The 68368-nt window shown below is 47.3% G+C and overlaps 4 protein-coding genes and 1 non-coding gene across 8 annotated transcripts; 4 read left to right on the top strand and 1 right to left on the bottom strand.

Annotated features, from left to right (window-relative positions):
* The first annotated feature begins 8048 nt into the window (after positions 1 to 8048).
* NUPR1 (nuclear protein 1, transcriptional regulator) lies at positions 8049 to 9487 on the top strand. Its single transcript, XM_036827582.1, has 3 exons — positions 8049 to 8312; positions 8717 to 8866; positions 9199 to 9487. Exons 1-2 carry the CDS (start codon positions 8201 to 8203, stop codon positions 8851 to 8853), a joined length of 249 nt encoding a protein of 82 aa, XP_036683477.1. The 5' UTR covers positions 8049 to 8200; the 3' UTR covers positions 8854 to 8866; positions 9199 to 9487.
* Positions 9488 to 27315: 17828 nt separating this feature from the next.
* Positions 27316 to 32421, top strand: IL27 (interleukin 27). Its single transcript, XM_036826826.1, has 5 exons — positions 27316 to 27447; positions 29513 to 29685; positions 29770 to 29868; positions 30820 to 30978; positions 31880 to 32421. The coding sequence occupies exons 1-5, from the start codon at positions 27417 to 27419 to the stop codon at positions 32129 to 32131; spliced, it is 714 nt and encodes a 237-aa protein (XP_036682721.1). The 5' UTR covers positions 27316 to 27416; the 3' UTR covers positions 32132 to 32421.
* APOBR (apolipoprotein B receptor) lies at positions 32353 to 37052 on the bottom strand. Its single transcript, XM_036826820.1, has 4 exons — positions 36620 to 37052; positions 33613 to 36279; positions 33259 to 33521; positions 32353 to 33168 (listed from the first exon to the last, which is right to left on the bottom strand). The coding sequence occupies exons 1-4, from the start codon at positions 36674 to 36676 to the stop codon at positions 33099 to 33101; spliced, it is 3057 nt and encodes a 1018-aa protein (XP_036682715.1). The 5' UTR covers positions 36677 to 37052; the 3' UTR covers positions 32353 to 33098.
* Positions 37053 to 38157: 1105 nt separating this feature from the next.
* Positions 38158 to 55090, top strand: CLN3 (CLN3 lysosomal/endosomal transmembrane protein, battenin). 4 transcript variants are annotated; one of them, XM_036826822.1, is made up of 16 exons: positions 38170 to 38397; positions 38613 to 38735; positions 38836 to 38938; positions 41350 to 41446; positions 42259 to 42330; positions 42743 to 42822; positions 42961 to 43046; positions 43691 to 43763; positions 43849 to 43992; positions 44813 to 44925; positions 45888 to 45934; positions 46016 to 46084; positions 46179 to 46234; positions 46373 to 46466; positions 48770 to 48910; positions 49017 to 49398. In XM_036826822.1, exons 2-16 carry the CDS (start codon positions 38690 to 38692, stop codon positions 49134 to 49136), a joined length of 1341 nt encoding a protein of 446 aa, XP_036682717.1. In that variant the 5' UTR covers positions 38170 to 38397; positions 38613 to 38689; the 3' UTR covers positions 49137 to 49398. The 4 variants fall into 4 exon arrangements, with proteins under 4 accessions (XP_036682720.1, XP_036682717.1, XP_036682716.1 ...); XM_036826821.1 differs by having other exon boundaries at positions 38171 to 38424; XM_036826824.1 differs by having other exon boundaries at positions 38173 to 38424; positions 38860 to 38938.
* TRNAE-CUC lies at positions 51135 to 51207 on the top strand. Its single transcript has one exon. It is a non-coding gene; the product is annotated as a tRNA-Glu (tRNA).
* Positions 55091 to 68368: the final 13278 nt, after the last annotated feature.

The following is a 68368-nucleotide window of genomic DNA, read 5'->3' as shown; positions in this document are numbered from 1 at the left end:
CCACATCCAGATTTCTCAAAAGAATCATCTGTCCTCAGTTTTCATTTTCTTACCTTCCACTTGGCAACAATGGCCCAAGCCGGCAGCTGGGAGTTACCCTTGATATCACGTTTTCCCTTCCAGCCCATATTCAATCCATCACTAAGTGTCTGCAGTATAAAAATAATAACAGTTCACATTTGTTGGGCACTTACTACGTATCAGGTACTCTTATATAGGAGAAAGTTAGCACTGTGGAACTGACCAGAACACTCCCTTTGTCTGGGCAGCATAGTTCCTTCCTGCGAGAAAGCTACAGCATGGCAAAGAAATCTGGGCCTTCTTCGTCTATCCGTTAAGTCTCATCGCTTCAGAGCATCACATCTGAAATGCTTTTCCAAAGAGCCTTGAAAAGTCACAGCAACCTTCACTTTCGGTCTCTTGAGGGCATGTGGAGAGAGTTACATACCGTACTTTCCTAACAATCCCTTTACGAATTCCTCCCTTGACACAGAGTTCCACTGCTGAGGGCCATGCTCACATCCCTCTCTGCTCTTTGGTTTCTCCCCCTTCAGGATTGGCTTTTTACATGGTTGCTTCAGGCACCTTCTATGTAAAGCCAGCCTCCAATCTCTCAGATTGTCCCTGTTCATGCTCACCCATCACCCACTTAAGCAAAACAAAAAGCTCTCTCTTCAACCTGACCTCATGTGGCAGGCAGGTGGGAGATATTGTAACTACTGTATTCACATTTAATGGTGGTTTTCCTTGACACAGACAAAAAAAAACACATCATGACCAGAAGGTGGCATAGTATGCATGGAACCCAGTGGAGGAAAGGGATGAAATAAACTGACTCAAAAATTTCCTTTTGGAATTCCCTGGTGGTGCAGTGGTTAAGAATCCGTCTGCCAATGCAGGGGACACGGGTTCGAGCCCTGGTCCGGGAAGATCCCACATGCCACAGAGCAACTAAGCCCGTGTGCCCCAACTGCTGAGTATGCGTGCCCTAGAGCCCACGCACTGCAACTACTGAGCCCACCTGCTGCAACTACTGAAGCCCGTGTGCCTAGAGCCCGTGCTCCACAACAAGAGAAGCCACCGCAATGAGAAGCCTGCGCACCGCAACGAAGAAGAGCCCCCACTCACCACAACTAGAGAAAGCTCGCGCGCAGCAACAAGGACTCAACACAGCCAAAGATAAATTTTAAAAAAAAGTAGATGATTTAGGTCAGTTCACAGACAATGACCCCTTTATTGACTGCACTAGAGTGTCAGGCTGCTCCCATTGCCCCCTCCCACCACTGACAAAGGGACCCCTTATCGTCCCTTCCACATTTAAGAGCTCTATGGCACGACCTGATTGATATAAAAATTTTAGCTTAAATGGAAATCTATACTATGAAGTGATTATTCCTCTAAAAAGACATTTCAGGCAAATCAAAACTACAATGAGGTACCACTGGTACCACACCAGTCAGAATGGCCAGCATTAAAAAGTCCACAAACAATAAGTGCTGGAGAGGATATGGAGAAAAGGGAACACTCCTACACTGTTGGTGGGAATGTAAATTGGTACAGCCACTATGGAGAACAGTACGGAGGTTCCTCAAAAAACTAAGAACAAAGTTGCCATATGATCCAGCAATCCCACTCCTGGGCATATATCCAGACAAAACTCTAATTTGAAAAGATACATGCACCCCTATGTTCATAGCAGCACTATTCACAATAGCTAAGACATGGAAACAACCTAAGTGTCCCATCGACAGATGAATGGATAAAGAAGATGTGATATTGAGATATATATATATATATATATATATATATCACAATGGAATGCTTCACAATGGAATACTACTCAGCTGTAAAAAAGAATGAAATAATGCTGTCTGCAGCAACATGGATGGACCTAGAGATTACCATATTATACTAAGTGAAGTAAGCCAGATAGAGAAAGACAAATACCATATAATATCACTTACATGTGGAATCTAAAATATGACCCAGGGACCTCCCTGGTGGTCCAGTTGTAAAGAATCCGCCTTCCAATGAAGGGGACATGGGTTCGATCCCTGGTCTGGGAACTAAGATCCCACATGCCTCGGGGCAACTAAGCCTGCGCGCCTCAACTAGAGACAGAAAACCAACCAGCACACCACAACTAGAGAGAAGCCCGTGCGTCGCAACAAAGAGCCCACATGCCACAACAAATATCCCGCGTGCCGCAACTAAGAGACGTAGGCAAAAATTTTTTTAAATAAATAAATAAATATTTTTTTAAAAAATGACCCAGATTAACTTATCTACAAAACAGAGACAGAAACAGACTCACAGACATAGAGACAGACTTGTGGTTGCCAAGGGGGGTGGGGGGGATGGATTGGGAGTTTGGGATTAGCAGATGCAGATTATTATATATAGGATGGATAAACAACAAGGTCCTACTGTATTAGCACAGGGAACTATACTCAGTATCCTGTAATAAACCATAATGGAAAAGAATATGAAAATGAATATATGTATATAAATAACTGAATCACTTTGTCGTATACCAGAAACTGACACAACATTGTAAATCAACTATACCTCAATAAAATAAATTTTAAAATAAAATAAAAAGACATTTTAAGCAACAGGGTTTGGAAAATCTTAATGTGTACACCTGGGTAAGCACGAGCTATGTGTGTTTTATTTCCTCTATGTGAGAAAATTGACAGATGTGCTGAATCATCATATATTTGTCAATAGACTTAGAGAGACAGGTAGTACTTAAAAAATAGCACTGAACTGGGAGATGGGAGACTATTGTCTCCTAAATCAAGAACTAAAACTCCCTTGTACTCCAACTCCTTTGGTTAACTAAATGCACTACACTTTCCCCGCTTTGACTTTCCTGGGACACTGTTCCACGATCTCCTGGTCTATCTGACTTCTGCTCATCCTTTCCAGTACAGCTAACACATGACCATCTCTGGGAGTTACTCACAGGTCTGGATTAGGTGCACCTTGCAGCTTGAATGTGCTTTTTTCACATTACTTATTATACTGTATGGTACCATGTTGGACACTAGCCTGTCTATGACCTAGTTGGGTGTGGGTACCATGTTCTGCTTTTATGTTCCAGCACCAAGCAAGTGCCTGGCACATGGTTAATGCCCTAACTTATGTAGAGTGGAGAATGTCAGCCTCTCTGGTCCTTACTTCCTCATCTGTTAAATGGGGTTGGGTTTGCTGATCTCTAGGGAGACTTCCAGTAATAGAATTTCTTATTCTAAAGTCTTCTACTATTGTTTTATCTGGTCATGTATCTTCCTTAGTTACCAGGAGAAATGTGTGTCACCTGTATTATGCTGACAACAATGTATTACTCATTATCTCTATTATTTCAATAAATGTAATGCAAAATTTTGGATTATAGTATACATGATGTTCTGTAGACTACTTCTTTCATTTAACAATGATTTATGGACAACTTTCTCATCAGGGCTAGAGATATAGCTTATTCTTTTTAATGGCTACAGAATATTTCACAGAAGGGTGTTGATCAGTTGCATACCGATGGACACTTAAGTTGTTTCCTGTTTTTCACTCTACAAACAAGGCTGGGAGCATTTCTTTTTTTAAAATAAATTTATCTATTTATTTATTTTGGCTGTGTTGGGTCTTTGTTGCTGCGCACGGGCTTTCTCTGGCTGTGGCGAGCAGGGGCTACTCTTCGTTGCGGTGCGCGGGCTTCTTGTTGCAGTAGCTTCTCTTGTTGCGGAGCACGGGCTCTAGGCACACGGGCTTCAGTAGCTGCAGCACGTGGGCTCAGTAGTTGTGGCTCGCGGGCTTAGTTGCTGCGCGGCATGTGGGATCTTCCCGGACCAGGGCTCGAACCCGTGTCCCCTGTGTTGGCAGGCGGATTCTTAACCACTGCGCCACCAGGGAAGACCTGGGAGCATTTCTATAGGAGACTTCTCAGGGGGTATGTGCATTTAACATTCTTATCAATATTGCATCCATTTATACTCAAGGTGATGTTGTCACACAGTCAAGAATAATTCCAAGCACAGCAGCCAAGCTTGAGGGTTTCTCTGGACTTGGGGCTATAAGGTCATACAGACGTATCTTGTTTCACCTCATTGAAGCTTCTTGAGTCCCCTTGGTATACAGTGATGTCACCAACTCACCTTGATGACATATCCTGCCTTCAAGGGACGCTCCTGATCCTTTGAGTTAAAGACCTCTGCACATCCCTCAGGCTATCCAGGCTTTCCCGACTTGGATGGTTTAACTCCTGGAGTTGGGCATGTCTTGCTGTCTTTCTCACAGTGGTTCTTGTTCAAGCTGCACTGCCTCCAGGAAGTCTGCCCTGATCGTCTCCCAACCCCCTCCACCTGCCCCACCCCATGCCCTGCTGGGTTAGGTGCCCTCTGGAGAGCTCCCCCAGTCCCCTGTGTTTACTCCAGGCTGATCATACTGGGCTGTAATAGGCATGCTTGGCAATCTCCTGGAATGTCATGAAGGCATAGTCATAAGCAGAAAGAAAATAAACTTCCCTGTAGCTGGCCTATGGTTAATGGCCTAACCACACCTGGAGGCAAGGGGATGGAAAACACGCCTCTTGACTTTTCCCATTGAGTCATCTTTTGGATCCTATAGGTCCAGCTGATGGGTTCCCCAAAGTCCCTTCTCTCTTGGGCACCCTCCCTCTGCCTGCCCCTCCCCCCAGAGTCTAGACGTCATTCTTCCAGCATGTGCACGATCAAGGCCAGAGAGACCTTCTTTCCTGGCTCCATGAAGGACAGCCACATGTCTTCACAGTCCTCTGTGGGACTAGGATTGGGCCTCTCTGTTTCTTCAGAACAGAGCATCTGGAAGCTGAAAAAACAATATTGATCTCAGCATAGCTCTATGTATTCAACTAGTCATTTATTGAGCGCTGACTGTGTGCCAGGCACCAGGGATAAGATGGACAAGATTCCTGCTACCATGAATAACGATAATGAGAGCTAACATTATTTAACGCTTACTATGATCTAGGTACCGTGCTAAGTCTTTATAAAAATTGGTCTCTTAATCCTCACAACAATCCTCCTAGGTAGGTACAATTATTAATCTCATTTTACAAATGAGGAAACCAAGGCACAGAGAGGCTAAATAACTTGTCTAAGGGCATACAATTGGTAGAACCAAAGTTTGGACCCAGGCAGTCCCACTTCAGAGCCTACTCCTTTATTTTTTTAATTATTTTATTTATTTATTTATTTTAGCTGCGCTGGGTCTTTGTTGTGGTGCACGGTCTCTCTAGTTGCCATTTGTGGGATCTTAGTTCCCCGACCAGGGATTGAACCCCAGCCCCCCGCACTGGGAGTGTGGAATCTTAGCCATTGGACCACCAGGGAAGTCCCAGAGCCTACTCCTTCAACTGCTAACTAAACTAAACCAGTGATTGTATTCTAGTGGGGACAAATCATGGAGAAGTAAGCATATAAAAAAGAGATTTTTGATTAGTAATAACTGAATGCCATGGAGAAAGTAAAATGAAAGGGTAATGTACTGAGGCGATGCATGGTATTTTGGATAGGAATGTGCACTAATCTTGCTGAAGACCCACCTCCCCCAGAGCTTCCAGAGGGCGCAGTATGTAGTTCTGTGCATCTTCAGTACCTGGCCTGGTCCCAAGCAAGCACTGACTGTTTGGGAGGAAGGGAGGAAGGAGGAAACCCTGACAGATGCCTCCATACACACAGCTGTCAAACCTTTGCCAGTGTTTGGTCAGCTGTGCTGACTTAGAACGAGCCCCGGGACTAGGGTCAGGTAGACCGTGGGAGGAATCCTTCACCACTCACCAGCCGTGTGACCTTAAGCAAGTCACTCTCTGAGCCTCGGTTTTCCTTCTTCGAAGACTGGGGGAAATAGCAGTACACCCCGGGCCGGGTCTGGAGGAAGCCCTTTCACATACCAGGGGCTGTCGCCATTCTCCCTTTACAGATGAGCAGACTGAAGCTTAGAATTGGGCTCAGGATCTCGCAGCTGGTAACCCAGAGTCCTGGTGGCAGAAGTGAATGAGCGAAAGACCGTCCCCTAGAGGTAGCTCGGGAATTTGTGGGCGTGTTCTCCGTAGTCACAATGACCTCAGGTCAGAGCAGGACAGTCCCACAACCCGTACGACGTCGGACTGTCCTGCTAGACATTCACGAAGCTATTAAAAAACAAAAAAACAAAAAAAAAACTTATTTCAATGACCCGACCCCACCCCATCTCATGTCATGCTAGAGGGAATGATTTTGCTACTACACTTAGTGATAAAGCCCACTACTTTGCAAGACCTCCATATTTCCTAATTTCTCCACCTTAAATTGCCTTGGTCTGTTTGTGGTTTTTGGTGTTTTTTTTGTTTTTCTTTCTGGCTGCACCGGGTCTTGGTTGCAGCATGCAGACTCTTAGTTTTGGCATGCGGGATCTAGTTCCCCGACCAGGGATCGCAAACCCAGGCCCCCGGCATTGAGATCCCGGAGTCTTACTCACTGGACCACCAGGGAAGTTCCAGTATGTTTGTTATTTCTGTTTAAGTTATGGTTATTTTCCTCTTTCTCTTATCATCTGGTCTGTTATTATTATCCCCACTCTGTTTTTATTCAAGCATCCTCTTGTGTTCACTTTCATTTCCTGGGTGTTAAAGAACTCACAAATCACCCAAATCTGGAAAACAGAAGCTAAACTTAATTCTGGCTCAGGCCAGGGAGAAGACCAAGCCGAAGTTATGCTTCTTGTTCTGCAGAGGACGAGAGCGGGTTATTACTGGGTTATTATTCGGGGAAGAATGGAATTTAGGTAACATTGAGATGAAACAGTGTTTCAATGGGCTGACAGCAAAGTGGGAATGTGAGCAGGGAATTAACACCTGCCCTGGGCTGAGAAGGTCCTCTTGCACTGGAAACCACAGAGTTAAAAAAAAAAAAAAAAGTGGAATGTTGTGTCTGCTTCCTTCCCTGCCCCTGGTGCTGAAGCCTCAGTTGAAGCATGAGTGGGCAGCCCAGGGTGTGGCCTCTCTGGGTCAATGTGACCCACACAGATCCTTCAGGCAAAAGAGGAAAATTCCACTTTTCCATGTTTCTTATCCAAACCCCTTCTTTTAATTCATATTAAATTAGCACAAACATCTGTTTACTTCACAATGTCTTCTACCTCAGTATATCCATGGTTTGAAATACATATTATTTTATTTTAAATTAATTTCCTTCTATGTCTCCTTTACATTACAGGGAGGGCATTATATTGAATTGTTTGGAAACTATGTGATCAGCTCATATAGTGCAGCTTACACTGTAGCAGGCACTATTGCAGGTGCCGTGCCATGGATTATCTCATTTGATCCTCTCCCCAAATCTATGAGGTAGATAGTTATTATCATCCTCAGCTTATAGAGAAGAAAACTGAGGCACAGAGAGGTAAAGTGACTTGTCCAGGGTCACACAGGATGTAATGGATCAAGGGTTTGAATACAGGGCATCTGGCTCCAGAATCAGCTTAACCACTCTGCTAGCCTCCCTCTCAGGAGTGGGAGATTACCTAGGGACCCCCATTTCAGGATGTTAAGGGGGGTTTCCAAGGTGTTTCTTATAAAAAAGGAGGGTTGGGTGCGATCAGGGTGAGAACCAATGACATAACACAGAGTGTGTTGTACCCTGTCCCAGCTCATTCTTCACTCCATGTTCTGCCACCACGGTCCTGAATCTGAGCCAGAAGTGGGTAGGGGTGAGGGTCAGCTGTGTGGCCAGGACCCCCAGCCCAGGAGGGGCATGTGGCAGAGGGCGGGAGATGGATGGGAAGGAGTCAGCCAGGTGAGGCCCTCACTTCCCTGCTGCCCTCGACCCCAAGGGCTGTTTATGCCCAGACCCTGCTTCTTACCTCCCCCCACCCCCGAGGGGCGGGGATCTCCTCAGTGGAAAAATACCCAGCTGGGCGAGCCCCAGCAGAGGGAGGGGTCAAGGGGGGCTGGGACTCAGAGGACCGAGTCTTTTCCCCTCTCGTGACTGATGTTTACTGGGCTGGGTTCTGGGAAAAGGCCAGATTGCATCAGACAGGGCCTGAGGGGCTGGAGCCAGACTGTGGGCTGAGGAGGAGACGTGGCCTTATAAGTTGGGGCCAGTGAATTGGGAGGTGTCAGCAAAGCAGACACAAACAAAGCTTTAGAAGACGAGAGAGAGACAGAGACAAACAGACAGACCTTATGGCCACCTTCCCGAGAGCAGCCAGCCCATCCAGGCAGCCCCCAGGCCCAGAGGATGAAGACCCCAACCTGGATGAGTATGACCTCTACAGCCTGGCTCATTCTCACCTGGGTAAGGCCTGGCCCTGCCGCCTTCCTGGTCCTTCCATTTCCAATGCCCACCCTCACAAACGGCCTGACCACCCCCCTCCCCAAACTAGGATCCCTCCTTGGGCTCCTGCCCATACATCACCCTTCTCCAGCCTGTTCCCTTGACCCCTCAAGTCACCCCCTTCTAACCCCTCATCCAGTGCGCTCTGTCCTACTCAGCCCTGGGACCACATGCACTCCTAGAATACTGGAGGAGCAACATCATTCCACACATGGGGAAACAGGGACAATGACGGCCCTAAAGCTACGTGGTGATGCCCCCCAGCCTCCCGACTTTAACCCAAGCTCTTTCCACCCCTGCCCTCTGGACCCCCTGCGGCTCACGCCTCTGCCCACCTCACCACCGACTCTCGCCTCGGTTCCCAGGAGTGGGAGGCCGGAAAGGTCGCACCAAGAGAGAAGCCGCCGCCAATACCAACCGTCACAGCCCCGGTGGGCACGAGAGGAAGCTGGTGACCAAGCTCCAGAACACGGAGCGGAAAAAGCGAGGGGCACGGCCCTGAGACAGAACTCGAGGTAAGGCGTCAGGGGGCCCCGCCCGCAGCACCAGTAGAGGTCTCTCTGCCTGGAAAGGACAGGCCTGAATGGGTGAGGTTGGGTGGGAGGAGGGATCCAAGAATTGTTGTCTCAACATAGAATAAAATGAGAGAGACTTCTGAGTTTCCTAGTGACCAGAGCAAAGGGAGAAACAGACCCTTTCCAACTGGAGCAAAATTTGGTTTACAAAGAGGGAAACTGAGGCCCAGAGAGGGTAGGGTCCTTCTCTGGAGTCACGGAGCAAGTGAGCAGGAGAGGCAGAATTAGAACCCAGGCCTCTGTGCTTTCACCACATGCTTTCCTTCCCCCAGATGAGGTCAGAGCACGGACACCCCACAGCAATGGAGACAGAACTGCGAAGAATCAGCCCCTGGGGGCGGGATCCAGGCCTGCTTGCCCCCGCCCCCAGGACTTAGCCCACCTGACTGAGGTTCCGAGGGGCCACCAACGAAGCAGCCCCGACCCCAGAAAAAGGACAAGATGGGGAACAAGAGGCAGAGAATAGAGAGAGGCAGAATCATGAAGGTACCCCTCAAAAAGAAAGAAGAAACCGGAGCTCCCCAGGGTGACAGCGACAATAAACAAAGTACAGCAGCTGCAGCCTGTGTGTGTGTTTTTGTCCTCTCTCTTTGTGTGGCTTTTTGGGTACACATTTCTGCCTGCAAGTGTCTGCATTTGCATGAACCAATGAGAGCATTTTGGTGAGTGTTTTTGTTTTTGGTTGTGTGTCTGGGAAGGGGTGTTTCTAATTTTGTATGGGCGTAGAGGTGAGCATTTTTTTTTTTTTGTATACATGTGTTTTGGTGCATATGTTTCTGCGGTTTCTTATGAGGTGCAAGGGACTTTCCTCTGTTTCTTTGTAACGCTGCCCATGAAACAAGGCCCCTCCCCAGCTTCTCTCCATTTTCGGAATAACAATCTTGTTGTTTATGTTGTATTCATATAAAACCACCTTTTGAAGTGAATGTTATTTATTGATGCCATCTGCAAAATGGCAAAAACTGAGATTTAAAACATTAAGGGAGGGGCTTCCCTGGTGGCGCAGTGGTTAAGAATCCGCCTGCAAATGCAGGGGACACGGGTTCGAGCCCCGGTCCAGGAAGATCCCACATGCCGCAGAGCAACTAAGCCCATGTGCCACAGCTACTGAGCCTGCGTGCCACAACTACAGAAGCCCATGCGCCTAGAGCCTGTGCTCTGCAACAAGAGAAGCCACCACAATAAGAAGCCTGAGCACCGCCACAAACAGTAGCCCCCGCTCGCTGCAACTAGAGAAAGCCCGCACGCAGCAGCGAAGAGCCAACGCAGCCAAAAATAAATAAATAAAATAAATAAATTTATAAAAGAAAAAAATTAAGGGATTTGCCCCAAGTTATTCAGGGCTCAAATTCAAGGATTCTTACTGTCCTCAAGTGTGAGGTGGGTCCCTTTGCCAAGGGGGCTGCCAGGACAGGGTTCCGGAAAGTCAGCTGAGGAGGAAGATTCTTACCTAGTGTTAATCAGTCTTAGAGCCAGACTTCCAGAAGAATGTGGAGCAAATAAGAGGTGTGATGGGAGCTGAGAGGATATATTGATTGAGGTAGAGACTTAGGTTGCTGTAATGAAGACTCAAACGAAACAGGATAGAAAGTTCTTTCTCTGTTACATAACAGCTCCAAGGGTCAGTACTCCTGGGCTAAAATGGCAGCTCCATTGTGGCAGGAATTCCAGCTACTTCTGGCTCATTTTTCTGCCACCCTTAAAACATGGCTACCACTTTGCAGTCCGACCTAGCTGCTCCAGTACCTGCCATGTCATCTGCATTCAGCTTATGTAAATGGAGTGGGGAAGGGACCAGGGGAGACCACACTAATTTATTTATTTATTTATTTAAAATTTACTTATTTTATTTATTTATTTTTAGCTGCATTGGGTCTTCGTTGCTGCGTGCAGGCTTCCTCTAGTTGTGGCAAGTGGGGGCTACTCTTTGTTGTGGTATGCGGCCTTCTCATTGTGGTGGCTTCTCTTGTTGGGGAGCACGGTCTCTAGGCGTGTGGGCTTCAGTAGTTGTAGCACTCAGCCTCAGTAGTTGTGGCTTGCGGGCTCTAGAGCACAGGCTCAGTAGTTGTGGCACACAGGCTTAGTTGCTCCGCGGCATGTGGGATCTTCCTGGACCGGGGCTCGAACCCATGTCCCCTGCATTGGCAAGCGGATTCTTAACCACTGCACCACCAGGGAAGCCCACACTAATTTATTTTTAAGGCCATAACCTAAAAGCAGAACACATCACATCTGCTCAGAATTTAGACACATAACCATGCCCAACTACAGGAGAGGTTGGGACATGTAGTACTTAACTACTTAGCCACGTGCTAGCCAAAACTGGGGGAGGGCAGGGTTTTATTATTAAAGGAAGCAGGAGACAGTGAATATCAGAAAAAATTAGCAAGCAACAAGGGGTAAAGTGTGGCCCTCAGTCTAGCCCTGGGCATAGCCTTTTTCCTTTTCTCCCATCCCTTCCTAGGCTGCAAAACTTGGAGTTAATTGTTCTTAGGGACCCAAGAATATGGACAGAGGAATAAGGCAGCTGTTGAGCAGTAACAGATGCATAGCTTGAACCTTTAAGAACCTTTATCCATCAGCCTCCCCTGAGTCCAACCTAATAACAGTTGGACTGTGTTAGGAAGAACACACTGTGTTAGGAAGATAACACTGTTATCTGACTTGGGAAGGACGTTAAAAGGCATCTAGTCCAACCTCACCCCACTTCACGCTGGGATACTCTCTGCTTGCTTGAATACCACTAGGGGTAGGAAAATTGCTGCCTTTGTGTTGCCTGATTCCTTCTCAGAGTCACTCCTTAATGTGAGCTGAAATCTGATTCTCCCACCTGCCCCTTGAGCAAGCTTCTGTTTTCTGGTCCTTTCTGTCTGAGATGCTTTTAATCCCACCCATCCTGCAAGGCTCAGCTCTTCAAAGTCTTCTCCTACTTGCCCTCCACCACCTGACTCCTTGCCCCCACCCCAGGGAGAGACCTTCTCTGGGATGGCACCCACAGCAAAACTATGCCCAGAATCTCACAGTCATTTTGGCATACAGCTCCTTCAGACTTTCCCTCGAACCCCTCTTTCCATGACAGATTATTTATTCATTCAGTTCATGTTTATTGGATGCCTACTCTATTACCAGGACCTGGCTGAAGGCATGCATGCAAGGAGGGACAAATGGGACCCTGATAGGATTGGAACCACGCCTTAGGGTCAGTGTCAGCTCTTGAACTCAGGAGGCAAATGGCAGGAGCATCACTGGGCAGTAGCTCTCTGCCCAGGACAGGTCTGTGCATCAGCTTCAGAAAATCATAGCAACAGCTCCCATGCATTGGGCTACTACTCTGTGACGCATGTTTTATAGACATTATCCCATTTAATCCTTACAATAACCCAATAGGCATAGTATTATTGATCCCATTTTACAGACCAGAAAACCGAGGTTCAGAGAAGTAATTTCGCCAAAGTCTCACAGCTGCAACCTGCAGAAGCTGGGACTTTAAAATCCGGTCTGAGGCTTCCCTGGTGGCGCAGTGGTTAAGAATCCGCCTGCCAATGCAGGGGACACGGGTTCAAGCACTGGTCCGGGAAGATCCCACATGCTGCGGAGCAACTAAGCCCGTGCGCCACAACTACTGAGCCTGTGTTCTAGAGCCTGCGAGCCACAACTACTGAGCCCGCGCGCAACAACTACTGAAGCCCGCGTGCCTAGAGCTCATGCTCCGCAACAAGAGAAGCCACCGCAATAAGAAGGCCGTGTACCACAACAAAGAGTAGCCCTGACTCGCTGCAACTAGAGGAAGACCACACTCAGCAGCGAAGACCCAACGCAGCCAAAAATAAAAAATAAATAAATATATTTATAAAAAAATAAATCAGGTCTGTCTGATTTTCAAAGTTTGGGTTACACCCTTTTTTGACTATATGCCTGAGAAGAACTATGTACTGACAATGAGGAATCCTAGATGCTAGTTAATTTCTAGTCAATTACTCCAGTGTGAGCCTCAGTTTCCCCACCTGTCAATTGCTGAGACTATCCTCTCGTCTATCAACTTCAAAGGAGAAAACAGGCTGGGGAGTGTTGTGTCTCTAGTGGGACATGGCTACTCCCTGGGTAATGGGTCCTTTGACACTTGCCAGGAGGCTCCACACATCACCCCTCACTCCTGGCCTCTGATTGGCCTTCCCTGGCCTTGGCCTTCCCTGGCACAGCCTCTGCCTGGGAGGCCTTTAAGTGGCTGTTCCAGGAACCAGACCATTCTTGGAATTACAGAACGTTCAGATCTGTAGAGCCCCACTCTTTTTCCTTTGTGGAAGGGGAAATCATGGCCCAGGGTGCAGGGGCCTGGGCCTGGCTTAAACTACATGAAGACTAGGGATCCTATCAGGATGAGAACCATCCAAAACCTCCCTCTTCTGTTCCATTCTTTTGTCATTTCCTGGTTGTATGTAATACCTGTTTCCCCAATTTCTTGGGTTCCTCCTGAGAACTGGAGAGCTGATTGACCTCTCTTTCCCCGCAGGGGCTTATGGAAATTTCCCATCAGGTTGCCACAATCCAAAGGATTCCTGGCTCCTTTATGTGCTTGTCTTCATCCGCCCACTCCTTTCTCAGAGGCCAGCTCTCAGATGTCTATTTTTTAAAATTTCAGAATCACCCAAAGTTGATTTTCAACCAGCACTTTTTAAAAAAAATTTATTTATTTATGGCTGTGCTGTGTCTTTGTTTCTGCGCAAGGGCCTTCTCCAGTTGCGGAGAGCGGGGGCCACTCTTCATCGTGGTGCGCGGGCCTCGCACCATCGCAGCCTCTCTTGTTGCCAAGCACAGGCTCCAGACGCGCAGGCTCAGTACTTGTGGCTCACGGGCCCAGTTGCTCCGCGGCATGTAGGATCTTCCCAGACCAGGGCTCGAACCAGTGTCCCCTGCATTGGCAGGCGGACTCTCAACCACTGCGCCACCAGGGAAGCCCTCAACCAGCACTTTTTAAAGGTGATACTAATAACATAGTCCTAGATACCATTATTGATTACCTGCCTCAGGGTTTTCCCAGCTTTACCATCCACACAGCACTTTTGTGATTTCTGCCCTATGTGCATTCAAGCTACATCATTATTTACTTAACATTTTATTTATTATTTTTTTAAAGATTAACTATTTATTTCTGGCTAAGGATTTTGATGATATCTCATATTCTGTTTTGAACAATTTGTATGTACATATATGCACAAGGAGAGAATGTTAAAGTTGTTATTTTTTCAACTTCTTTTTTTTTTTTGGCTCCGTTGGGTCTTCGTTGCTGAGTATGTACTTTCTCTAGTTGCAGCAAGCAGGGGCCACTCCTCGTTGCGGTGCGCGGGCTTCTCATTGCGGCGGCTTCTCGTTGCAGAAGATCTAGGCACACAGGCTTCAGTAGTTGTGGCTCGCGGGCTCTAGAGTGCAAGCTCAGCAGTTGTGGCGCACAGCCTTAGTTGCTCTGCCTGTGGGATCTTCCTGGACCAGGGCTCGAACCCGTATCCCCTGCATTGGCAGGCGGATTCTTAACCACTGGGCCACCAGGGAAGTCCCTATTTACTTAGCATTTAAAAAATTACCTTCTTACCTTTTTTACTTAAATGTATTTTAAAAGAAACTACATAACCATAACCAAAAATGGAAGCCCACAATCACTTGTCATAATTAGAAAATAACTTTAAAAAGAAACACCTAACTAAAACTTTAAGTCCACCTGTGCACTCTCTATGACAACCTTGTCTATTAAGAGTCATAGGTGTTTAGGCTTCCCTGGTGGTCCAGTGGTTAAGACTCCGTGCTTCCACTGCATGGGGCGCAGGTTAGATCCCTGGTTGGGGAAGTTCTGCATGCCTCAACATGCGGCCAAAAAAAAAAAAAAGAGTCATAGGTGTTTACACTTGGGGGAAAAAAGCCCAAAAAACAGTTGCTCACGAGCCAAACACTGTGCCAGGAGCTTTGCATACATGGGAGACGGCCTCATTGTAATTACCCGGGAGTTAAAGAAAATATTGCTTCCTGGCTCCCTCTCCCTGATTCTGATTTCACTGGTCTGGGGTATAGCTTGGGCACTGGGATTTTGAAACGTGATTTGAGCTTGCAGTGAAGTTTGAGAATTGCATTTATGAAAGATGGTCACAGCAAGAGTTCCCACCCCACACGCTCTCCTTACAGTATGCCCTTGACCCCCCCCTCCATCAAATGGGAGACACGGGACTATGTCTCTTCCTTCTGAACATGGGAGGACTTCTACGACCATGTCTTCTTGGCTGACAGAGGACAGTGGAGGTGGTGTTTTCATGAAACACCATGCGCTTCTACCTTGCTCCCGGCGGTTCTTGGACCCCAGCCACCCTGCTGTGAGGAAGTCCAAGATAGCACACATGAATGACGATATAGAAAGGTCACATATTGTTGTTGTTCTGGCCTTCAGTCCAGCTGAAGTCCCAGCTGAAAGCCATCCCCAGCCTCCAGACATGTGAGTGACAGGAGCCTGCAGATGGGTCCAGCCCCAGCCGTCAAGTCACCTCCAGCAACTGAATCTTCCCAGATGAGGCCTGAGATATTGTGCAGCAGAGACAAGCCACCTCCAATTCCCAACCCGCAGAAACTGAGAGCATAATTAAATGGTTGTTTCATACCATTATGTTTGGGGATGGTTTGTTACACAGCCATAGTGACTGGACCAGCCTTAGAGTCCCCCAGACCCATGTCCAGATCCAGCCTGCAAACTTGGCTGTGACCTGGGACAAGTTATTGTTTACCCTGCATCTTAATTTCCTCATCTGTAAACACTCACCTCCCAGAATGGTGTTTTGTTGTTGTTGTTGCTGTTGTTTGTTTTTTGGGTTTTTTGCGGCTTGCAGGATCTTAGTTCCCTGACCAGGGATTGAACCTGGACACGGGCCCTCGGCAGTGAAAGCAGCAAAAGCCTGGATTCCTAACCACTGGACCGCCAGGGAATTCCCACCTCCCGGAACGGTTTTGAGAATGCAAGGAAACTGTGTTTTTCAAGCACTTAGCAGGGTACCCGAAAAAAAACTTAAAAAGGCGGCACAGTGGCAGCAGACAGCGTGGGCTCCGGGCCCAGACTCCATGGGTTCAAGTCCCAGCTCTCTTACCATCTCTGTCTGACCTTGGGCTAGTTACCTGACCTTTCTATGCATCCGTTTCCCCTGGTGTAAAATAGGAGTGCCAATAACATTCAATATAGGATTGTTGCTGTGATTGGGTTAATGTTGTGAAATGCATAGGAAGCATCATGAGAGTGCGCTATTAAAACAAGGATACAGAAACATAGGCCAGGTGTGCAAGAAATGTGATCTGTCTGTTGTTTATTTGAATTGATATTTCCTGTTCCTCTTCTGCTGGTGGCAGGTGTTTGAAGGGGTCAGTCTGTGTTTTTTTCTCTCCTTTTCCCAGGGCTCCCAGTAGCAGAGTTGAGAAGGGGCATGAATCCTCTTGGCCTTGATATCCTCTTGGTACACTGGCATCTGCCAAGACGTTCCCCCTTCTGCCTTTCTGTCCTTTCTGTCTGTTCTTTTTTTTTTTTTGGCTACGTTGGGTTTTCATTGCTGCGCGTGGGCTTTCTCTAGTTGCGGCGAGCGGGGGGCTACTCTTCGTCGCGGTGCGCGGGCTTCTCATTGCGGTGGTTTCTCTTGTTGCGCGGGACACGGGCTCTAGAGCGCAGGCTCAGTAGTTGTGGTGCACGGGCTTAGTTGCTCCGCAGCATGTGGGATCTTCCCGGACCAGGGCTCAAACCCGTGTCCCCTGCATTGGCAGGCGGACTCTTTACCACTGCGCCACCAGGGAAGCCCCTTTTCTGTCTGTTCTTTACTGTCAGCCCATACAGCCCCTCCTCTTGGTCTGTGTGCTCTGGGCCACCTCCCACAGCCTTTGTGTCACACTGGGGTGTAGAGGCACTGCTGGGGTCTGTCCACCTGGAAAACGGGGTACAGTTCCTTCCATCCTCAGATCTCACCAAACTCTTCAGGACAGGCAGGACACAGGCACCCTTTCTTGAGGACACATCTGTTCTAAGATCTCTCTGTGTCCTTTCCAAATTCCTCCTTCCTCCTTGACTTGGGGAGTATTTTAAAATTTGCCCACTCCCCACCCCATCCACCTTGCTCTTGTGTCCTCGTGATTCTCTGTGCCTTGAGTCCCCTAAGGCTGTTGAACTAAAAAGGAAACTTCAGTGACATCCTTTTACTGTAGCCATGAATGTCCTCCCTCAGTAATGGGATGAGTGTAAAGGAAGAGGGGGAAAACTCCACCTTGGTTTGTAGATAAAAATATTATACAGCCACAATGACTTTTATTATCACACTGAATATTTACCAAAGCCCTGTGGAAGGGAAAAGACTTGGGTCATGAGTTCACCACCTGTCACAGGCTGAGCCAGGAGTAGACCAGGTGTGCTGACAACCACACCCAAGCTTTCTAGAGTTCTGTGGTCTTCAGGGAGTCTGGGGGGAGCAAGCAAAGAAGCAAGAGCACCTCACCACCCACCCCACCGATCCCCTGTGCAAGCAGCCAGCCTTGACAAAGGAGACCATTTCCCAGAGGCTGGACCCGGAACCCAGATCTCTGCACCTTCTTTTCTTTGTAAAACAAGTTCTCTTTGCTTTTCTGATTACAAAAGCAGCTGATGCTGTGGAACAGAAGATAACCCCTAACCTCTTGTTCCGTCCTCTTGACCGAACATGTTCTCCTTCCAACTTTTGCGAAACACTTAAGTTATAAAATTAATCACTTTGTGGAATGTTTGCACCAGCTCTGTGCAACCTTATCCTGTTATCTCTTTTCTGGAGAATAGTTTGGAGAGTTGTCATTTCAACTGTTTAAGGAAAGAATCATTTATTCATGCGATAAATATTTCTAGAGCCAGGGAATATTCTAAAAGCTACGGATACCCTGGTAAATGAGCTCTTTTCTCGTGAAATTTACATTGCAGTGGGGGCAGACAAATGATCACAAGTGAACAAACAAAAACAAGAATTTCCGCCGGCTTGTGCAATTTAAAATGCCTTGGTTAAGGAAAGCCTCACCGAGAAGGTGGCATTGAAGCAAAGACCAGAAGGAAGTTAGGGAGTGATTCATGCTAAAATTCCTCTTTATTTCCTTAAGAGCACGTAGTACCATCTGACATACTGTATATTTACTGATTAATTTATTGTTTAGAGTTAGTGGAGGGGAACACTGGCAGCTAAGAAACCTGAAGCCATAGAGAACAGACTTGTGGTTGCCAAGCGGGGGAGGGGGGAAGGAGAGGGATGGACTGGGAGTCTGGGGTTGGTAGATGTGAACTATTACATTTAGAATGGATAAACAAGGTCCTACGTATAGCACAGGGAACTATATTCAATATCCTGTGATAAACCATAATGGAGAAGAATGTATGTCTGTGTATAACTGAGTCACTTTGCTGTACAGCAGGGATTGGCACAGCATTGTCAATCAACTCTCCTTCAGTAAAAATAAATAAGAAACCGGAGGCCATGAGAAGGGCTGGAGGCTGAGTGACCACAAGCAGAGGGTGAGGGTTGGCAGGGCCCTAGGGGCCAGGCAGGTAGGCCTAAGTGTCCTCTTTTCTGCTTAGGTCTCACCCACCCTCCCTGCAGTCAGGAGCTGCCGCCCCACTCCGTGGAGGAGATACGCCATCTCCACCAGGAGTCTCTGTGGTCATTCTGTCAGAAGGCCTCTCTGTCACCATCCTTCTTACCATGGTTCCCAACTGCCCCTTTGACCCAGTCCATATTCTTGAGTGTGGCATTCCAGGACCTCCATCACCTACCTGTACCTTAGTGTAAGTGCCCTCTGGTTCCTCTGCTTCAGAGCTGGTACCTGGCACTAAGTAGGTGCACAATAAATATTCACGAATCAGTGCGTCAGAAATAGTCTTGCTTAGCACAGGGAACTATATTCAATATCTCGTAATAAACTATAATGGAAAAGAATCTGAAAAGGTGGGACCTCAGGGCTGGGCCTCTTGCTGTCCCTCATTTCCGGGCCTGGTTTCTGTTTTCTGGTCCCTCTTCATTCCTTTGTTTATTCATTATAGGTCATATGCACTAGGGGTTAAGAGTGTGGACTCTTGTGACTATAGTTGATTACACTGTATTGTATAATTGAAATTTGCTAAGAGAATAGAACTTAAATGTTCCCCCCCCACACACACACACACAAAGATAAGTATGTGAGGTGATGGATGTGTTAATTAACTCGACGGGGGCAATCCTTTCACAATGTATGTGTATACCAGATCCTCACATTGTACACTTTGTTATCTTTTTTCTTCCAATTTTATTGAGATACAACTGCATACAACACTGTGTAAGTTTAAGGTGTACAGTGTCATGATATGACTTACATACATCATGAAATGATGGCCAAAATAAGTTTAGTGAACATCCATCATCTTATATAGATACCAAATTAAAGAAATAGAAAAAAATTTTTTGTTGTGATGATTGTTGTACACTTTAAATAACTTATAATTTTATTTGTCAATTATAACTCAATAAAGCTGGAAGAAAAAAAAGAGTGTGTACTCTCAAGCCATACTGTTTTGGTTCAAATTTCAGTTCTGTTACTGTCATTTAACCTCAGTTTCATCCTCTGTGAAATGGATTGTTTTGAGGATTACATGATTTTATGCATGTAAAGCCATTAGAACAGTGTCTGACATAGAGAGAAGACTCAGTAAATGCTAACTGCTATACCAGGCAGTAGAATATAGTGGTTAAGAAAGCCAGATAGGGGCTTCCCTGGTGGCACAGTGGTTAAGAATCTGCCTGCCAATGCAGGGGACACAGGTTCAAGCCGTGGTCCGGGAAGACCCCACATGCCTCAGAGCAACTAAGCCTGTGCACCACAACTACTGAGCCTGTGCTCTAGAGCCAGCGAGCCGCAACTACTGAGCGCATGAGCCACAACTACTGAAGCCCGCGCGCCTAAAGCCCATGCTCTGCAACGAGAGAAGCCACCACAGTGAGAAGCCCACACACAGCAATGAAGAGTAGCCCCCGCTCACCACAACTAGAGAAAGCCTACGTGCAGCAACGAAGACCCAACGCAGCCAACAATAAATAAATTAATTGAAAAAAAGAAGAAAAGAAAGCATGGGGAATTTCCTGGTGGTCCAGTGGTTAAGACTCTGCACTTTCACTGCAGGGGGAGTGGGTTCAATCCCTGGTCAGGGAACTAAGATCCCCACATGCCCCACGGTGCGCCCAAAAAAAAAAAGCCAGACATCCTGGGTTTAAATCCCAGAGCTGCCATTTACTAGCTCTGTAACCTTGGGCACAAAATCTTAACCTCTCTGGGCCTCAGTTTCCTCTTCTGCATGAAATGAACACGAATAATAATACCTACAACACACGGTTATTGTGAGAATTAAATGAGCCAATAGTTGAAAAGTGTCTGGCCTATATAAGCATTTGATTAGATTTTGATTACAATTTTATTCCATTTAGTGTAAGCTCCATGAAGCCAGAACTTTCAGTCGGCTTCATTCACTGCTGTATCTCTAATGCCTAGAACAATGCCTGGGATATGCTGAGTTGCTCAGTAAATATTGATCAAGCAGCTACTCTGTTTTCACGCTGTTCTTTCTCCCTGAAGTGCTCTCTCCCCTGGATCTGACACAGTGCTCTTTCTACTATATAATACTATTTGACTTTGTCATGATTTTTAAAATCTAGTCTGTGATTTTTGACATTGGAAATCAACAGTGAAGGTAGATCCAGGCAGGAGAGGGGACATATGTTACGAGTGGCAGAAACACAATTCAAAATAGCTGAAGCAAAAAAGAGGATGGGCTCGTGAAACTGAACATTTCAGAATTAATTGCTTCAGGAGTGTCTGGATCCAGGAGCTCAAAGTAAATCATCATCACGATTGTCGGCTCCCTCTCCAGCTCTCAGCTCTACTTTCCCATGCACTGACTCCAGTCTGAGGCAGGGTCTTCCCTCATGGCAAATCAGCTTCACAACCTTCCAGTTTAGCACCTCCGCCAAGAGAAAGCCTCTTTCCTGACAGCAAGTCCCTCTCAGTGTGTTGTGTACCCATCCTCGAATCCTTCATTGTAGTGAGAGGTGTGGGGCACCCTGACTCTCTGGGCCTGGGTCATGTGCCCACCATGAGGGTTAGGGATGTCAGCCTCAGGGAGAGAGGATGGATAATTCCCCAAAGGAAAATCCAGATACTTTACTATATTTTTTAATTTAAAAAGAAAGAATAAAAAATAATTTAAAATTTTTTAAAAATAGAAGAATGGTGGGCAGGTGGAAATGACAGATGTCAACTGCATCCCGAGCGAGGCTTTTCTCTCCTTATCCTCTTACCCACTGGCCAGTTGACAATCTTTGTTTATGAGCTCTCAATATATACATATATATATATATATATTTTTTTTTTTTTAGCCATGCAGCTTGTGTGACTTTAGTTCCCAGACCAGGGATTGAACCCATGTCCCGGCTGTGGAAGCGTGGAGTTGTAACAACTGGACTGCCAGGGAATTCCCAATCAGCTCTCAATATTAATAGCACTTTCCAGTTTCAAGAGCACCAGAGCACACGTTCATGTGCCCTCTTTCTCTGGGAGAAAGGTATTGCTACGCCCACTCTCCAGGTGAAGAAATGAAGGCCAAAAAGTGGTTACCAGTGTCTCCCAGTAAGTTACAAAGTGCTCTGCTTTGTCGTGTCCTCTCTGGTTTCACATCGGGTCAGTCTGCTCGGCTAGGCAGCTGCCTCTGTGGGCAAGGACCAGGGTTCCCACACCTTGACATTCAACCTAATTCTGTCTTCCCATCTCCTACCTCAAAGCAGAAGTATGGAAGGACTGGACGTTGTTCAGACCAACACTGCCGACAGGACCCAGATGCCTGATAAGCTGGGTGGATGCTCAAGGTCTGGAGAATACTCCAGGAGTTCAGGAAGGGCCTGGAATATGTAGAAAAATTGAAAGGCTAAGAGACTAACATCTATATCTTCGGGTTGTAACAGGGTATTAGTGTAGGTGGGAATGAGATTGGACAGTTCTCAGAGACATAGAATGAAGAAGCCATTTATGAGAAGTTGAGACCTGAAGGAGGGACAAGGAGCCAGTTATTTGAAGAGGTGAGGGAAAAGTGTTCTGGGCAGAGGAAACAGCAGGTACAAAGGCCCTGAGGTATACATGTGCCTGGTGTGTTTGTGGGGCAGCCAGGAGAACAGAAGAGGTCAATGGGAGGGATCACGAGGACACTGTAAGCCACTGGAAGGGCTTTTGCTTTCACTCAGGGTGAAATGAGGAGCCATGGGAATCAGTGAATCCGTTGTGCAGATAGCCTGTTGGGACCCAGGACCAAAACTGAGGTAGAAGGAAGAAAAGTGGGTGAGCAGAAACATATATGTTGTATACATTCTTTTGCTCAGATCAGATGGTACATAAAAATATAAGCTGTGAGTGTGTTCCATTCCTGGGGAGTGAACTGGGGGGCTCAAACGCAGGGTTCAGGACAAGCAAGGGACACAGCAGTCAGGGGTGGCTGAGACCCCAAGGAGGCTGCCAGGTGAGGGCCCCCGGATTGGGTGGGGCCCAGTGTCAGCCTCAGAGCTTAGGGCTGCTGGAGGGCCTGGTGTCTGCCCGGGGCCTGCCTGCCTCTCTCAGACACCTGGCAGGGCCTGGCCTGGGGCTCAGCCCAGAGTCTCTCCATTCCAAGTCCTCTCCATAGGGAGGCTTGATGAAGCCCCACCCAACTTAGGAAATGAGTCCCAACCAGTGGTCCTAAGAGCTGAGGCTGTCCACACTGTGGCCCAGGGCCTGATTGGCTGTCTCCCTGAGGTGTCTGCTTCTGGCCCGAACTCTGATGCATGTCTCTGGGTTACCAGGTGCCTTCTGCCTGGGGCCCCCCACCTGCACCCTGTACCTATCGGAACTTCCTAAGCTCTAACTGCAGCCTCTTCTTTACCCTCTTCCTCCAACTCTCCTTTGGCCTTTCTTTGCCCATTGATGACAACCATCCCAAGTATTTATTAATGACAACTAGCATTTCTTGAGAGGTTCCTTGTGGGTCAGGCCTTATACTAATACCAATAGCTAAAACCTACAGTCTTACCATGTGCCAGCTCCTGTTCCAAGCACTTTATAAACAATAGTTCATTGAATCCTCTAAACAGTCTTATGAGTTTGGATTATTTTTCTCATGTTATAGATGATGAACCTAGGCACAGAGAGGTTAATTAACTTGTGTAAGATCACACAGCTACTCAGTGGCAGTGCCAGCCATTTATATGCATAATCATCACAGCTGTCCTATCTGGCTGGTAGGAGTAGCGTCCCCTTCCTGCCTTGACCAAGGTCACCCTGGGAAGTGCTGGAGCTGTGAAAGGTCTGTCTGACTCCCCAGTGGGGCCCTGACCCTTGAAGCCCTGTACCTTCCCAATTTTGCCTTCACCTCTGGGCTGAGAGGTGGGCAGGGCTGGGGTCGCAGGCCTCATTTTCCAGATGGGGAAACTGAAGCCCAGTGTGCTTGGGCAGAGCAGAGCCGGGACTTGCACCGGGACTTTTCACCCCCAGGCTGGTGTTTTTTTCTCTGCAGCCCTGCCTCAGGAACTCTTTTCCTGGCACTCAACAGTCCTGGCTTCCCACCTTCTCCTCACCCCCTGCATAGCTCAGTCTTCCTGCCCCTGCATTCCTGTGTCATTTACATAGAACACCCAGCGATGAACATCTAGTCCCTGGCAAGGTGCCTCCTGCACTCCCTTTCTCTCAGCCCTCCCCTCACGTGCCTGCTGTGGCCTTGAGAGTGCCCCCCCCCCCAACCGAGGAAAAAAGAGGTGGGACCGAGCATGAGAAACCCTTTTCCCCTTCCAGGCTCCTCCCGCCCTGCCCCTGCAACCCCAGGGTCAGTAGTCCCATTTAGAGGCGGGCCCCAAGGTGGGTGGAAGTGGGTGGGGCACCCAAGCTGTCTTGCTGCGGCCTTGAGTGCACGCTGCAAAATAAACCCTAGGCGTGGTGTGCAGCAGGGCGCATTGGTACAATGGGCCCAGTGATTAGGGCTGGGATGCAGGGCTTTATTCACCTCTACTCTCCTGGGAGCGGGTGGGAGCTGTGCCTAGCCTCAGGGTCTCATCACTCGTGTTTGGGAGACTCAGAGGTGTGGCCCCAGCTCCAGCCTGGCCTCACCTCCTCCCAGCCTTCCCACCTTCACTGAAGCCCATCTTGGTTTCACCGAGGGGTTAGATCTCGAAGCTGAGATCATGGGGCCCAGGGATTCCCCTCGCCAGCCCAAGGTGAAAATGAGGGACTCGAGTTCCAGTCTTCATTCTGTCACTGATCTGCTGTATGACCTTGAACAAGACTTCCCCTCCCTGATTCCATCCTGATGTCACATCTGAGGCTTCTAACTTCTGCTTCCTGAACTCAGGATTCCCATGCAACCCCATGGAGTGCCCCACACGGTCAGAGCCGTAACAGGGCTTGGAAAATAATCAGAAAAATTGGTGGATGGTTCCTTTCTCTCTCTTTTTTTAATCATCTGGGTTTTAATTTCTCTATGTAATAATAGGCAGCATTTGAAAATTGTGATCACTTTTCAATGATGAAACTGAGGTCCAGAGTAGGCTAGTGACTCACCTGAGGTCACCAGAAGGGTTAGCTGCACACCGGCGTCTACAGCCCTTTCCAGCAGTTCTCACCCCTCACCACATCCCTTCCATTTCCTGCTGGCCCCAACCCAAGCCTCAGCCTACCTGCCAAGATCCACCTGTGGAAACAGGCCCAGGGGGGCAGAGATGGGCCAGGCCCATCCTCTAAGGATATGGACAGAGGCTGGCACTGCCCTCACTGACCCTCTGGCTTTTTGCCAAGGATCTGCTAAGATCGTCAGCCCACAGCCTTGCCCAGCAGCCCAGGTGCCTCCTTACCGCCCTCAGCACCTGGCTGAAGCCTTGGACAGACTGGGAGAAAGCTGACTGTGAGACTTCAGGGCTCTGGCTGCTCCCAGACCTGCTGCTCCGTCCAGGCAACTTACAGCTCACCAGCCATGAGCAGAACCTGGATTAGACACCTGTGGCAGAAGACAGATCTGTTCAATGATTTACTGAGAAACTGCTGTTGTTAGCTACTGGGGATCCATCAGTGCACAGAACAGGCAAAAATTCCCATCTCTGTGGAACGCATATTCTAGTGCATGGAGACAGACCGAAAAAAAGAGAGAGAGAGAGAGAGAAAGAAAATGTTCAGTATCTAAAAATGTTTGATATCTAAAATGCTATGTAGAAAAATAATGCAGGGAAGGGGATAGAGAGTTCCAGGGGCAGGGCTGCCTTTTTTCAGGGTAGCCAGTGAAGACCCCATTTATAAAGGAGATACTTGAGCAGAGTAGTAAGGAGAGAGTGAGCTTTGCAGATATGAAGAAGAGTGTCCTAGGCAGAAGAAACAGCAAGAGCAAAGGCCCTGAGGCAGGAGCATGACTGGAATGTTCTAGGAGCAAGGAGGAGGCCAGTACGGCTGGAGAGGTATGAGTGAGTATAGAGTGGGCAAGATAAAGAAATGTGAAATGTCCATTGGAGACAAGATTTATGGCAGGAAGGGATGAGCCACTCAGGGGAGAAAGCCCGTGCCAAGGGGTCTGGGCGCAGAGAAGGCTGGGGAAAGAGAACTCTGGAGAAAGCAGTGAGGGCATTCTAGGCAGGGAGACCAGCTTGTGCAAAGGCAAAGAAGCAGTTGGTGGAGCAGGAAGAGGGCTGAGGCATGAGGCTGGAGGAGTCAGCTGCAGCCAGATTGAGAAGGGCTGAGAAGCAGCAAGGGCTGGGAGGTCTCTGAGAAGGTTGGGAAGGCCAGGAGGTTGTAGTCAGAGAGTGGGAGATGGGGTTCAAAGTTTGAAAGGGAAAGCAGTTCTGGATGATGGCAAAGAGTCAGGAGCGGCTGTGGTCGGAGGGGTGAGTGGGTGGCCACGCCTCCTGGACAATGGCAGGACTTGGGGATGTGAGGAAGACCAGCCAGGACCTCTGCCTGTCCTCACCATCAGTCTCAGGATGGACGGGACCCCACAGTGAGAAGCACCAGCTGCATGGCATGTGGGGAAATGGGCTGCCACCACTGGGGGGCACTGTAACGGAAACTGGTCTGGGCTAGGCAGGTGCCAGCCGCTCTTCCTTTTCCTTCTCCTCCTGCAGCCCTCTGGGATTGCTCCCCCGCTGGTGCTGGTACTTCCCTGGCAGTTGGTCCCAGGTGGCCCTGCCCAGGCACGGCTGAGGAGGCAGGGTATAGGAAGGGGAAGCCCCCTTGGTTTCTATCTCACAGCAGGGACCCAGCAGGGAAACCCCATGGGTCCTAAAAGGAAAGTGGCAGCAGTGGGCTTGGGGGAAGACCAAGAAACCCCCATCTTCTCCCTGAAGATGGGAAATCCAGGGTGGGGCTGAGGGCGGGGCTGTGCTGGAAGGAAGATCTGTAACCAGCCCTGACGGCCCCTGACAGCCCTCTACAGAGCAGAAACACCAGAACTATCCTGGGACCTGGCTGAGCCCTGATCCTGACCTCACAGAAACCCCAACCTGGCCACAGACTGAGCCCTGACCCTGGTCATCAACTGAGCTCTCATCCCAGCCCAAGCCTGAGTCCTGACCTGAGTCACAGGCTCAGTCGGAACCTTGGCCGCAGACTGAGGTCTGTGCCCCATTTGGACTGAGCTCTAAGCCCAATCCTAACTGGCCCCATGCAGAGCCCCCAGGTCATTGATAGCTCTGACCCCAAACACAGGCAGAGGCAGGATGTTGGCCCCAGACAAAGCTCTGAGTCCAGCCCTAGACCAAGTCTTGATCAGAGTTATAGACTGAACGCTAATCCTAGATCTGCCTCCGGCTGAAGTCTGAGCTTGGCCCTGAATGAACGTGTTCTCATCCAGCCCTGACCCTGACTATAGACTGAACTCTGACTCTGCCCAGACTGAGACCCCACCGCCTCACGCAAAACCTCATCCCAGCTACCCACTGAGCCCTGACTTCCCTGGCACTCCCTCCCTCAGCCATCTGGTAAACCAGAAGAGAGTAAGGATGACTCAAAACCCCAAGTCCCCTCTAATGGGCAATCCCCTTACCTGGCCATCCGTCTTTTGAAGGACAGTGAGCTGGTGATGGCACTAGGATGATGATGACAAAGAAGAGAAACAGGAGGGGGTTAGAGTCTCCGGGATCTACCAGCAAGCAGAGCGGGGTGGCTCACCCAAGAGTGGGGAAGTGAGGGGAGGGCTGGATCTGGTAGAGCAGCAGGGAGTCAGGAGCTGGGATTGACCAAAACCCCAGCTTCCCACCACCCTCACTGCACCTCCCACCCCCTCTGGGAAGGGAAATTACATTTCCCCATTTTAGCAAGGGGTGGTGAGAGGGAAGACTGAGTGAACACAAAGCCGAAAGTACAAGCAGGACGGAAAGTGAAACCGGGCGCAGCCCCCAGTATAAGACTCCCCCTGCCCGGGAGATGGCTGTCCAAAGAGGCTGGCCCCACCATGGGCCAGATGGCAGGCGACCTTGGCTGGCGTGAGTTTGAGGCCAGGGCTGGGGCAGAGGGGTGGGGGGCTTGGCTGAGACTGGGCAGAGGATGGGTGAGCTTGCCTGCTGTGGATGGGCGCCAAGGGCTGAGGTGCTACTATGTGGGCAAGACTAAGGATACAGGATACAGCTGACTGGAGGATGGGAGTGACACAGGCATAAACTGGGGAGAGGGGCTGGGGCAAAGGGGTAGTGATCAAGCCAGGGCTGGGCAGAGGATGGGGCAGGGCAGGTTGGCTGGCATGAATGGGGGGCCAGGGTTCTGTAGAAGGGTGGAAGTTTGGTGAGGGCTGGGCTGAGGATGGGAAGACTTGACTGGCATGAATGGGGAGAGTTGGGCAGGCGCTTTGACCAGGATCAGGACTAGGCGCATAAATGAAGCGTTTATTTGGGGTGAATGAGCAGGGGCCAATCAGCTTGGCTGAGAACTGGGGCTGGCTAGAGGAAGAACAGCAGGAGCAGGGGGCTGGGGCCAAGGAGTCAGCAGTCTAACTGGGTCAAGGGTCTGGAGTTTGAAGCTTGGAAGGAGGTCCAAGCTACAGCTGGTGGCTGAAGAGCTCAGAGGCTGGAAAGAGAGCTCTAGACAGAGGAGCCGATGGTAGGGTCAGGGTAGGGACCAAGGACTGAAAGACGGGGACAGAACCTTCAAAGGCCGGGCAAAAGCCCCAGGATTGGCTGCAGAGGGGAAGGAGAAACCAAGGGAAGGGTCTGGGGACTCCAGAGCTCAGAAAGCAGGGGGTCAGTAGGAGACGGCACATTTCAGTTCTGGGTGGGCAATATCCACCAGGGCCTGGGAGTGCCCACCCATAGAGCTAGGAAGAACCCCACTCTGCCTTAAGTCTCCAGGGTGCCAGAGTGGCCCCCAAGCCAGGGAGCCTGAATGCTACAGATTGCAGGCATGACCCACCACCTGTGTAAGTCCATGGGGTAGTGGAAGCGCCCAGAATCTCCCCTTAGTCTTTACTGAGAGGACATTTCGAGGAGCAGAGCCCAGGGCTTAGAGATCAAGAATGGATAGGAAAGAGGCATGGAGAGAAGGGGGAGCAGGAATAGACTTCGACTTAGTGACCAGTTTTGGTTTGGGTTTCGAGGAGAATTGTGTAACTCCCTAGTGATTGCTAGATTTCCTCTCCCTGAAGAAGAAACTGCCGTCTTCCCAGAGCTCCAGCCCCACTGCCCCTCTTCCTTCTTTCCAGGAAATGCAGGGCAGGAAGCACTTTCAGAAATCAGCCAGTCTGACTCCCCCATTTTACAGATGGGAGCCTGAGGCACAGAGATAAGACGTGACTTGCTCAAGGGAAGAACCCAAATGAGAAACAGAGGTTCAGCCTCCCATTCCAGACCCTCCTCCCTCTCCTGGCACCCCGTGTTCCTCCCACCCTGCAGAGTGATCTACCTGCCTTGGGGGAGGCTGGACCAATCTGTCCTTCTGACTCCCTGGGATAGAGCCTCAGCATCATCAGCCCACCCCTGGGACCCCGGTTCAGGCCATCAGAGCCACCTGGCTGAGCCCGGGGAATCCTTGGCAGAACAGACCGTGCCCACTCCAGGGGAGGTGGCGGTCTCCTCTGAGTTCCCTGGGGGAAGCATGCAGGCTCTGCATTTGGGCAGATCTGGAATCCAGTCCTGGTCCCCTCACCCTCTGGCTATGTGCCCTTGGGCAAGTCAACCTCACTGAGCCTCACTTTCCCCATCTGCAAAATAGGGAGAATAATAGCACCCAGGCTGCCACATACCCTTGTGCAGTTTGTTCACTGAGAAAGACACTTGGCCAAGGGAGATAGTGGGGTTCAAGATCCAGCCCGAGATCTGCTTGCAAAGGCGGGCACTCTGTGCACGACTGTGTCTGCCTGGGGGAAGGGGCACTTTCCTTTCACTGTACAGAGATGCCATATAGTGTCTCAACAGCTTGTTAGTGGTTTTGAGGGGTCAGTGAGATGACACACAGAGTGTGCCTGTAGCACAGGCTCAGACAAGGCACGGTCCCTTCCTTTTCCTGAGTTCTTCTCCAGCTCTTCCCCTCATCTTGCCCACCCCCTCCTCATTGCTCCAGGGCTCAGCCTTTTGCTACTCTCCTTGCTCCTGGCTCGAGCTGGTGTCTGGGGATTCCCGAGGCCCCCAGGGAGGCCCCTCCGGAGCCTGCAGGAGTTGCAGAGGGAGTTCAAGGTCAGCCTGCATCTCGCCAGGAAGCTGCTCTCCGAGGTTCGGGTCCAGGCCCGTGACTTTGTGAGTCTCCCTAATGCAGCTGGCTCTGGGGATGGGAAGATCCGCAATCCCCTCGGGCCCCCACTAAAAGACCTTGCCCCATAGGCTGAATCTCACCTGCCAGGAGTGAACCTGGACCTTCTGCCCCTGGGAGAGCAGCTCCCCAACGTTTCCCTGACCTTCCAGGCCTGGCGTGGCCTCTCTGTGAGTGGCGGACTGGCGGGGTGGGACAGGCAAACTGGCAATAAGGCTGGGTTGGGGGGATGGAGATAAAGTTGGGGATTGAATTGAAGATGGATTTGGGGATAAATTGAGGGAGAGAATCTGGATGAGGCTGGGTAGGTCACTGAATATAAAGATGAGGCTGGAATAAAGAAATGGCGTTAGGAAGAAGGTAAGAATGAAGTTGAGCAAGGAAAGATGTGGGGATGGGAACAGACTGGGATTGGGGTTAGAGATTAGTATGGAGGAGGCGTGGAGTTGGTATTATGAGTGAGAACGATAAGAGGTTAGGGATGGGAAGAAGGTTGGGGATGAGAGTGAAAATGAAGTGGGGATAGAGAAAGAATGGGGGTCGCTGGTGAGGATGGGAATGGAATGGGGTTGGGTAGAGTTGGAGATGGGATGGAGAGATGGTGACATTGAGGCTGGACACATGAAAGAGGGATGGAATTGGGATAAGAATGGGAACAAGGATGGGAAAGAAGTTGAAGACAGAATGAAAACAAGTGAGGAGATGGAGATGGGGCGGGGCGGTAGAGAAGGGAATGGAATGGGGTTGTGGATAGAGAGTGACAGAAGGATGGAGATGGAGATGGGGCGGGGCGGTAGAGAAGGGAATGGAATGGGGTTGTGGATAGAGAGTGACAGAAGGATGGAGATGGGCTTGGGGGTTGGAGATGAGTTCGGGTGTGACTGAAAATGAGGTTGGAAAAGGAGATAGGATAGAGATCAGAGACAGTGGAGATGGGATGGTGATGAACATAGGAAGGGAGTAGGGATGGAGATGGGGTTAAGGATGAGAATAGATATGGGGATGGAGTGGGGATTGGAGTTCATGCTGGGAATGGGACCCAAATAGAGATGAGGTTGGGTTTGAAGTGGGTCATCCTTGGCCTGCAGGCCTTTCCTGATGCCTTCCCTCCCCTTCCATAGGACCCAGAAAGACTCCGCTTCCTCTCCATGACACTTCACCCCTTCCATACCCTGTTGGGAGGGCTGGGGAGGCAGGGGTTCTGGACCAGTTCAGAGAGGTTGCAACTGTGGGCCATGAGGCTGGATCTCCGAGATTTGCAGCAGCATCTCCACTTCCAGGTAGAGTGCCCACCCACCCTCCTCGACCCCCAGAGACTAACACCCAAAATTGAGGCTCATTGGTTCCCTTTTAAAACACCCCTTGCCCAGAGATAGGATAAGTCTGGAAGGAGATGCTCCAGATTCTCTGAGTGTGTGTGTGTGTGTGTGTGTGTGTGTGTGTGTGTGTGTGTGTGTGTATGTGTAGGTGTACCAGGTCCTACCTCTACCCCCTGAATCTCTGCCTTCTCTTGGGGTCTTGGTCTTAAATGACAGAAGCCAGGACAGCATCTGGCGTCAGCAGGCCCTACGGCAAAGTACGTTCCCTTCTCCCTCATCCTCTGACATCACCAGATTCTCCTGAACATTTCAAAGGGAAATAGGAATTTTACCCTTAATAAAAGAATAGAAAATGAAAACAGCATAAAAACTAACCATATCACCTTTCTGCCCATTTCTGATCTTAAGACAACCCTTAAGAGAGGAACTTCCAGTTCCCTGATGGCCTAGTGGTTAGGACTCCAGGCTTTCACTGCCGGGGACCGGGTTCTATCCCTGGTAGGGGAACATCCCGAAAGCCCCATGACACAGCAAAAAAAAAAAAAAAAAAAAAAAGAGAGAGAGAGAGAGAAAGAGAGGACCTTCCAGAGCCCCCAGTCCCCCGGGCAGTCCTGGATGAGTGAGAGCCAGCTCCATGAGCACCATCTTGCTCTGTGACTTCCATTTTTTTGAACCAAAAAAAAAAATCAGGCAGTTCACATGAAACGATGACGTAATGGAAGATGTGAAGTAGGGGTTGTCCAGGGAAATCATGCCCTTGTGGTCCCTGATGTCATTCTGCACCACTGGGCACATAAAGAAACAAGGATTCACTCAGGGTCTCAGGCGGGCCATTCTCTGACCCATGGGTCTCTCCCCACAGGTGCTGGCTGCAGGATTCAACCTGCCTGAGGAGGAGGAGAATGAGGAGGGGGAGGGGCTGCTCCCAGGGGCTCTGGGCGGCCCCTTGCAGATGTCAGCCCAGGTGTCCTGGCCCCAGCTCCTCTACACCTACCAGTCGCTACACTCCTTGGAAATTGTCTTGTCTCGGGCGGTGAGGGACTTGCTGCTGCTCTCCCAGGCCAGGAACTCAGCCCAGGCCTTGGGGTTCCCCACACCCAGCTCCCAGCCCTGATGGAGGGTGACTTCTTAGCCCCTTCCCTCCACCCATCAGGACTTGAGGACTGGAGTCTGGGCCAGCAGACAGGCTCCGGCTCATCTGCCTTAGACAAGGCACGACTCCACTGGTGTCCCGCCCCAGACCCTATCCAATAACTTAAGGCCCCTCCAGTCCTTGCCAGATATTTATTTCTTAGATATTTATTTATTGTTTAGAAAAATGGTTTATTTATTGTTTCGGGGACCTGCTAGTCATCCTCAGACTAGGCTGCCACGCTGGGTGCCTAATAAAGCACTCTCACCCTCTCTCTGCCTCGGCTTCTTTTCAGAGAAGGGGTGCCTGACATGCAAAGGGGCCCTGGAACAGAGTCTGCAGCTTCTGGTTACCCTGGACTCCTCTCTGATCTTACATTTTTGGGGTTCCTGGCCCACCTTCCCCCACTCTGGCTTGTTCAGCTGGTGGCTGCCGTAGTAACCAGCGGAGTTCTGAGACTGAGCTCCCATTTCGGAAGCTCAAGGCAGCTGGTCTGCTTCTCTTTGCAAATGGAGCACCACTGGCCCTCCTGACCTTTTCCTCGAGGCCGGCTTCAGCCCCAGAGGTTTGCGTTAGTCCTACACAGCTCTCCAGGGCCTGGTGGGGGGTTGAGAATGGGGGGGTCGAGGAGTGGGCGCAGTAGAGAGGGAAGGCTGTGGGGAGAACTGTCTCTGTCCTCGCTCAGTCCTCCAAGCAGCTGAGACAGGTTGGGGAGGTAGGCAAGGCAGGCCATCAGAGAGAGGTGACCCCAGCGGGGCAGTGGTCCACCAGCCACATTGCAGAGTCAGACTCCTTAAGTTCATGGTTCGCGCAGACATCTGGTTCTGTCTGCTCCGTGAATGACACATCAAGAAACTAAGGCCCAGAGGGTGGAAAGGACGCGTCCAAAGCGGCAGAGGGAGTCAGGCTGAGCAGGGTTCAACCCAGCCTTCCGAGCCTCACGTCCCAGTCACTGGGGCTTTGGCTGGCCCAGCCTGGCTCGCAGCTCCTGCATCATGCCAGGGTGTGCCAGGCCAAACCTGCAGACGGAAGACAGGCCGTGGGAGCTGGTGTCCAGATGCCGTCAGCCTCCTCCCCATCCCAGGCCGGTCACCTCACCCTGTGCTTACCTCTGTCCCAGGGGCCTTCTGGCTGGCAATGGAGTCCCTTCAGGGCTGGAGGAGCTTGGCTCTGGGGGGTGCTCTGGCTCGAGAAGTCTCTGTTCGGGGGCTACCAGCTCTCCCTCCGGTGGGGGGCTGGGAGGCTCCTCCGGTTGCTCAGGGGCGGGGGTCCGTCGGAAGGAGGGCCGGGAGCGGCGCTGCGAGGAGCTGCGGGAAAGGAGTACTCGGCTCCTCGGGACAGAGACATCCAGGCAAGACCCAGGCAGCAGGGCCTACGGGGAAGAGGGCACGGGGTACCACGGGGCCGGCTTCAGCTTCGAGACTCTGCTCTGTCCAGCCCAGGACGCTACCTGGAGCCCTCACCTCGCTCCAGCTGCTGTGAGCACCCCCTCTGGCGCTCCCGGTGGCCTCCCCGCATGGTCCAGGCTCAGCCTCTGCAGGGTCCTGGTTGGTTGACTGGTCCTCTTGGCCCTGGACGTCCTCCAGGCCTTCTGGATCCACCTCCTTGGCCTCTGCCTTTTGGTCTCCAGTCACCTCGATATCCTCCACCTCAAGGGGCCTTTGTGCCTCTCCCTCGGGGTGCTTGTCCCCATGCTGCCCCTCACTGCTTTGCCCCTGCTCCCTCGCTTGCCATCCTCCAGCCTCTTCTTCCCCCAGTGTGTGCCCTCCTGGGAGGCCCTCTACCCTCACCACCTGGGAGCCCGAGGTAACGCCATCCATCCCCCAGCTTCCTTCTGCTACTACGGATTCCTCCACCTCAGCCTGCTCTCCCCCGGGCTCACCCGCCCGAGTGGCCTCAGAAGCCTCTCCTTGGCCACCTCTGCCAGGCACCTCCTCCTCTGCTGAGCCCTCCAGGCCAAACTCCTGCCCACCTGTTTTCTCCCCCTCTGCAGCCTCTACCAGGTCCTCACCTCCGCCGGCTTCCTCTCTCCCTTCTGAATCCCGGTCTCTCCCGAATGCTTCCTCAGCCTCTCTGCCGGGCCTGTCCCCAGTCCCAGGAGCCCTTCCATCCAGAGCTGCCTTATCCTCCACGATCTCGGTAGCCAAAGAATTTGTCTCCATGTCGTTGCTGTCCTGGAGACTCGGAGCCTCCGCCTCCAGCCTCCAGCCTCTCCTGGATGTTCTGTCTGCCCCCCAGGGCACGGCGGCCTCCACCTCCTCCTCCTTGGTTTCTGTGATGTCTGACTCTCCCAATGACTGGACGGTCCCTGCTTCTGCTCCCTGCCTTCCACCCAGCTCCTGGTTCTCCGCTCCAGGGGCCTCCCCCTCCTCTGCTTCATGCCAGGCTTCCTTTACTTTCATCCACTCCCCGCCTGCCTCTGGGACCTCTGGTCGTGCAGACTCTCGGCCTCCTTCAGCCTCAGCCACCGGTGCCTGGCCTCCTGTAGCCTCCTCCTTCCCCTCTTCAGCATCTGCTTTTTCCTCCCGGGTGTTCCCTGTCTCCACATCCCTTCTTCTGTCTTCCCAGGCTTCAGCCACAGAGCTGTTAGGTTCTACATACCCCACGTTCCTGGGATATTCCTCCAGGCTCCTGTCTGTCTCCTCTCTGCTCAGGGCTGGAATGCTCCAGAGCTCTTCCTTACATACCTGCCCTTCCTCAGGTTGCTCTGTGGGGGTCTGGGGGCCTCCCACCAGCTCAGGTTCTTGGCCTTCAGTGACCCTGTGCTCAAGGCCACCCCACCCCACCTCCAGTGCTTCTCCCCTGGTCTCAGCCTTTTCCTCACCCCTCTCCCTGCTGAACTCCTTCTTGGGCCTGGCCTCTGGGGTTGCCTCCAAGTCAACATCACCTTCAGCCTCATTTGCTACTTTGTCCTGGAGCAGCTCAGCCTCTGCAGCCCAGCAACTCTTCTGCTGCTCCTCGGCCTCCTCTGCCTGCACCACCTCCTTGAGACTGGTCTGAGCAGCCCTGATCTTTGAGTCTTGCCTCTCCATAGCCTCTTCCTCAGCCTGATCTGCCTGGCCCTCAAAGCCCTCCCCTCCCTCCGCCTCTGACTCCTGACCTTCCTCAGCTTCCCTCCCTGCTGCCTGGTGCTTGGCCGCTTCTTCCACTCTCTCAGTTCCCAGGGCCTGGGTCTGTTTGGAGAACAGGCTCACTTCAGCCTCTCTATTCTCATCCACCTCCTCCTCCTCCTGGTCTCCCTTGGAGGTCTCCTCTAGGGCCCAGACTCTCCCAGTACACTCTGGGATCCTTTCTCTTGGGACTGCCCCATGTTCAGTCTCCCCAACCCCTGGGAGGTCAGCCTCCTCCCTGCCTGAGGTTTCCCTGTCCTCAGATTCTGCCCCTGGCTCCTGTGTCCCCTGTGCCCTTGTGCTTTGGCCACCCCTTACCACTACCACCTCTTCTTCCCTCCCAGCCCCTTTGGCCCCAGGCCCCTGGATCTCCTCTGCAGCTGTCTCATCAACCCCATGCTCTGACTCCTTTCTGTCCTCTGCCACCTTTTGCCCATCAACACTCACCTTCCGCTCAAGCTCCTTGTGCCAGGTCCCCTCTGACTCCGCCCCTCCAGCCACCCCTGGCTCTGTTGCCCTGACCTCTTCCTCCTCCTCCTCCCGTTCCCAGGTTCTCAGTGTCTCCTCTCTCTTCACTTCCTGCTCATCGGGCTGCTGACTGTCCTGCGCTTGGCTACTCCTGTCTCGACCAGCCTCAGACCCTGCCTCAGACTTCTTTCTGGGCTCCAGGGGGATACTTGAATGCTGGCATCTAGTGGCCGTGGCTGCCTCCCAGGCCCCAGTGTCCTGCCTATCTGCTTGAGACCCATGGGAGCTGCCTTCTCCCCCACCCCAGGTCTGTTCTGTAGCTGAGCTTTCCTCCTGGCATCTTCCAGCCTCTCCAGGCCCTCTCAGCCCTCCATCCCCCTTGCTTTGGCTGCCTCCAAGGCCCTCCACGGCCTCCTGGGCTTCCTCCTCCACCTTCCCCCCAAGCCTTCTTGCAGCCACCTCCCCCAGTTCCTCAGCTGCACACGCCTCCCTCCTCTCTGCAGTGGGGACATCATCTCCCATAAGGTAGGAGACAAAGGTGCTGAAAGACTCCTAGAAGAAAAGAGGGATGGGGACAAAGGTATTAAGGGGACGCCCAGCCCTCTCCCTCGGGGCCCTGGGCCAGAGGGACTCGGGAGAAGGAAGAGGGGTTCTAGGATCTAGGAGGAGGAGGGGGACAGGATCTGCAGAAGGAGCAGGAAAGGGCCTAGATTAGAGGTGTGTGGATGTGTTTGTGGAGATGAGGGGATTGAAATCCAGAGAAGATCGGGCTAGCAGTCTGTCTGATCCTGGGGAAGGAATCTTGAGTCTGAGGAGAAGCTCAAAGGGAGAAAGGAAGGTGAGGCCCCAGGGAGCAGGGTGAAAATCTCTGGCCTCTCTTTGCCCCTCTCACCAGTGCCCCCCTCAAGGCCTGATGCAGCCCAGGGAGATGTAGCCGGAGGAAATCCATCCTGTCTGTCTCTGTCTGTGTGTCCAGAAAGCTGACAATGATTGTCCCCACCCACCAAGCCAGTCTTCCCCAGGACCCAAGACACTTCCTCTTCCCCTGTCTCTCCCTGACGCATCCCCACCCCGAGCCCTGCCCACCTTCTGCAATGCCCACAGCTGCTTCCAGCCCAGGCTGGGAAATGGGTGTATATCACACAGGGGACTCAGGTGGTGTACATTCGGAGCTAAAGGGCAAGGGAGGAGGACCCAAAGGAAAAAGCAGGAGCAGGAGACCTCAGAATTGGGGAGGGGGGAGGGGGCATGTGGCAACTGCAGCTCAAGTGACTCAGGTCTTGTATTTACACCTCAGCCGTTTCCGTCTCCCCCCAAAGCCACAGCCTCTCTGTGAGAGGAAGCTGGGGTTTGTGGTTCCTGTTTTGCCTGGGGACAAGGAGTAGGAGTGAGGAGGGGGCTGGTAAGAGCTCTGGCTTCTCATTTCAGGGTCATTAATGCTTGCCCAAGAGGAAGAAGGGGCTGGATTGGTGGCTCCAATGCCCATTCCCTCACCTGTAGTCATTCTTGCGAAACGAAACTTGGCTAAACTTTGTACTGTGGTTATTCACGTCTACCTCCTACCCTCCTTTGAGTTCCTTGAAGGTGGAGGCCATGTATGACATGTTGCTGAATTTCTAGAGCCCTGCATGGGTAGTAGGACCCCATTTTTCATTGGTTGAGTGATCTGCGAAGCAGACCAAAGGGGGTACATTTCAAACAGCAGTCTGAGGGCCTGGTGGTGAGAAAGAGCTGGGAGAGGTGGGCACTGACTGTTGGAAGCCCACAAGAGAGATTAGCAGGGGAAAGACGTGATGAAGAAAATTCAGGATGTTGCTTTACCACCTAGAGGAAGGTAAGAGAATAATCGCTGCTTATCTGGGACTTTGTGAAGTGACCTTAATCGACACCTCTTCCTTGGGTCCCCTCCCTGAGCCTCACTTTCCAAATTTCCAATTAGAGGAACTAGATGAGATCACAGAATCAGAATCTTGGGCCTTAGAATCATCTGGTCTAAGCACCCTTAATGCAGGCAGGAATCCTGCGGCAGCCAGCTCAGCCAGCACCCCTGCCTCCGGTGCTCTATTTCTTATTGCCGAGTCTCTAAGGTCACCTTTAGGTCTAACGTTGTATGTTCATCAGTAACTTTCCTTTTTTGTTTTCTCATCTGTAAAACCAGGGTTGAACTTCTACTTTGGTTCTAAGGTAATTTGAGAAAAGGTCTCTCTTAACCACCTTGGATACTGCCAACAGACAATTCATGAAATCTTTTTAGGTGGGTGTTATCTTTATTTGCAGTTTCTAAAGCAATCTAAAGGCAACAGATAGAAATAAGAATGACCTGAAGCTGGCTGCCTTTGTTGTCAGCCAGAAACAGTACCCGCTAGGCAGGTGGCCATGTTTATTTCCGGCAGTTGCAGAGGAGCTGAAGCCACTGGCAGCCATGATTAGTGCTGGTACGGTAGGTCACGGCCTTGGGCGTCCCCAGCTAACGTCATGGTTCTTCTTGCTGATCCTACCCACCCCAGTTTTAAACCGGTGGTTCCAGGGTTCTCCCAGCCTCTCTCAGTCCCCCGCCCCGAAGCTGGGAAGGTCTAAAGAGAAGATCGAGAAAAGACCCGGAAGTGGTGAGGACCTTCAGGCACGTGATGAGGGACCCACAGGTGCTGTCACGTGACCCGTCATTCCTGGGTGCGGAATGTTTAGGTGCTCTTAAAGGTACAGGCTGCAGGGCCCCCTGCTTTAGAGGGGGCGGGGGCAGAGTCCGACGGGTGGGGCGTGGTGGGGCGTACGAGGGCGCGAGGTGGAACCTGGGGTTAGGGCCGTGGCTCGTGGGGCCGCCAGTGCAGCGGAGAAGCCGGAGCTGGGACCGGCAATGGGGCGTTGATCCCTCTCGCCTGTCGTAGACCCTCATCCGCCTCATCGGAGCCAACTCTGAACTCTCGCTGACTTTGGACCCCTCGGGGGACCTGAACTTGATGCCATGGGAGGCTGTGCGGGCTCTCGGCGGCGCCTTTCGGATTCGGAGGGTGAGTATTCATTCCTGCCCACCCTCACGGGATTGACTTCCTCGGTCCCGGGAGAACGCCCGTTGGCCCATCGTGCACCTGAGAGTGGGGTAGGGGTCAGGCCCTCTTCTTTTCCCCCTTCCAGGAGAGGAGGCCGATCCGGCACCTAGGCCCCCGCCGCAGGACCGTCAGGGCGCCCATTGGAAGAACGCGGTGGGCTTCTGGTGAGTGGCCTGAAGAAATAAAAGTAGGGTGGGAAGAGGGAAGCAATAAGACGGGTGAGAAAAGAGAGTTGAGCTTCCAAAAAGGAGCTGAATCCACAAAATATTTACTGAACCGCTTGGTTTGCCCTGAGGCCATGTGTAAATTTCCCAAATTTCACTCATTCCCTTATCACCTTCACCTTTTGGCCAGCTTCTCATATGACCTGTAGGGATATTTTCTTCATGTTTTTACTCCAACCAACTCAGCCTTTATTTTATTTTTTCGTGAAAATAATATCTATTCAAATTCAGAATTCGTGTCTCTGAAATTTTCTGTGTGACCATTTCTGAGATGAATATCAGTAACAAATCATTTAATTTCTAGACAAATCTCAATGTCATCGGTTATCTTCTTGATTTTAGTTTCTCTGAATTTTCGTTTCCTCGTCTGTAAAATGGGATAATAGCAGGTGTCTTGCCATGTCGTGAGGACTTTATTTTATTTTATTAATTCTTATTGGAGTATGGTTGCTTTACTATGTGGTGTTAGCCTCCACTGCACAACCAAATGAATCAGCCATACACATACAGATCTCCCCTCCCTTTCGGACTTCCCTCCCATTTAGGTTACCACAGTGCATTAGGTAGAGTTCCTTGTGCTATACAGTATGTTCCCATCTGTTGTCTATTTTATACATAGTATCAATAATGTATATGTGGCAATCCCAGTCTCCCAATTCCTGCCTCCCCACCCCTTTCCCCCTTGGTATCCGTACATTTGTTCTCTACGTCTATGTCTCTATTTCTGCTTTGCAAATAAGATCACCTATACCATTTTTCTAGATCCCATATACATGCGTTATTATACGATACTTGCTTTTCTCTTTCTGACTTACTTCACTCTGTATGACACTTTCTAGGTCCATCCACATCTCTACAAATGACCCAATTTCGTTCCTTTTTATGGCTGGGTAATATTCCATTGTAATTATGTACCACATTTTCTTTATCCATTCCTCCATTGATGGACATTTAGGTAGCTTCCATGTCCTGGCTATTGTAAATAGTGCTGCAGTGAGCATTGGGGTGCATGTGTCTTTTTGAATTATGGTTTTCTCTGGGTATATGCCCAGTAGTGGGATTGCTGGGTCATATGGTAGTTCCATTTTTAGTTTTTTAAGGAAACTCCATACTGTTTTACATAGTGGCTGTATCAATTTACACTTCCACCAACAGGGTATGAGGGTTCCCCTTTCTCCACACCCTCTCCAGCATTTACTGTTTGTAGATTTTTTGATGATGGCCATTCTGAGTGGTGTGAGGTGATACCTCACTGTAGTTTTGATTTGCATTTCTCTAATAATTAGTGATGTTGAGCATCGTTTCATGTGTTTGGGCCATCTGTATGTCTCCTTTGGAGAAATGTCTATTTAGGTCTTCTGCCCATTTTTGGATTGGGTTTTTTGTTTTTTTGATATTGAGCTGTATGAGATGCTTGTATATTTTGGAGATCCAATTCAGCCTTTAAATTTGTAAATACATGTACTTTTTTTAAAAAAAACTATGAATCACTACTCTGGACGGAAAGCCAGTATTTTCCTAATGCACGTTTAAATAAATGCATCACTACCTTTTAAAAGTCATCCATCTACCTCCTAAAATCATTCGAATACTGAGCTTTGGGAAATACTTCTAGCACTAACCTAAACATCAAGGACTTGGGTAACAGATTGGGTTGGAAGTGAGGCTCTCTCTCTGAGCCTCAGTTTCTCAGCAGTAAAATGGGAAGAGCAGCAGTACCACTTCAGAGGCTTGTGAAAAGGACACATGATATCCTGGTGCTGGGCCCTGTTCCCTTCCCATCACTGATGGCAGCTCTGGGAGATGAGAATAAGTGAACCAGATCCTTCATGGATCATAAAGGGTATCATCTTGTTTTGATCCCTACAGCACTCTGTGAGATAGTCAGGAGAGAAATTTGGATCCCCATTTTACACATGAGTAGACTGAGGCCACTCAAGTAGGAAGTGGCAGACTTGGGACCTGAACATAGTCCTTTGGGTTTCAAGCCCCCAGGATCTTTCTACCATACCACAGTCAGAGACAGCGGATCAGTGGATGAGAAATGCCCCGGGAACTGAATCACGGTGGGAGCTTGGAGGAGAGAGTCATCAAGGATAACTTCCTTCTCTTCCTGGGAGAGTCTCAGAGATTAGATATGAACCTAAGTTTGTTGTCCCAAAGCCTGTATTTCTAACCTTCGCACTAAGTGGGGATGGGGTCTGGCGATAGAGAAAAAAGAAAGCACAGGAAAGGGGGAGGTTTGGTGCTAGGACTGTGGATAGATTGTATATAATTATATGTCTATTTTTCTATGTCAATTATATCTCAATAAAACTGGGGGGTGGGGGGATCTGTCCTGCTCACTCCAGGCTCCTGGGCCTCTGCAACAACTTCTCTTACGTGGTGATGCTCAGCGCTGCCCACGACATCCTCAGTCACCAGAGAGCACCTGGGAACCAGAGCCATGTAAGTGACCCTCTCTACCACCACCACCATGTTTAGTCCCTATGGGAAGATGAGGGACTCACCCTTGGGCAGAAACCCACTTGAAAAATTCATGGAATGAGGTGGCTAAGGGGTGGGGCAAGATGGCTAAAGTTCCCAGACCTCAGAACAGGAAGGGTCTTTAAGAATCAATTTTTTCTTGTAAAGCAATTGCAAACTCAAACGTTGGCCAGGTGGGACTATGGTCTAAGCCATGGTTTTTTAACCCCAGCACTGTTGATGTTTTGGGCTGGATAATTCTTTGTTGTGTGACTTTCCTGTGCATTGTAGGATGTTTAGCAGCATCTCTGGCCTCTACCCACTGGATGACAATAGCATATCCCTCACCCTCCAGCTGTGACAAACAGGAATGTCTCCAGACATTGCCAGATGTTCCCTGAAGGGTATAATCATCTCTGGTCAAGAACCTCTTGTCTATGATGAGCTGGAGGATGCAGCCCCAAGGGGAACAGCTACCACCTTGCAGGTCCCACAGGGAATTTGGCCCAAGAACAGATTTTTCTGGAAACCCAAATTTTTTAAATGAAAGTTCCCAAGTGTGTTACCCAAATAAAGTCCACTTACAAGGCCATTTTTGGCGTGTGGACCATTAGTTTGAGACTTCTATGGAAACCTCCCCTTCCCCCTTGTGCACATAGAGAAACTGAGGTCTTAAGAAGCCAGTGCTGACCCAAGGCCATCCTTCAAGTTAGAGCAGAGCTGGGAATGGAGCCTGGCCCTGTTTGTCTGCCCTCCTGCCTCCCTGGGTGAAAGATTTTCTTGTCTCCCATCAGGTGGACCCAGACCCAACACCCACCTCCCATAATAGCTCATCTCGATTTGACTGCAATTCTGTCTCCACAGCTGTGAGTACCCATCTGGTCCTCCCTTTACCCTTACTCTGGGTCTATAGACCCCACCCACCCCCCCTCAGCACCCAGCTGGTACTATCATGACTCTACTGATTAAGACTGCCATTTACTGATCCCTTTCTGTGTGCAGCATATATTAGCTTCTTGAATCCATACAACAGTACTGTGAGTTAGGCTCTGTAATCATCCCCGTTTTCCAAATAAGGAGACTGAAGCTCAGAGAATATGAATACCTTGACCCACAGCTAAGGAGCAGCAGACCTGGGACTGGAACTCAGATCTGTGTGACTTCAGAGCCTGTGTTTGTAGCAGGTCTAATGGGCTGGTTTCTATCTTTGCTTGGCCACTTGGTTGGGAGGGTTGTCCCTGGGAAGGTCTGGGGTCTTACTCTGTTCTCCGGTCCCAGGCGGTGCTCCTGGCAGACATCCTTCCCACCCTCGTCATCAAATTGCTGGCTCCTCTTGGCCTTCATCTGCTGCCCTACAGGTCTGGGTGGAGGTGGCGGGAGGAAAGGCAGGTGGGATCTGAGAGTGGGGAGGCTGGGAGAGCAGAGGAGGTGGCGTGAGGGCTGGGGAGCTGAGAATGGCAGCTGACCATCCCCCCCCGGACTGTATCTCCCTTCAGCCCCCGGGTGCTCACCAGTGGGATTTGTGCTGCTGGAAGCTTCATCCTGGTTGCCTTTTCTCATTCGGTGGGAATCAGCCTGTGTGGTGAGTGTGAGGTTTTGTGTCAGGTGGGGGGTTCCAAGGAACTACAACAGAGCATTGGTGGGGGTAATCTCCCCAGCTTCCCAGAGGAGAGGGATTATTTTTGTAACCCCCGAGAAGCGTGCTAAGACTGTCACAATAGGGGAAGGGAGATGAGGTTGATTTGGAGGGGTAGGCGGTGGGGAAGATGGGAGGAAACGGACAGATTAGATGGAGATCAAGATGAGCAGAGTCACCAAGCGTCTGTGATGGAGGTGGAGGAGGCATCAAGGATGAGTTCTTGGGAATTCCCTGGCAGTCCAGTGGTTAGGACTTGGTGCTTTCACTGCCGTGGCCTGGGGTCAGTCTCTGGTTGGGGAACTAAGATCCCACAAACCTCGCAGCGTGGCCAAAAGAAAAAAGAAAAAAAAAAAAGAATGAGTTCTTACTCCTGATTTGATAACTGGGCGGATGGAAGTACCATTCCCTATGAGAGGACATGCAGAGGAAGGGGTTGGTTCTACTTCAGATCTGGAGCCCAGCCTATCCAAGGGATCTGTTTTTAGCCCTACTCTGCGGATGCAGAGGAGGCTGTGGCCACACCCCTTAGGGGATTGAGGCTATTGGGGAAAGGCTAGGTAGGTATGGCCATGCTTGTCTTTCCCCAGGTGTGGTCTTGGCTAGCATCTCTTCAGGCCTGGGGGAGGTCACCTTCCTTGCACTCACCGCCTTCTACCCCAGGTAAGCAGGCAGAGCAGGGAGTGAGGGGAGGGGGTCCCACTGCTGGCTTTGGTCCTTCTTAGTGCTACTGTGTTCTCCTTCTCAGGGCTGTGATCTCCTGGTGGTCCTCAGGTACTGGGGGAGCAGGTCTGCTGGGGGCACTGTCCTACCTGGGCCTCACCCAGGCTGGCCTCTCTCCCCAGCACACCCTGCTGTCCATGCTGGGTATACCCGCACTGCTGCTGGCCAGGTAAGCGGCCTGGGCTGGGAAGAAGAGGGATTCGAGGAGAGAGAACTTGATCACGATCCCAGTCTTCAGATCCCTACAGCCATGTGGGGGGATGTGGATTCTGGACTCCGATAGGCCCGAGTTTGAGTCCTGGAGCTGCCACTTGTTAACTGTGTTGTATGGGACGAGTTACTTTACGTCTCTGACCCTCAGTTTTCCCGTATTTCAAATAGTGGTGGCTTTCCTTGCTTCCCCGTGTGGTGACATGCATGAAGCATTCATTACAATGTGGTTCCCACAATGAGGGGACAAGGACAGACTGTTCATTTTGTGTGTATTTTCATGTGAATTAGGAAAAGTTTCAATTGGTCGACCAAACCTGTGATTTCACAGATTATCACTTAGGATAAGGCCATGTAGAAAAAGTGAATCAATTGAAAGGGAAATATTAAATAAAAAATATTATACACAGAGGGAATGTGGATATGGCAAATATCATGAAGGCAAAACATAAGTGACCAAACTTTGGAAACTTCTGGCCTAGCACAAAATGAACACGTGATAAATGGTAGCTAGAGTGATTATTAGAAAAACAACAAGAAAACAGGGCTGACACGCTTGGTGTGAGCCAGGAGTCAAAACGAGGGCCCGTGGATTAGAAACAACAGGAAGATACATTTCAGTTCCAGAGAAAGAAGCATTTTTGCGCAGTTGGAGTTCTCTGGCGGGGGATGGAGGGCCTTGGCGGAGAGGAGGAATGAGGGGGGCTGCCCTGGGAAGAAGTGACCTTTCCAGCCCGACAGAGGCTCTTCAATCTTCTTTTCATTCTGCCCACTTCTAGCTATTTCTTGTTGCTCACGTCTCCTGGGCCCCAGGACCCTGGAGGGGAAGGGGAGGCAGACACGGCAGCCCGGCAGCCCCTGATAAACAGCGAGGCCTCAGAGTCGAAGCCAGGTAGGAGACACAGTGACCGTCGGAGTGGTCACTTTCTCTGAGTTTCAGCCTTTTCCTCTCTACTGTGGGCAGTCAGAAGAGGAAGTGGATAGGCGTGCTGGTTATGGTGAGAGCCAATCACATTCATCTACTCAAGAAATACTCACTGAGTACTGACTATGTGTTGTACCATTCATAAACAAATAACTGAATTGGAAGCACGTTGTTTTCACACGTTGATAAGTACTAGAAGAACATAACAGAGTGATGTGCTTAGAAATGACAGATGGGGGGACTTCCCTGGTGGTCCAGTGGTTAGGACTCTGCGCTTCCACTGCAGGGGGCACAGGTTTGATCCCTGGTTGGGGAACTAAGATCCCACATGCCATGCAGTGCGGCCAAAAAAAAAAAAAAAAAAAGCAAGAAATGACAGATGTGGGGAGGAAAGGGGTTCTATTTAGAGAAGGTGGTCAGTGAAGGCCTTTTTGAGGACATCTCATTGGGCTGAAATATGAATGACAGATATGGGGAGGAAAGGGGTTCTATTTAGAGAAGGTGGTCAGTGAAGGCCTTTTTGAGGACATCTCATTGGGCTGAAATATGAATGACAAGGAGTCAGCCCTGTGCACATCCAGGTGAACAGGTTCCAGGTAGAGGGAACAGCAAGTGCTAAGGCCCTGTGGTGGGAATGAGCTTGGGTGTTCAAAAACAGAAAGAAGGGCCCACTGTGGCTGGGGTAGGGGTGTACTGCCATCAAGCTGTACAAGAGCCATGAAGAAGTCTCATCTAGTTACTTTTTTTTTTAATCATGGTAAAGTATCCATACCATGAAGTTTACCAATTTAACCATTTTTAATTGTACAGTCCAGTGGCGTATGTGCATTCACACTGTTGTGTTGGCTGGCTGATTCTTGCACACCAGCACCCCTTTTCTGAGTCAGTGTGCCGACCTCACCTGCCCTTCTCTCCCTGCCCCCCTGCAGGCTCCAGCTCACACCTGTCCCTTCAGGAAAGGTGGACCGTGTTTAAGGTACGGACGGTGGCTCTGGCGTGTCCCCTGCGGCCAGTGTTCATCTCCCAGCCTCCCGCTTATGTCTCCTGACCCTTCCAGGGCCTGCTGCGCTACATCGTCCCCTTGGTGCTGGTTTACTTTGCTGAGTATTTCATCAACCAGGGACTTGTGAGTGAGGGCTGCCGGGAGGGGTGTGGAAATAGTGATGAGGGTGGGGACCCACACATCCCCGTCCATCTCCCCCGTCTGGCCTTTGCTGCAGTTTGAACTCCTCTTCTTCCGGAACACGTTCCTGAGTCACGCTCAGCAATACCGCTGGTGAGAAGATTGAGGGTGGGTGGCAGCACGTCGGTGGGCTGTGGGGCAGGACTTTGATGATAAGGACTGGGGTTGGGAGGGGCTGCCCTGCCGAGTAGGCACCGGAGGAGCTTCCTCTTACTCCCTGCCCCCTTGAAGGTACCAGATGCTGTACCAGGCCGGCGTCTTTGCCTCCCGCTCCTCTCTCCGCTGCTGTCGCATCCGCCACACATGGGCCCTGGCCTTGCTACAGGTACTGAGCCCCTGGCCCTCACTCTCCGCCTGCCTTGGCTCCCAGCTTCCCTAGGCCCCATGCTTCCCTCCCTCAGCAGGGGTTATTGATTGCATACCGTCATGTCCTAAGCACGGGGAACGGAGGCCAGCAGGGCTCTGTGTAAAATGAGTGGCCTCAGGAGCCAGGCGAACCTGGGTGCAGATCCCAGCTTCTGTACTCAGTAGCTGCGTGATTTAGGGCAGGTCCCTGAACTCATCTGAGCCTCAGTTTCCTCATGTATAAATCAGGCATGGTTGTAAGAAATAGAAATGCGAAGAATGAAAGAACAAGAATTTGTATTGTGTCTTAATCAACTAGAAGCACTTATTTAATGACTATTTGCCCAAGCCTCATGCAGAGAGGCAGGCTTTCAAATAATGTTTCCAAGGATAGGATAATGTCCAGTTCTTTTATCCTGGATGGTTAATTACAATAGAATCAGTGACATTGTAGTCAACAGGTTATTTATCTCAAGGCTGGTGAGCAAATTCATGGCAAAGATCATGTAAGTGATTAAGCTTTAAATGAACGAAAATACCTGCAACAGTCTAACAAAAGGAGTTTTATGTAACCAGCATTCATGTTTCATTGTCACATGTCTACAGCCACTGAAGGAAACTATTAAAAAAACCTTCAACTCTTTTTTTTTTTTGGAAAGAAAACATGATTTTAAACATTCATGTCTTCTTACTTGTTTCTAAATGTCAGAGTTCTCCGTGGTCAGACTTGAAAACACTTTAAAACAAGTCATTGGCAACCTCCAAATTATTCTCGGTGACTCTAATATCCCTCTGGGCCATAATCTTGGGACCAGAAGGGCATATAAAAAATCGCCTTTAAAATAAAGCTTCAACTCTTACAGGAAAGTTCTTTGCCCTTTTTAATAATTTTAACTCAATTCTGTGATAACAATATAGAGAATTAGGGTAGATTACACTTTAATGTTATGTCAACAGCAGGCAAATATCCTCTAACTTTCTTCCTTATTTGTCTGAGCAGGACTGCCACCCCAGGGCTTTGTACCCGCAAAGTCCCAGATTGTATCAACAATTCTTTTTTTTTTTGACTGCACCGCGGGGCATTTGGGTTCTTAGTCCCCTGACCAGGGATCGAACCCGTGCCCCTGCAGTGGAAGCACGGAGTCTTAACCACTGGACCGCCAGGGAAGTCCCTGTATCAACAATTCTTAACTCAGGGTTCTTCATTAGATGCCACTGAAATGTGTAGCTTATGATTTTAGCTATAATTTTAACCAAGGCTGCTTCATAGAATTAGCGGCTTATAATCATTTAATTCCATTACAGAAAGTGTGTGGCCTAATGCTCCAGATGAAAGCATCTGCAGTGTTTCTAGGGTCATATTAGTATTACCAGGGTGTGTTCTTTTAAATGCAGATCTCTGAGCCCACCTCACTCTTCCTGAATTAGAACCTCTGAGGGCAAGGCCTGTGTAGGTAACAAGATCCACAAGTGATCTGTGTGTATGTTAAGCATGTGAACCACTGGGGTGGCCTACACACTGGGGAGGCAACCCAGTGCGCTGAGGACTGGGACAGTGGGATCCCCTGAAGGACTGGGGCACAGAGAAAGGGACCTACACCCTTGGATGGGGTCAGCGAGCCCTCTTAGAAGGCGTGGGAACATCTAAGCCGCGGTTTCTCAACCTTGGCGTTACTGCGTTTCGGGCTGGATCCTTCTTTGTTGTGAAGCTGTGCTGTGAGCTGTAGGATGTCGAGCAGCATCCCTGGCCTCTGCCCACTACATGCCCGTAACACCCTCCCTTCCCGGTTGTAACAACCAGGAACATCTCCAGATGTTGCCAAATGTCCCCTAGGCAGCAAAGTCACGCCTAGTTGAGAACCTCTGGTCTCACCATAGCCTCAGTTTGGTAAAATAGAGGGGAACCTCTCCATTCAGGGAGACTTTGGGAAGAGGAATGAGATCATAGGAGTGAGAGTGACCCTGATCCAAGCTGAGCTGTGAACGGTGGTGACTAGGAGAGCCCAAGTGGGGGAAGGTGGGATAGCATCGCAGGCGGTAGGAGTGACATGGGCAAAGGGAGGAGACCCCCAAGGTCTAGGATGCTGGGATGCGGTAGGGAGAAGGCCTACCCCAGATCCCAGGGTCTGGTAGGCCAGCTGGGTGTTGGGATTTGATCCAGGCCTGTCAGCCCTCACCCTCATCAGCTTCTCTCAGAACCGGGGCCCGCTGGACGGGATGGCACCTCCCTTCCTGCCCATCTCTGGTCCCAGGCTCAGCCCTCCCCTCCACCTGCACCCACAGTGCCTCAACCTGGCCTTCCTGCTGGCGGACGTGTGGCTGAGCTTCCTGCCGAGCATCTACCTTGTCTTCCTGATCATTCTGTATGAGGGACTCCTGGGGGGCGCGGCCTACGTGAACACCTTTCACAACATTGCCCTGGAGGTCAGCACCAGCCGTTCGAGGGCTGTGGGTGGGTGGCCCCTCTGGGAAAGTGCCAGGCAGGGGTAGCTAGGACTGAAGCCTCACGCCTGCTCCCCACCCTCCCCAGACCAGCAGTGAGCACCGGGAGTTTGCCATGGCAACCGCCTGTATCTCCGACACCTTGGGGATCTCGCTGTCAGGGCTCCTGGCCCTGCCTCTGCACGACTTCCTCTGCCAGTTCTCCTGACACTCTGACTCCTTGGAACATAGGACACACTGACCTGGGCCCACACTGACAGGCGGGCAGGTCGGACCGACCCCAGACCCACAGCCCAGAGCCCACCCATGAGCTCTGCCCCCAGCCATCCCTACACGGCTGGGATGTAGAAAAGTGCTGAGGTCCTGTTCCCCTTTGATGGAGGCGCAGCAGTTTTCTTCCACTTCCAAGCTGCTTTCGGGGAATTTCTTGGCATTATGCCTTCAGAATAAATGCCTAACTTATCAGTTGACTCTTGTGCCATTTTTCTCTCCGAAAAAACATTTTCTTCTATTATAAAAGCAGTAAGCTCACTTTGGAATATATACAGGAGCGTGTAAAGAAAGTCTTTCAGCAAATTGTCTAGTCTTTGAGGCTTTGCTTATTTGTTAATTCCTTTATTCATTTACTCACTCATTCACTGTGTGGGACAATCTGTATGCATTTTTTTCCCAACATGTAAGTTTCCAAACCTACAGAGAAGTTGAAAGAACTTACACAATGAGTACTGATGTATGTACCACCTGGGTTCTACAACGAATGTTTTGTTCTAGTTGCTTTGTCATGTAGCCAACCTTCCACGCAAATCTATCCTTTCCTTAGTTCAACTTATTTTTGTGATGCATTTCAAAGTAGGAGGTTGACTGCAATACACCTCCCTCTTAATGCTTCAGCATGCACATTTTTACCTAGAATCCAGTCTATTTTACAAGTCCCCTTTCTTTTTTTTAAATTTATTTATTTTTGGCTGCGTTGGGTCTTCATTGCTGCGCGCGCAGGCTTTCTCTAGTTGTGGCGAGCGGGGGCTACTCTTCGTTGTGGTGCGAGGGCTTCTCATTGTGGTGGCTTCTCTTGTTGCGGAGCATGGGCTCTAGGCGCTCGGGCTTCAGTAGTTGCAGCACACGGGCTCAGTAGTTGCGGTTCGTGGGCTCTAGGGCATGCAGGCTTCAGTAGTTCTGGCACACAGGCTTAGCTGCTCCACGGCATGTGGGAAGTCCCAACAGTACCTTAAAAAAGGACTTGTAGGGGGACTTCCCTGGTGGCACAGTGGTTAAGAATCCACCTGCCAATGCAGGGGACACAGGTTCGAGCCCTGATCCAGGAAGATCCCACATGCCGCAGAGCAACTATGCCCGTGAGCCACAACTACTGAGCCCATGTGCCACAACTACTGAAGCCCGCGCGCCTAGAACCTGTGCTCCGCAACAAGAGAAGCCACCGCAATGAGAAGCCCATGCACTGCAACGAAGAGTAGCCCCCGCTCGCCACAACTAGAGAAATCCCGCACACGGCAACGAAGACCCAACACAGCCAAAAATAAATAAATAAATAAAATTTAAAAAATAAGGTACTATTTATATACAGTAAAATGCACAAATCGTTATATATTTTTAAAGTAACTGAGGTTGGCTTAGCAGTATTTCCCATACTTCACTGTTAACCGTCTCTACCATATTTGTGATATCTGTGCATAACAGTACATTTATTAAGATTTTGGGGGGGACTTCGCTGGTGGCGCAGTGGTTAAGAATCCGCCTGCCAGTGCAGGGGACACGGGTTCGAGCCCTGGTCCGGGAAGATCCCACATGCCGCGGAGCAACTCAGCCCGTGCGCCACAACTACTGAGCCTGCGCTCTAGAGCCCGCGAGCCACAACTACTGAGCCTGAGTGCCACAACTACTGAAGCCCGTGCGCCTAGAGCCTGTGCTCTGCAACAAGAGAAGCCGCCACAATGAGAAGCCCGGGAACCGCAACGAAGAATAGCCCGCGCGCAGCAACAAAGACCCAAGGCAGCCAAAAATATAAATAAATAAATAAATAAATAAATAAAAATTAAAAAAAAAAAAAAAAAAATTTTTTGGGAATTCCCTTGGCGGTCCAGTGGTTAGGACTCTGTGCTTCCACTGCATGGGGTACGGGTTCCGTCGGGGAATTAAGATCCCATGTGGTGCAGCTAAAAAAAAAATTTTTTTTTTCACTAAAGGGAATTTCCTGGTGGTCCAGTGGTTAGGACATAGCACTCTCACTGCTGAGGGCCTGGGTTCAATCCCTGGTCAGGGAACTAAGTTCCCACAGCCTCACAGTATGGCCAAATAAATACTTTTCATTAAAGCAACTAATTTTTAATAAAATTCACTCATTTTAAAGGGAAACGATGTTACTATTGAAATCATGAGCTTGGAATGCTAGTTATATATATTTTTCCTATGACACATTAAAATAAATACATAGGACTTCCCTGGTGGTCCAGTGGTTAACACTCTGAGCTCCCATCGCAGGGGGTCCAGGCTAGATCCCTGATCACGGAACTAGATCCTGCGGGCCACAACTAAGACCTGGCGCAGCCAAATAAATATTTTTTAAAAATACATAGCTGTTAGAGTGTAAAATGAACATTCAGGTACCCCCTGAGACTACCTCATCTCTACCAGTGATGCTTGTGGCCCACACTCAGGGGAAATGCTGACACAGTGCTTGATAGCATGGGCGTTGGCGGTGGAGAAACCTGGTTTTGGGGTCCCAACTCCGCTATTCAGTAGCTCTATGATCTTAGACAAGTCTCTCCATCTCTCTGCACCTTAATTTCTTGACGTGTCAAATGGGAATAACAATAGTATCAACACAGCATAAGGTGGTTGTGGAAATTACATGAGCTCCTGGGAAACCATAGCACTCAGTATATGTTAGCTTAGATCATGCTATGGTTTGAATCCCGCCTTTACCTTTTACATTGCCTTATGCCAGTGGTTCTCAAACTTTAGTGTGCACCAGAGGGCTTGTTAAAGTACAGATTGCTGGGACTTCCCTGGTGGTGCAGTGGTTGAGAATCTGCCTGCCAATGCAGGGGACACGGGTTCAATCCCTAGTCCGGGAAGATCCCACATGCCACGGAGCAACTAAGCCCTTGCGCCACAACTACTGAGCCTGCAAGCCACAAATACTGAGCCCGCGCACCTAGAGCCCGTGCTCCGCAACAAAGAAGCCACCGCAATGAGAAGCCCGTGCACCACAATGAAGAGTAGCCCCTACTCACTGCAACTAGAGAAAGCCCGCACGCAGCAACGAAGACCCAGTGCAGCCAAAAATAAATTAATAAAATAAATAAATTTTTTTAAAAAGTACAGATTGCTGGGTTCATATCCAAAACATATAAAGAAACCATACAATCCAATAGCAAAAAAAGGAAATAATCCAATTTAAAAATGGGCAAAGGAACTGAATAGATGTTTCTCCAAAGAAATGCGAAAGGCCAACAGGCCAACAGGTACTTGAAAAGATGCTCAACAGCACTAGTCATGGGAGTTCCTTGGTGACCTAGTGGTTAGGATTCGGGGCTTTCACTGCCGTGCCAGGGTTCAATCCCTGGTCGGGGAACTGATATCCCGCAAGCCGAGTGGCGCGGCCAAAAAAAAAAAACTAGTCATTAGGGAAATGCAAATCAAAACCACAATGAGATGTCACCTCACACCTCTTAGAAGAGCCATCATCAAAAAGACCAGAGGTAACTAATGCTGGCATGGATGTATAGAAAAGGGAACACTTGGGCACTGTTGGTGGGATTGTAAATTTGCACAGCCACTATGGAAAACAGTATAGAAGAGCCTCAAAAAATTAAAAGAACCTACCATATGATGCAGAAATTCCACTTCCGCAAATATATCCAAAGGAAACAAAAACACTAATTTGAAAAGATATCTGCACCCCTATGTACATAGCAGCATTATTTACAATAGCCAAGACATGGAAACAACCTAAGTGTCCATTGATGGATGAATGGATGAAGAATTTGTGGAATATATATATATATATATATATATATATATATATACATACAATGGAATATTATTCAGCTGTTAAAAATGAGGAAATTCTACCATTTGCAACTACATGGATGAAGCTTGAAGGCATTATAGTAAGTGAAATAAGTCAGATAGAGAAGGACAAACACTGTATGATTTCACTTACATGTGGAATAAAAAAAAAAAAAACACTTTTTTTTTTGGCTGCACCACTCAGCTTGTGGGATCTTGGTTCCCCATCCAGGGATTGAACATAGGCCACAGCAGTGAAAGCGCTAATTTATGATCCATGAACATAGGATGTCTTTCTGCTTATTTAGATCTTTATTTTCTTTCAACAGTGCTTTGTAGTTTTCATCGTATATATTTGAACCTCTTTTGTTAAATTTATGCCTAAGTATTTTATTCTTTTTGGTGCTTTTGTACATGGAATTACTTTCCTAATTTCCTTTTTGGATTCTTCACTACAAGTGTCTAGAAATACAATTGATTTTTGTCTATTGATCTTTTACGCTCCAACTCTGCTGAACTTGTTATTAGTTCAAATAGATTTTTGTAGATTCCTTAGGATTTTCTATATACAAGATTATGTCCTCTGCAAACCTTTCTAATCGGGATGCTTTTTATTTCACTTTCTGGCCTAATTGCCTTGACTAGAGCCTCCATTACAACATTAAATAGAAGTGGCAACATTCTTCAACATTCAAATAGAAGTAGACATTTTTGTCTTGTTCCTGATATTAGGGAAAAAGCTTTTAGTCTTTCATCATTAAGTATGATATTAGCTGTGGATTTTTTGTGGGTGCCCTTTATCATATTGAGGAAGTTCCCTTCTATTCCTAGTTTGTTAGGTGTTTTGATCATGAAGGGGTTTTCAATATTGTCAACTGCTTTTTTTTTCATCTATTGAGATGATCGTGTGGTTTTTGTCCTTTATTCTATTGATATGGTGTATTAGTGAATTAATATTCCTTTTCATATGTAAAGCTGACTTTGCATTTCTGATAAGTCCCACTTGGTCATGGTCTATGTATTAGATTTTCTAGTATTTTGCTGAGGATTTTTATGCCTCTATTCGTAAGAGAAATTGGTCTGTAATTTTCTTTTCTCGTGTCATTTTTGTCTGGTTTTGATATCCAGGCAATGCAGGCCTCAGAGAATGAGTTGGGAAGTGTTCCCTCTTCTATTTTTTGTGATGAGTTTGTGAAGAACTGGTGTTAATTCTTTAAATATTTGAGGAATTAACTAGTGAAATGATCTGGATCTGGGCTTTTCTCTGTGGGTACTTTTTGCTACATGTGGTTTTTAAGCAGTTAATATGTGGTTAGTATGACTGAGAAACTGAAATTTTAATTTCATTTAATATTAATTAATTAGGTTAAATATAATAAGCCACAGATGGTTGTTCTTACAGAACAGGTCTTGAACAGTGGTACTCAATGGGGTGGTATTGCCCCCTATCGTCATTCTGGAAGTTTGTGGGGTTTTGAATCTCACTGTAAATGGAGCAGAGCCCTTTAGAGGGTGAGGGCCTAGCCATCCTGCCAAGCACAACATGGTCCTGTGTGAAGAGTAATTTTCCTACGTCTGAGTGGCTTTTTAGTGTCTCCCCGCAACCCAGACATCTAATTCCATTTTACATGTGAACCCAAAGTATATCTTGCTTGGTTTTAATATACGTGAATTTTCCAGGATTTCAACTATCATGTTCATTGAAGGACGACTGCACTTCGTTTTGTTTGAACATTTACCAAGAGCTTTTTGCTGTATTTGGAAAATCCCCTCACTAAAGGCAACACCCAGTGTCTCATTCACTGTGATTCTAAGTACATATAAAAATGCTAAGTATATATACACATACTTATTTCAAAATATCAAACATGAAGAAAAAAATTCAACATTTGTTCATATGATAATCGTCGTTTCATAAATCCAAACTATGTCATTGCAAGTAGGTGCAAATCTCTATTTCTTTATATCTTTTAGGGAAATCACATCTCAACATTTACATATTTAAATGCATATTTTCAATAAAATTTTTTCCCTATTTTTCCTTTATAAATATACTTAGAGCACAGCAGTATTTACTGAAGCTGAATGTACACTTACTCAATGACTCAGCTATCCCACCGAAGAGGATAAGTATTTATGTCCACAAAAAGACTCATATCAAGATGTTGATAAAAGCTTTATTCACAATAGCCCAAGACTGGAAAGAGCCCAGATCAACAGGAGAATTAATACATGGTGACATAGTCATGCGATTGAAGATTATTCAGCAATCAAAAAAGAAGGAACTTTCAGTTCACGTAACAACATGGATGAATCTTATAGGCTTCTTAAAGTAGCCAAACACTAAAGAGGACATACCTTATAATTCTACTTTTTACATGAAACTCAAGAAAAGGCAAAACTAATTGATTACGGTAGAAGTCAAAACAGTTGGTGCACTCAGCTGTATATATCTTCAATATTTATTATTATTATTGTCTTTCAATAATACTAATGAAAAGAACACATTATTGAACACGTACTATGGGAAATGCACTGAGAGGGCTACTAAGACATACAAGATACTATCCTTGTCTTCAAGGAGTTTGGTGGCTATTTGGGAAAATAAAACACATACAAAGTAAAATAAAATAGTGTGTGTCAGAAGTTTATATTATCTATTAATTTCATAAAATGTTTCAAGATATTTGTTTTAAAAGTGGGGCATTGGGTCTGCCTGAGCTGAGGCCTCAGTGGCTGGAGTTGAGTAAGAGAGGGCATGGTACCCAGGATTTAGTCCCAACGAGGAGTCAGCACCACCTCCTTCCCTACCCCATGCTCTGTTCTCTGCCTCCTCTCAGTCCACTCCCCTTCCAAGTTATGATTTATTCCACTGTGGTCAGTATTAGAAAATAAAATTATACATTCAGAAGAGTCTTCTGTGGCTTCTAAATCAGAGGACCTCACTCTGTCACTAGCTTAACCATTTCCTGCTCTTTCAGAGTCTTAGTTTTCTCATTTGTAAAATGAGGTTAGTAATAGCTGCTTTTCCTGCCTACCTACAAGTTTGTTATGAGTTTTACATGCCTTTATGCATTTGAAATTGCTATTCAATTGCCAGTAATGATTATCACCTTTCTGCTTGCTGGTTACATTATTACAGGCACTGGGAGAGAAGCAATTTGCTTAGGGTCATGTGACGCCCACAATGAACTGGAGATGCCAGACTGATCAAAAGTTCCTCCAGGGTGTGCTTCTTGCTCTGGAACCATTAAGGACCTCATCAAAATCTAGGCATTAACAAAATTCATCCGTTAAAAACACCCATGTTCTGCTTGGCTCCAGTTACAGAACCTAGTTATACTCACAAAAGAAGACATCCTCGGGGTTTTTTTTACTTTGCTGTCCTCACTCCCATCCATCTTCTTCATAAGACCAAGTTGTGGCAACTCAAACATTGTTAGCGTCTAGCTCTAAAACAGCAAACCTCCCAATAGTTCAGATGGCTGTGAAATAATATTTGGGTTAAAATACAGGCTAGCAGTGTAATCCTGGGCAAGTCACTTGGCCTCTTAGGAGGGCCAAGGAATTCCCTGGCAGTCCAGTGGTTAAGGCTCCGTGCTTCCACTGCAGGGGGCCTGGGTTCGATCCCTGGTCAAGGAACTAAGATTCCACAAACAGTGACATATGGCAAAAAAAAAAAAAAAGAGGGTTGGGACAATAATATCTGCCTTACAGGGTTGTTGTGAAGATTTAAAAGAGGTATTCATCGGGCTTCCCTGGTGGCGCAGTGGTTGAGAATCTGCCTGCTAATGCAGGGGACACGGGTTCGAGCCCTGGTCTGGGAAGATCCCACATGCCACGGAGCGGCTGGGCCCGTGAGCCACAACTACTGAGCCTGCGCGTCTGGAGCCTGTGCCCCGCAACGGGAGGGGCCGCGATAGTGAAAGGCCCGCGCACCGCGATGAAGAGCGGTCCCCGCACCGCGATGAAGAGTGGCCCCCACTTGCCTCAACTAGAGAAAGCCCTCGCATGAACCGAAGACCCAACACAGCCAAAAAAAAAAAAAAATAAAATAAATAAATAAAGTAGCTATAAAAAAAAAAAAAAAAAAAAAAAAAAAAAAAAAGAGGTATTCATCAATAGGAACACATTTTATATTTCATGATATATAATGATATGATAGCCTGCCATTAAATAGAATGAGAAGGGAAGAGGGATAAATTTGGAATTTGGAATTATTAGATACACACTACTGTATATAAAATAGATAATCAACAAGGACTTAGTGTATAGCACAGGGGACTATATTCAATGTCTTGTAATAACCTATAGTGGAAAGCAATCTGAAAAAGAATACCTATTTATATATGCATGTATAACTAAATAACTTTGCTGTATACCTGAAACATTGTAAATGAACTATATTTCAATTAAAAATAAAATTTAAAAAAAGAATGAGAGGGCTTCCCTGGTGGCACAGTGGTTAAGAATCTGCCTGCCAATGCAGGGGACACAGGTTCGAGCCCTGGTCTGGGAAGATCCCACATGCCGCAGAGCAACTAAGCCTGTGCACCACAACTACTGAGCCTGTGCTCTAGAGCCCACGAGCCACAACTACTGAGCCCGAGTGCCACAACTACTGAAGCCCACGCGCCTAGAGCCCGTGCTATGCAACAAGAGAAGCCACCCAATGAGAAGCCTGCACACTGCAACGAAGACCCAATGCGGCCAAAAATAAAAATAAATAAATAAATTTATAAAAAAAAAGGAGAGATCCATAAGCATTAAAGAATGAGCTGCAAGATATATGAATAATGAAATAAGATGTAGAAGAGCACATAAAATATGACATGATTTGTGTAAGAAATCATGTCATCCCATCTCTCTCTCTAGGTAGACAGACAGATGGTTATAGATAGACAGATAAATAGTTATCGATAGATCTGTCGACCTGTCTTTCTGTATATAGATATAGGTACATAAAAGGATATAGATATATGTATGTATGTTCATGTATAAGGATTATATAGATAAGGATATATAGACAGAGAGAGATATCCAATATCACATGTAGACATCCAAGAGATAGATAGATAGATGTTTATACAATTCTTACACGTATACATACACCCATATATCTATATCCTTTTATGTATCTATATCTAAATACAGAGAGAGACATCTGGAAGATTATGCTATAGACTGATCAGTATATTTGCCCCTAGGGAGAGAAGCTAAGGAACTGGAGATTGGGGTGGAAAGGAGATTTTTTCCCCCCTGTATATTCTTTTGTATCATTTATATTTTTAATCATGTACAAGTATTATTTTCAGATAAAGAGAGATGATCACATGAAAGGGCCTGGAACATGGTAGGTGCTTTAAAGATATTTGTGGATGTCCAGTGAACCTTGTTCATTTAACTAAGATGTCCCAAATGTATTTAAATTTTTCCTTTGAAAACAAAAATGAACCACAGCAGAATGTGGTATGTGGTATCACATGAAGTTTTGACAATGCTTATTGGATTGTCGGTACATAGGTGTTCATTAAAATAGTGTTTATTCTTGTCTCTATGTTTGAAATATTTCACGATAAAAAAATTTAAGAAGCCTGCTGGGTAGTGACAGGAGGGGGATACGAGAAGGGAGTTTGGGTGGGGTTCTGGTCATGTTCTGTTTCTTGATGTGGGCATACAGATGTGCTCACTTCATGGAAACTCATCAAGCTGTACACTTATGATCTGTCACTCATCTGAATCTATGTTACAGTTCAATAAAAATTTTACTAAAAAAGCCCCCTCCCTGTTAAATCGAAAAATTTCATAATGACTTAGTAAAGGATTAGTGAAAAATAAACAGTTTGGATATGATTTTTCCTTTGCAAATGATCAGGGTCTTGGGAGTAACTAGAAACCACTCTAAAATCAGTAGCTTTACTTTAGTCTGAATTTGCATTTCTTCATCTTCAGTGACAATGATCTTCAAATCACTCAACCTCCTTTACCCTTTACTCAAGCTCCCTTGGCCATTTCAGTGCATTCCCTTTCTGTTTTGGGAAGTAAAGAGGTTGACTTCAGCATCAGGTGGATCTGTGGGGAGAGAGGGAGGAAGAGAGGAAAGGAGAGAGAAAGAGAGACAGAGAGGAAAAGGGGGGAAAGTGGAAGGAGAACAGGGGTGACAGGCCAGGATGTGTGGAAAGGCCCTGCCACATTCTAACCCCAATATACCAGCTGTTGCACTTGCCCTGAACTTTCCTGTCTCTAGGATTTTGTTCAGACTGTTTCCTCTACCTAAAGTGGCCTCCTTCTTTCCCCATGATCTGCTAAGTCCCAGTTTTCTTTCAGGGGAGCATTGTACCCCCAGTGCTAAACAGTACCAGACATGCAGCAAGTGCTGAATGAATGAAACCACCTTAAAAACTGTAAAACAGTCGCATAAGCATTTGTGGAATAGTGAATGAATACTAGCTAATATTTATTATATGCTTATGTTGTGCAAGGCATTGTCCTAAATGCTTCACATATACTAAGCCACTTAATTCTCATAACACCCTATGAAGTAGGTCCTATTATGGTCCTAACCTGGGGAAACTGAATCACAGAGAGGTTAGGAAATCTGCCTAGGTTCACACACTAGTAAGTGATGGAGCTGGGATTCAAATACAAAGTCCGATCCGAAGTTTGCTCTAAGCCTGGCTCCAAAACCTTGCAGCTCATCAGCATCGCGTGGGCGCTTTAAGAAAGTAAATTGGGAGATTAACCAAGATGGCGGAGTAGAAGGACGTGCTCTCACTCCCTCTTGCGAGAGCACCAGAATCACAACTGGCTGCTGGACAATCATCGACAGGAAGACACTGGAACTCACCAAAGAGGATACCCCACGTCCAAGGACAGAGGAGAAGCCGCAGTGAGACGGTAGGAGGGGCGCAATCAGAGTACAATCAAATCCCATAACTGCTGGGTGGGTGACTCACAGACTGGAGAACACTTATACCACAGAAGTCCACCCACTGGAGTGAAGCTTCTGAGCCCCACGTCAGGCTTCCCAACTTGGGTGTCCAGCAACGGGAGGAGGAATTCCTAGAGAATCAGACTTTGAAGCCTAGTGGGAATTGATTGCAGGACTTTGACAGGACTGGGGGAAACAGAGACCCCACTCTTGGAGGGCACACACAAAGTAGTGTGCGCATCGGGACCCAGGGGAAGGAGCAGTGACCCTGGGGGAGACTGAACCAGACCTACCTGCTGGTGTTGGGGGGTCTCCTGCAGAGGCGGGAGGTGGCTCTGTTTCACCGTGGGGACAAGGACACTGGCAGCGGAGGTTCTGGGAAGTGCTCCTTGGCATGAGCCCTCCCAGAGTCTGTCATTAACCCCATCAAAGAGCCCAGGTAGGCTCCAGTGTTGAGTTGCCTCAGGCAAAACAACCAACAGGGAGGGAACCTAGCCCCACCCATCAACAGTCAAGTGGATTAAAGTGTTACAGAGCTCTGTCCGCCACAGCAACAGTCAGCTCTACCCACCAACAGAGCCTCCCATCAAACCTCTTAGATAGCCTCAACCACCAGAGGGCAGACAGCAGAAGCAAGAAAAACTACAATCCTGCAGCCTGTGGACCAAAACCCACAGTTACAGAAAGATAGACAAGATGAAAAGGCAGAGGGCTATATATCAGATGAAGGAACAAGAAAAAACCCCAGAAAAACAACTAAATGAAGTGGAGATAGGCAACCTTCCAGAAAAAGAATTCAGAATAATGATAGTGAAGATGATCCAGGACCTCGGAATAAGAATGGAGGCAAAGATTGAGAAGATGCAAGAAATGATTAACAAAGACCTAGAAGAATTAAAGAACAAACAAACAGAGATGACCAATACAATAACTGAAATGAAAACTACACTAGAAGGAATCAATAGCAGAATAGCTGAGGCAGAAGAACGGATAAGTGACCTGGAAGACAGAATGGCGGAATTCACTGCTGCGGAACAGACTAAAGAAAAAAGAATGAAAAGAAATGAAGACAGCCTAAGAGACCTCTGGGACAACATTAAACGCAACAACATTCGCATTATAGGGGTCCCAGAAGGAGAAGAGACAGAGAAAATATTTGAAGAGATTATAGTTGAAAACTTCCCTAACATGGGAAAGGAAATAGCCACCCAAGTCCAGGAAGTGCAGAGAGTCCCATACAGGATAAACCCAAGGAGAAACACGCCGAGACACATAGTAATCAAAATGGCAAAAATTAAAGACAAAGAAAAATTATTGAAAGCAGCAAGGGAAAAACGACAAATAACATACAAGGGAACTCCCATAAGGTTAACAGCTGATTTCTCAACAGAAACTCTACAAGCCAGAAGGGAGTGGCATGATATACTTAAAGGATGAAAGGGAAGAACCTACAACCAAGATTACTCTACCCGGCAAGGATCTCATTTAGATTTGATGGAGAAATCAAAAGCTTTACAGACAAGCAAAAGCTAAGAGAATTCAGCACCACCAAACCAGCTCTACAACAAATGCTAAAGGAACTTCTCTAAGTGGGAAACACAAGAGAAGAAAAGGGCCTACAAAAACAAACCCAAAACAATTAAGAAAATGGTCATAGGAACATACATATCGATAATTACCTTAAACGTGAATGGATTAAATGCTCCAACCAAAAGACACAGGCTTGCTGAATGGATACAAAAACAAGACCCATATATATGCTGTCTACAAGAGACCCACTTTAGACCTAGGGACACATACAGACTGAAAGTGAGGGGATGGAAAAAGATATTCCATGCAAATGGAAATCAAAAGAAAGCTGGAGTACCTATACTCATATCAGATAAAATAGACTTTAAAGTAAAGAATGTTACAAGAGACAAAGAAGGACACTACATAATGATCAAGGGATCAATCCAAGAAGAAGATATAACAATTATAAATATATATGCACCCAACATAGGAGCACCTCAATACATAAGGCAACTGCTAACAGCCATAAAAGAGGAAATTGACAGTAACACAATAATAGTGGGGGACTTTAACACCTCACTTACACCAATGGACAGATCATCCAAAATGAAAATAAATAAGGAAACAGAAGCTTTAAATGACACAATAGACCAGATAGATTTAATTGATATTTATAGGACATTCCATCCAAAAACAGCAGATTACACGTTCTTCTCAAGTGCGCACGGAACATTCTCCAGGATAGATCACATCTTGGGTCACAAATCAAGCCTCAATAAATTTAAAAAAATTGAAATCATATCAAGCATCTTTTCTGACCACAATGCTATGAGATTAGAAATGAATTACAGGGAAAAAAACGTAAAAAAGACAAACACATGGAGGCTAAACAATACGTTACTAAATAACCAAGAGATCACTGAAGAAATCAAAGAAGAAATCAAAAAATACCTAGAGACAAATGACAATGAAAACACGACAACCCAAAACCTATGGGATGCAGCAAAAGCAGTTCTAAGAGGGAAGTTTATAGCTATACAAGCCTACCTAAAGAAACAAGAAAAATCTCAAGTAAACAATCTAACCGGGCTTCCCTGGTGGCGCAGTGGTTGAGAATCTGCCTGCCAATGCAGGGGACACGGGTTCGAGTCCTGGTCTGGGAAGATCCCACATGCCACGGAGCAACTGGGCCCATGAGCCACAATTGCTGAGCCTGCGCGTCTGGAGCCTGTGCTCCGCAACAAGAGAGGCCGCGATGGTGAGAGGCCTGCGCACCGCGATGAAGAGTGGCCCCCACTTGCCGCAGATGGAGAAAGCTCTCACACAGAAACGAAGACCCAACACAGCCATAAATAAATAAATTAATTAATTAATTTTTAAAAAGTCTTTAAAAAAAAAACAAACCAAAAAAAAAAAAAAACAATCTAACCTTACACCTAAAGAAACTAGAGAAAGAAGAACAAACAAAACCCAAAGTTAGCAGAAGGAAAGAAATCATAAAGATCAGAGCAGAAATAAATGAAATAGAAACAAAGAAAACAATAGCAAAGATCAATAAAACTAAAAGCTGATTCTTTGAGAAGATAAACAAAATCGATAAGCCATTAGCCAGACTCATCAAGAAAAAGAGGGAGAAGACTCAAATCAATAAAATCAGAAATGAAAAAGGAGAAGTTACAACAGACACTGCAGAAATACAAAGCATCCTAAGAGACTACTACAAGCAACTTTATGCCAATAAAATGGACAACCTGGAAGAAATGGACAAATTCTTAGAAAGGTATAACCTTCCAAGACTGAACCAGGAAGAAACAGAAAATATGAACAGACCAATCACAAGCAATGAAATTGAAACTGTGATTAAAAATCTTCCAACAAACAAAAGTCCAGGACTAGATGGCTTCACAGGTGAATTCTATCAAACATTTAGAGAAGAGCTAACACCTATCCTTCTCAAACTCTTCCAAAAAATTGCAGAGGAAGGAACACTCCCAAACTCATTCTATGAGGCCACCATCACCCTGATACCAAAACCAGACAAAGACACTACAAAGAAAGAAAATTACAGACCGATATCACTGATGAATATAGATGAAAAAATCCTCAACAAAATACTAGCAAACAGAATCCAACAACACATTAAAAGGATCATACACCACGATCAAGTGGGATTTATCCCAGGGATGCAAGGATTCTTCAATATACGCAAATCAATCAATGTGATACACCATATTAACAAATTGAAGAATAAAAACCATATGATCATCTCAATAGATGCAGAAAAAGCTTTTGACAAAATTCAACACCCATTTCTGATAAAAACTCTCCAGAAAGTGGGCATAGAGGGAACCTACCTCAACATAATAAAGGCCATATATGACAAACCCACAGCAAACATCATTCTCAATGGTGAAAAACTGAAAGCATTTCCTCTAAGATCAGGAACGAGACAAGGATGTCCACTCTCACCACTATTATTCAACATAGTTCTGGAAGTCTTAGCCACGGCAATCAGAGAAGAAAAAGAAATAAAAGGAATACAAATTGGAAAAGAAGAAGTAAAACTGTCACTGTTTGCGGATGACATGATATTATACGGAGAGAATCCTAAAACTGCCACCAGAAAACTGCTAGAGCTAATTAATGAATATGGTAAAGTTGCAGGATACAAAATTAATGCACAGAAATCTCTTGCATTCCTATACACTAATGATGAAAAATCTGAAACAGAAATTAAGGAAACACTCCCATTTACCATTGCAACAAAAAGAATAAAATACCTAGGAATAAACCTACCTAGGGAGACAAAAGACCTGTATGCAGAAAACTATAAGACACTGATGAAAGAAATTAAAGATGATACCAACAGATGGAGAGATATACCATGTTCTTGGATTGGAAGAATCAACATTGTGAAAATGACTATACTACCCAAAGCAATCTACAGATTCAATGCAATCCCTATCAAATTACCAATGGCATTTTTTACGGAACTAGAACAAATCATCTTAAAATTTGTATGGAGACACAAAAGACCCCGAATAGCCAAAGCGGTCTTGAGGGAAAAAAACGGAGCTGGAGGAATCAGACTCCCTGACTTCAGACTATACTACAAAGCTACAGTAATCAAGACAATATGGTACTGGCACAAAAACAGAAACATAGATCAATGGAACAAGATAGAAAGCCCAGAGATAAACCCACGCACCTATGGTCAACTAATCTATGACAAAGGAGGCAAAGATATACAATGGAGAAAAGACAGTCTCTTCAATAAGTGGTGCTGGGAAAACTGGACAGCTACATGTAAAAGAATGAAATTAGAATACTCCCTAACACCATACACAAAAATAAACTCAAAATGGATTCGAGACCTAAATGTAAGACTGGACACTATAAAACTCTTAGAGGAAAACATAGGAAGAACACTCTTTGACATAAATCACAGCAAGATCTTTTTTGATCCACCTCCTAGAGTAATGGAAATAAAAACAAAAATAAACAAGTGGGACCTAATGAAACTTCAAAGCTTTTGTACAGCAAAGGAAACCATAAACAAGACCAAAAGACAACCCTCAGAATGGGAGAAAATATTTGCAAACGAATCAACGGACAAAGGATTAATCTCCAAAATATATAAACAGCTCATTCAGCTCAATAGTAAAGAAACAACCCAATCCAAAAATGGGCAGAAGACCTAAATAGACATTTCTCCAAAGAAGACATACAGACGGCCACGAAGCACATGAAAAGATGCTCAACATCACTAATTATTAGAGAAATGCAAATCAAAACTACAATGAGGTATCACCTCACACCAGTTAGAATGGGCATCATCAGAAAATCTACAAACAACAAATGCTGGAGAGGGTGTGGAGAAAAGGGAACCCTCTTGCACTGTTGGTGGGAATGTCAATTGATACAACCACTATGGAGAACAATATGGAGGTTCCTTAAAAAACTAAAAATAGAATTACCATATGACCCAGCAATCCCACTACTGGGCATATACCCAGAGAAAACCGTAATTCAAAAAGACACATGCACCAGAATGTTCATTGCAGCACTATTTACAATAGCCAGGTCATGGAAGCAACCTAAATGCCCATCAACAGACGAATGGATGAAGAAGATGTGGTACATATATACAATGGAATATTACTCAGCCATAAAAAGGAACAAAATTGAGTCATTTGTTGAGACGTGGATGGATCTAGAGACTGTCATACAGAGTGAAGTAAGTCAGAAAGAGAAAAACAAATATCGTATATTAACGCATGTATGTGGAACCTAGAAAAATGGTACAGATGAGCCAGTTTGCAGGGCAGAGGTTGAGACACAGATGTAGAGAACAGACATATGGACACCAAGGGGGGAAAACTGCGGTGGGGTGGGTATGGTGTTGTGCTGAATTGGGCGATTGGGATTGACATGTATACACTGATGTGTATAAAATTGATGCCTAATAAGAACCTGCAGTATAAAAAAAGAACAAACAAAACAACTAATACTAAACTTTCATTGGGTTATTTGTATGGACATATGTTAATATAAATGTTTCAGACATTACATGAAATTTCTAAAAATCTTATATGTTCTGGTATAATGTTATAAGTCATAATCCTAGTTATTACCTTAAAATGTATATCTCAGAAATAACTAATTTTCTTGTCAACTGCATTATTATGAACTTTTATCAAATTTTTAACTGTGGTCATTTTTGAGTCTTTTGTCATTTACAGACAGTTCTGTGTGTACTCTGATGCTTTTGCAAATATGTTCCTATAAAAGGGTTTCATCTTTAAGAAATTCATGGAAAAGACTCTGACAAGTACAGGTTTCTGGTAACTGACTGTACTGTTGAACTGAATGAATAAGCATTTTCAGAACTCTAATGAAAAACTGATGAACTCATAAAAGTGCTAACAAAAGATCAAGATGAGAAAAAAAATTTAATTACATGGGACTGAGTGAACTGATGAGGATGAGTATAATTTTTGTGACTTTCATTCTGAATTAAAAAAAAAAAATCCAACAAGGACTCAGAGGCAAAGAATATACAAATCAATTTTCTCTGCAAAGTAAAGGAGCTGTTACAGTGGAGGATTACTGGACTGAATGTCAATATTATGACATAGTATGAGTGTGTTTCATGTTTGGTAATTGCAATCATCGTTGCTTTTGTTGTGGTCATCCATGTACAATGCTTGGTGTCAGTCTATTTATCTCTTGTAAAAATAAAATACAGTGTGTGTGTGTGAAAAAAAAAAAAAAGGAAAAAAAAAGGGGCAGAGAAAGAATTTACAAGTTGTCAGAAGTAAATGCTCTAAGAAAAGGGAAGTCATGAGCCTAGAGGGAAGAAGCCTGTCTAAAGTTTAGTTAAGCTGAGTGAACTGTAAGGCCATGTTGATGAAAATAAAGCATTTGGGGACATGAGAGATCAGAAAAACTAATTCCAACTGAGGAATCCCAGAAAGTGTCAGAAGTGATAACATTATGTAGCCTAGAAAGCAATATAAGATTCAGCAGAAAAGTTACTGAGGAGGAAAATGCAAAGTAAAATAACATCACTAGAGAGAAACAGAAAGAAAGAAATGATATTTCATCACGAGATAGCTAATAAGACACCAGTGTGTCAAAGGAGTTATTGTGGAAGACTCAGTCTGGAAACATGGGTGGAATCAGACTGCTGAGGGCTTTACTATCATATTAAGGATGCAGAATTTATTTTGTGGACCCTGGGGGCTCGATGAAAAAATTTAACAGCGGGGATATGACATGATCTGTGTTTTGAAAGTATGGAAAGTAGCTAAGCAAGGAGGAGACAGGCAGTAGAGAGAGCCCTGCCTGTTGGGCCTTCCTGTTGCCACTGTGTGGCCCGCACAGCTGGTAGGTGTTTCCAAAAAATGTACAAAAGTACAAAAAAAGGGTATAATGGCCTCCCATTCACCAGTTTCAACAATGACTAATTCATGGCTAATGTTGATTTACCTAAACCCACACCCATTTCCCCCACTCCTGTCCCCATGAATTATTTGGAAGCAAATCTGAAACATATCATTTCATCTATAGGCATTTCAGTATTTATCCTTGCAAGATATATCTTTAAAGAATAAAGATTCTTTTAAAAAAACAAGCCACAGTACCATTATCACACCTAAAAAAATAGCAATAATTCCTTAATATTTTTGGATATGTAATCAGTGTTCAAATTTCTATATTATTTCAAATTTTTATAGTTTGCTTTCAACAATTTCTTTGTTGGTTCTCCCACTCCTCTCTCTTTTCCTTTTGATATATTTGTGAGGAAACACTGTTATGTGTCCTGCAGAGTTTCCTATATTCCGGATCTGGCTGACTGTATCCCTTTAATGTCATTTAACATGTTCCTTTGTCTTCTTTATTTTTTGTAAATAACTAGTTAGCTACAAAAAGGCATGACTGGATTTTTTGCTTTTTTGCAAGACTCCTTTCTAGTTTCTCTTTTTGTGATGTTAGCAACCAATCAATGACTAGGTAAATTATTTCATTTGGAGTTTCAAAATGGTGAAAATCTGATCCTATCAATTCTGCATTTATTAGCCTTTATTCTTCTTTAAAAAGAAATTTCCACTCATGAGTTAACTGAATCCCTTGAGGTACAGTGATTTATAAAAACAGGATAAATGTTTAATTCTATCTCTTTATTTACCAGTTTCCATTAGTATTAGTAACAGGAGATATAAGTATTTATATATATCTATTATATTATATACCATGTTAAAATAGCAGAATAAAGCAAAAACCTAAAATATAATGGTTACCAATTGAGGGAGGGAGGAACAGGATGAAGGAACTGGAATAGAAACTAAAATTTCTGAGTTTAATCTTATTTTATAGATTTTACTTGTAACTATACCATTATTTTAAATACTTATTAAAATAAATTATAAAATAATTCCTAAGAACTAAAAAAAGTTTCAATTCCT

The sequence above is a fragment of the Balaenoptera musculus genome, chromosome 15 (assembly GCF_009873245.2).
Source record: "Balaenoptera musculus isolate JJ_BM4_2016_0621 chromosome 15, mBalMus1.pri.v3, whole genome shotgun sequence".
In the NCBI taxonomy this organism is placed as follows: domain Eukaryota; kingdom Metazoa; phylum Chordata; class Mammalia; order Artiodactyla; family Balaenopteridae; genus Balaenoptera; species Balaenoptera musculus.
This window is presented reverse-complemented; position numbering and strand designations above follow the sequence as displayed.

Coding starts and splice junctions, on each gene's coding strand:
- NUPR1 (XM_036827582.1), top strand. CDS start 8,201: ATGGCCACCTTCCCGAGAGCAGCCAGCCCATCCAGGCAGCCCCCAGGC. Junction 8,313..8,716: donor CCTGGCTCATTCTCACCTGG/GTAAGGCCTGGC, acceptor CTCGGTTCCCAG/GAGTGGGAGGCCGGAAAGGT.
- IL27 (XM_036826826.1), top strand. CDS start 27,417: ATGGGCCAGATGGCAGGCGACCTTGGCTGGC. Junction 29,869..30,819: donor AGGCCTGGCGTGGCCTCTCT/GTGAGTGGCGGA, acceptor CCCCTTCCATAG/GACCCAGAAAGACTCCGCTT. Junction 30,979..31,879: donor AGCAGCATCTCCACTTCCAG/GTAGAGTGCCCA, acceptor CTCTCCCCACAG/GTGCTGGCTGCAGGATTCAA.
- APOBR (XM_036826820.1), bottom strand. CDS start 36,676: ATGGATTTCCTCCGGCTACATCTCCCTGGGCTGCATCAGGCCTTGAGG. Junction 36,280..36,619: donor AGGCCTTGAGGGGGGCACTG/GTGAGAGGGGCA, acceptor CTTTTCTTCTAG/GAGTCTTTCAGCACCTTTGT. Junction 33,169..33,258: donor AGAAGGCCCCTGGGACAGAG/GTAAGCACAGGG, acceptor TTCCGTCTGCAG/GTTTGGCCTGGCACACCCTG.
- CLN3 (XM_036826822.1), top strand. CDS start 38,690: ATGGGAGGCTGTGCGGGCTCTCGGCGGCGCCTTTCGGATTCGGAGG. Junction 43,047..43,690: donor GGTGGGAATCAGCCTGTGTG/GTGAGTGTGAGG, acceptor GTCTTTCCCCAG/GTGTGGTCTTGGCTAGCATC. Junction 43,764..43,848: donor CTCACCGCCTTCTACCCCAG/GTAAGCAGGCAG, acceptor TCTCCTTCTCAG/GGCTGTGATCTCCTGGTGGT.